Below are 72089 nucleotides of genomic sequence, written 5' to 3'. Positions count from 1 at the left end.
GCTATCTTTTTGGCTTTTCATTTGTATTTTCTTCATTCTGGATGGTAGGTTGATACAATAACCTACATCCTCTTGAAATAAAATTTTTAATTCTTGCTGAACTTTTCTTCTATAATGTGAAGAATACCTAATTGGATTTCTTTGTGAATATTAAATATGATTTTACTTTATATGTATGTTTATAAGTACATATAAACATCAAGCAGTGCCTGGAGACAATAGCTGCTCAAAATATTTTACTTATAATTCTCATCTCTTCTATTTACACTGTAGAGGCAGTTGGTTATAAAAAATTTTTTTTCTAAAAAGTGGATTGGATTTCATGGTCTGGAACTTGAGGGCAACTTGACTTCTAAATTACTGTATCTCCCAGAGATCCTAGCACATACAGAGGGCCCCATGGGTGGTTGGGTATGGAAAGGAGACAGAAGGAGCAGAGGAAGGACAGAGATGAAGAAAGCAAGGTCCACATACTACTTTATGAACCTTGTGGTTCGTAAAGCTATGATTTTACCAGCAGTCATGTATGGATGTGAGAGTTGGACCATAAAGAAAGCTGTGCCCTGAAGAATTGATGTTTTTGAACTGTGGTGTTGGAGAAGACTCTTGAGCATCCCTTGGACTGCAAGGAAATCAAACCAGTCCATCCTAAAGGAAATCAGTCCTGAATATTCATTGGAAGGACTGGTGCTGAAGCTGAAGCTCCAGTACCCTGACCTCCTGATGTGAAGAAGTAAGTCATTAGAAAAGACGGTGATGCTGGGAAAAATTGAAGGTAGGAGGAGAAAGGGACAACAGAGGATGAGATGGTTGGATGGCATCACCAACTCGATGGACATGAGTTTGAGCAAGCTCCGGGAGTTGGTAATGGATATGGAGGCCTGGAATGCTGCAGTCCATGGGGTCTCAAAGAGTCAGACATGACTGAGCAACCGAACTGAACTGTGCCCTGAAGAGTTATCTCCTTCTCCCCAAGGGAAAGGGCAAAATAACTTAGTGTTGTGGAATTAAGGTTGTATTTGTTTGTTTTTTCCTGAGATTTGCACTTTTCCGACTAGGGATTTTTTTGTGTGTGTTATCTTATTTAATCCTCACAACATGCCCAAAGTCCCAGAGGCTGAAATCCCAGTCTGATTCCAGAGTCTTCTGTTTCCATGGCATCCTGACCATCAGATACTGCTATTTCTCTAACAAAAAAACAGAACTATCATAGAAAAGATCTGATTTCTTGTCTAAGGTCGGTTACTAACTGTGTGATTCCGGGTTGCTTACAGACTCTTACCTGCCGGTCCTCAGTTTCCTCTTTTGTGTAATAGCAATAATGCCTGCCATTGCTAACTCTGCAAGATTGCTGTGAGGGTCTCATAGTATGAGTGTGTAAAGGAAAATAACCTTTGATAATTTTAAAGCTATAAACATGTGAAGACCTGTTAGTGACATTCATCCAAAGTGTCTATAACTGATACCAGATCTTTCACTGAGTAGGAAAGAAAGGGTGGAACAAGAAGAATGGAACAGAGTCAAATATTCAGGCACAGAGGTCAAAGGGCATAAGAACCTGCCGGGACACTTGAAGGTCTCACTCTGCTACTTCATAGCTTTTCTGTCTGAACCACACCCGTCCAAACTTGATGTGATAATCTTTATACTTTTCTGCATCCTGTCTTTGTGTTTACCCAAGACTCCGAAATTCATAGACTGTTTCTCACCCCCAAACACTTGCATCCATCCCTGGGGAGAAGATCCTTCCCTCTCCAAATATGTACAAAACCACCATCCCCAGCACAGGCTGCAGGCTGGCTGAGCTCAGGGCTATTCTGGGGCAGCCAGTTTGCACGCTGATAGGGGAGGATTAATGAGACAGTCTGCTCATCCATTGCAATTAGAAACAACACTGGAACTATTCTGGGGCTATTTCTATGCAGGGAACTTGAACTGCTCATCAGCCCTCCTCACTCAGAGACCTGTGGGTAATTAGGGCTGTGTTAAATATAGGAGAATCAGCCCAGAGCAGCCCCATCTGTGCTGGCGCCTTGGGTGCTGAGGATACACGGTGCCCTCAGCTAGCACTCCAAGAGCACTAAAAGAAGGATTTAGCAGCAACCTGGAGGATTTTGGTGTTGCTTAACTAAAGCTAAAAATGCCCTGGCCTTTTAGCCACACACGGGCAGTCGGATACAATTCACCAGTGAAAAACCACGTCACCCCCAGTAAAGCATCCTGACATTTATGGACCCTGAAGAGCCAAGCCCACAGGCTTGCCACCAGACCACTAAAAGAAGCAGTTCATCTTAGAACTGAGAGTGTGGAAGGAGTATTGCATAAGTCTATCAACCTTATATCTCAACATGAACAACTTGATGGGCAGGGGTGAGCAAAGATGCATCCGTATCATTGCAACCGCCTGATGCCAAGCAGTTGTGTGGATACTCCGTCATTATGAAGTGATTTTCTGTCCTTATGAAAAGGTACTCTTCAGTCAGAAGCTAACGGCACTCTGGATTTGAAAATTCTTAGCAGCCGTTAAGTAATTTTCCCGTGAGATTGCCAAGGGGCTGATAAAGAACGTATTATTACCTCCATTTCTAAGATTTTATGGCCATCTTAATTTTCTAAGAGTTGAAGCATGGAGAGTAAAGTCAGGCCCAGCAGCAGGGCCCACAGTAGGTCCCAGAGAGAGCCACCTTGAACTCCTGCGGCCAAGTCATCAACATGGGATGGTCCTCACTCCTGTTTTCATGCTTTGTTCTTTTTTCTGTTTAGCATCACTGATTCCCATTACTCTGTCTTCTAGCTGCTGATGCATTCTTCTGTATCACTTAGCCTACTTTTCATTCCTTCGAGTGTATTTTTAATGTCAGATATTGTATTCATCTCCATTTGGCTGTTCTTTTTATTTTCTAATTCTCTGTTAAAAATGTCTAATTTCTTGCTCTGTGCATCCATTTTACTCCCAAAATCTTTGATCATCTTTTCAGTCAACTGCCCTGAACTCATCCTCATATATAGATTGTCTGTTTCTACTTCACTTAGCTCTTCTTCTGGGATTTTAATTTGTTCCTTTGTCGGAAACATGTTCCTTCTAAAGATTGTGCTTGTCCATGGGTGAGTGGTGCTGGGTCTTGAGCCCTCTGGTGGGATAGGCCATTAGACCTAAATCTCTTTAAACTAATAAGAGGAATCCTTAAGCATAGTATGTACCGTTTGTTGTTCCAGGACATTCCAGTTGATATTTGTCCTGAGGAGAAAACATATTTATCCCCTTATATGAAAATAGTGGTAATGAAAAAAAAACAAAAAGCTGACTTAAGTGTGCACTTCCTCTTTTGAGCTTCAGGTTTGTTCAATCATGAAATGATTCAGAAGGAAATAATTTAAACACAACTTACAAAGATTATATAATCATATATGTTTTTAGAGGGCTCAGTAGCCTCAACTTTATCCTGGCACCAAAGACAAGCGGCTTTTAGGGATTTCTCTTCAAGATAAAGGATAAGTTGTTGCAGCTAATCCTTCCTACTACTAAGGAAAGAAGCACAGTGTCTAATAGGTTTTCTTGAATTTTACAGAAAACATATATCCTCACTGGGCATGCTAATCCAATCTACCAAGTAACATGAAAGGTTATTAATTTAATTAGAAAGAAAGGAAGTGAAGTCGCTCAGTCATGTCCAACTCTTTGTGACCCCATGGACTGTAGCCTGCCAGGCTCCTCCATCCATGAGATTTTTCCAGACAAGAATCCTGGAGTGGGTTGCTATTTCCTCCAGAAGATCTTCCGACCCAGGGATCAAACCTGGGTCTCCCACACTGCAGGCAGACTCTTTACCGTCTGATTCACCAGGGAGTAAGGTTCCTGATGTATTTTGATTTACAGTAACAAATAAATACTTGGTCTTTGTTCCTGCTTTTGATATATAGAGCTCCTAAAACCCTTGGAATTTCCCATGGATGAGAGTGATACCGGTGCATTTTGTCACGCCAATGAGATAACTTTTGGAAAGCACCTAAGGATGGGGGCTAGGCACTGGGGAAACCAACCATGTAATTAAATATTTGAAACTTTCAGCCCCACCTTAGACCTCTAAAGAGGAGATAGAGGCTGGAGATTTAGTTCAGTCACTAATGATTTAATCAATTGTGCCAACATAACAAAACCTCTGTAAAAACCCAAAAGGACAGGACTTGATGAGGTTCTGGGCTAGTGAACACATGGAGATTTGGGAAGAATGGTGTGCTCTAAGAAGGCATGAAAGCTCTGTTCCCTTTTCCTATATCTTGCCCTATGTATTTCTTCTACTTGGCCATTCCTTATAAACTGGTAATCTAGTAAGTCAAATGTTTCTCAGAGTCCTCTATGCCACTCTAGCAAATTAAATCCAGGGAGGGTGTCATTGGAACTCACAATCTTCAGATGGTCATTCAGAAACACTGGTAATAACCTGGACTTGTGATTGATGTCTGGAGTGGGAGGGTATAGTCTTGTAGGACTAAATCCTTAACCTGTGGCACCTGATGCTATCTCCAAATAGGTAGTGTCAGAATCTAGTTGAATTGTAGGACACCCGACTGGTTTCCAATAATAACTTGGTATGGTGGGGAAAAAACCCACACATTAGAACTGGGTGTGGAAGCTGAGCTCCAGAATAAGAGAAGTATCTGCAATATTTCAAGGCTGTTCGGAAAGCTGCTCTGATATCTATACCCAGTACATCCCATGGTGCTAGAAGGGTCTTTATCAGACAGGGATCATGTATGAAGCCGTTAACCTGATAGGTGAATGATAGAGCAGCCATTTAGGATTTTGGAACAAAACTCTGACCACTTCTTCTGGAAAATACTATTCTTTTTTTTTGAGTAACAGTTTGAAATTGAAAGCTTAATCATAGATCATTATTTTATAACACAACCTGGATTGTTCATGAAGAAATGTGTTACTGACCCACTAAGTCTCTAAATTGGGCAGGAATAACATTATTTGATTGTTAGGTGGAACTGCACTATGTGAAATCGATTCAAGCAAGTTAAATAAACAAGTGATCTATTCCTGCTGCATCACTTCCTTGAACTCACAGTTATGGCTTCAAGGAATGTCTCTGTGACCAGTGGACTGAAAGAAAAATATTTGACCTTGATTACAGAGTTTTGTATGACATCTCGATATCATCCTAAAATGAATGGCTACGTCGCTACAGCCCCACTCAGTGGGCGGCCAAGGCTGAGAGTGGTGAAGGAAAAAGTTCCCAGTGGGCAGAACTTCCAGCAGTGCACCTGTTTGTTCATTTTGCCTGAGAGAGAGTCAGAGATATGGACCTACATTGCTTCACAAGAAGTAGCTAATGGTTTAGATGGCTTCTCAGGGACTTAGACGAAATACGATTGACAAATTGGAGACAGAAAAGTCTGGGGAATAAGTCAATGGACAGAACTCTCTGAATGGGCATAAGACGTACCATGTGAATGTTCAAAAAGCTCAACCTCAGCATAGGAAGATCTTAATAAGGGACAAGAAAATGTATTCTGTGAATCTCTGTCAAGTCTGGTTCTCCCAGTCACACCTGTCTTTAACCAGTGGCTCATGCACAGAGTAGCCGTGATGGAAGAGATGGAGGTTATGCATGGAGTCAGGAACATGAATTTCCACTCACCGTGGCTAATGTGGCTACAGGCAACACTGAGCACCCACCTCACCCAAAGCAGAGACAAATACCAAGCCCTGGAAATAGAACCATTTCTAGGGTAATCAGACAGCTATATGCTGCAGGTTAATTACACTGGAACTCTCCTATCATGGAAGGAGAAGTGTTTTGTTCCACTCTATAGAAACACACTCCTCAGATGGATTAGACTTCACTTGCAATACTTTCGCCAAAATTAGTATCTGTGGGCTTATAGAATTCTTATATCTTATTCACCATCAGAGCATTCCACAATGCCTTGTTTCTGATGAAGGAACTTATTTTGCAGCACAGGAAGTGGGGTGACAGGCTCACACTTGTGAAATTTACTACTCTTGCTATGTTATCCGTCATTCTGAAGCAGTAAAATAGTGCTCTTGACATTTCAGTTATGGAGCTAGATGGATGGAAAACTTTTCAGGGCTAGGGTAATGCCCTGCAAGATGCAGTAAATTCTCGAACATATATGTCAACAAATATATGTTGCTGTTTCTCCCTTATCCAAGATTCACAGGCCCAGAAAGAGCAGTAAATGAAAAAAATTCCTCTCACTGTTACTCCTGGTGATCTACTTGCAAAATTTGTTCTATATACTCTGCACTTTGTGCTCTACTGGTCCAGAGGTCTTAGTTTCCAAAGCACAGATGCACCTGCTAGGAGATCCAACAAAGACTCCATTATACTGGAAGTTGACATTATCTGCTGACTAATTTGGCCTCCTCATGCTAAAGAAAAAACAGGAAAGGATGGGGTTGCTGTATTTCTGGAATGACTTGTGAGTACCAAGGGGTAATTGGATTACTATAGGACTATGGGAGTAGGAAGAACTAAATCTAAATGAAGGGCACCTCTTATACTCTCATGTCTTACAATAAAAGGACCCAATGCAGGTAGGACTGCCAAAGGTTCAGATCCATCACAAATAAAGATTTAGGTTATCCCAACAGCCAAGAAACTGTGAGCAGGTGAGATACTTGTTGAAGACAAAGGGTAAATGGAATGGGTAGTAAAAGAAGGAAGTTATAATGATCACCTATGACTACATGATCACTTGTAGAAATTAGGACGGTAAGAGTTATAAACATTTCTTACTTTGGTATAAATATATTTGGTTTATATTAACCAATTCTTTTTTTTCTCCTGTAGCTATTGTACCATCTAATATTAAATGTGGTGATTCTTTGTATTAGTCTCCTTGGGCTGTAATAACAAAGTCCCCAAAACTGAGTAACTAAAAGCAATAGAAATGTATTACCTTATAGTCTGGAGGCTTGAAGTCCAAAATCAAGGTGTTAGCAGGGTTGGTTCTTTTGGAGACTCTGAGAATATGTTTCATGTCTCTCTCCTAGCTTCTGGTAATATCCAATAATTTTGGGTGCACCTTAACTCTTAGAAGAATCACTCCAGTCTCCACCTCCCTAGTTATATGGCATTGGTTCCTTGTGTGTGTCCAAATCACCCTTTTATAAGAGGGATTGGTCCAATTATACCAGTAATTGTATTAGCTCCCATCCTAATCCAATACAACCTTTTAAAACCTTGATTACATCTGCAACTATGCTATTTTCAAATAAGATCACATTTACAAGGTCTGAAATTAAAACTTCAAAAACATCTTTTTGGCAAATACAATTCAATCTACAATATCCTTATATCTCAGCATTTAAATTACATGATTTCAAAGAGAGAGCAGATCTCAAGTACAAGAGAAATGATTGCCCCCAAATGAATAAAGTAACACATGAGACTATGCACTCTCATTTTGAGAGAGGATTAGTATCTCTTCAACTGTGGAAGTTATAGCTGCATCTTCCTAGGTGGAAACATCACTTTCTCATGTCTTTGTTTGGAAGTTATATATATATGGTTAAGAGAAGTGTAAATGGATAGCAAGTTGGCAAAGGATAGACTCTGGCAGTTTTGTGGGAGGTCAACTTAGCTGAATCTGAAATTGCATTTCCTGGAATTCCTTTCTCTATTTCACACTGGGATAAGGTTCACCTTAAAAGAAATCTGCGTGAGATTGTAACACAGAAGTGAAGCAGCAGCCATTATACTATGAAGAGGACACCAATGACTATTGCAACCAATGCACGTTTTCACCGACCTGGAAACTCACCTTGGCTTAGGGCCATAACTGTGACTGCAGCTCTTAAAGCTATTTCCAGATCTCCTCCTTTGCTTCATAAGTCCTGCACCGGGTACATGGTCAGCAACATGGGAAAGGATACTTCTGGGTACTGGATACTTCTTAGTCACCCACATCATGGAAGTTGGTAAAAGGTAAATGTGGGCACTGGTTTTTTCCACATAATTACAGTTCTTCCTTGTTCTCCTTTACTTTATGGCCACCTTTTCTCCCTGTTAGCTCTGTTGATTCACAGAGACATGGATCATCATCATCAAGCATGGAGGCGATACACTCCCATTGACTTCTTCACCATAGCACACAGTTGTCTAACCCTGTGTATCTTCCACCAAACACTGGCAAAGTTTGTCACAAAGGAGGAAATCAGGAACAATGGAAAGCACTGGCATTCATAGTCTACAATCTCCATAAAGTCAGAAAATCTTCTACAGATAGGTTTTGGACAGTTATTTCTAAATACCTTCTTATTGCCTTTCTGGATCCTTACTCGTCATTTTTGATGCCCTCTTCCACCCACATCCAATCATGACTGTCTCCAATGAGAGCTTAAAAACAAATATCAACCCATATCTCTGGAGATTGGATGTTACAATGCTTGGGGAATAAAATATAATGTGTTGTGGCTTATTTATAAGAGCCTACTCACAGTCAGGGTGACACCCATGTTTCTTGATTTCTATTCAGTTTTACTTGCCAAATTTCTCACCTTCCAGAAGATCTAGTTAGAGCAATTTACAAGCACTCTATCTTATTCAACTTCTGAAGTGTGATTTAGTTTTCCTAGTTCTTTTTGTTTGTTTTACTATAAACTCCCATTTTCTCCTGTTCCCCGTATGTTATCACCTTTCAGAGGGTTGTCTTTTCTCATTTACTATCAACATGTGGTTTGGGAGACATGTGCATTTCCTCTTTCATATCTTCCCTTGTACATGTCCTCCTTTTGTCAGCTCCCCTGACACATGTCCTGTCTTACATGTCCTTTTCCAAAAGTTGCTAGCACAAGCTCCTCCATGAAATGTGAACTCTACATCTGGGTTAATATTCCTTGATTAAAAACATATTAACTGTGGGTGGGGGGAAGTGCTTATAGCGGAGCTGAAGCTAGTATTCTATTTAATGTAAAGTAACAATGGCTGTTTTTTTATTTTATTTGATTAGATATGTTACATTCTATTGTTAAATTAATCCAGCATGAAACAATTCTTGCTGGACTCAGAGAATAATATGTGCATCAGCTATTCAGAGACCCTGCTTCTCAGTAAGACAACAGTGAATTCCCAGCTCAGTCCCAAAGCTCTGAGACAAGTGAGGCTCAGAACCTGTAACAGAGAAGAACCCTATGGGACCTTCTTAGGGCAAACTCCTCCCTCATATCCTTGGCTTAGATCCTTTTTGAAGTGCCTAGATGACAGTATTGATGCACATTTCCTGAGTTGTTTCACAGATGCTAAAACCACCATCAAAGAGAAGCAATTAACTACTTGATGGTCATGAGCACACAGCCCCCAGACCTACTGGCACCTAAGCAATGATAATGTTAAGCTCTGTAATGCTGCACTGTTACCTCACCATCAGCTGATCAGAGAATTGCACAAGCTGATCACATACCTCAGGACTCCAGTTCCTTACCTTGTCCTTAAAAATGCTTTGCTGAAACCCATCTAGGAGTTTGGATGTTTTAAGTACCAGCTGCCCTGACTCCTTGCTTGACACCTTGCAATAAACACTGTACTTTCCTTCACCACAACCTGGTGTCAACAGATTGCCTTTACTACTTGAGGGTGAGCAAACCAAAGTTTGACTCAGTAACAAAACCTGGGGAATCTGGTTTCTAGTGCAATGGCTTGGTTAAGCCATGTAAATTTCAGTAAGTGGTTAACATTCCTCATGAAGAAACAGAGGCTAAGTGATTCAAAACAGATTAGTAGAAAAAAGATGAGTTTCTTAGAATTCTTGGTATGCTCATTAGCAGAATTCCTATCTGCCCCAGGACAACCTTGCTTTCAAAACCATAAAGTTGTAAAGTTCAAAAATCATAAATTATTTCCATAATAGCTCAAGAAACTATAGCGATTCTTATTTTGTTAAAAAGAAAAAAAAAAGGGAATAAAACTCACACTATCAGAACTTTAATATTTGGACTTAGAATAAAGAAAAATAAATATATAGTATATCATTTTATATTTTAAATCCCTAATTACACATCAATCCCACTCCTTAAATATGTTCTAGCACCAAGAAAATTGTTAGACTGAAGAGTAGAAAGCACCATAAGAGAAATTTGCTTTTCACCTTCTTAACGCTTTATAATAAACCAAACTAAGTCAAGACAACCTTCAGTTAATTCTTCTTAAATTCAGTCTCTACTTTTCTAATCAAACAAAAAGTTAAATCACTTCTAATAGAAAAGCTATTTTTAAAATGTCAAAAATATTTCATTATAACACTGGTCAGAAAATGTTCACAAGGATATTATGTCCAAATGTACTCATATAGAATTGGAAATTTCAAAATCATTCTACTCTTTTACTCACCTTGGGCAAATTTTAATTTGCTGTGAATCCTCCCTATGGCCAATTCCCTGGATGCTTCTATTTTTAATAAAACATAGAAAACATTTGATTTGTGTCCTTCCCCTACCCCCTCCCTACTCCTCTGTGGACTGGAAACCCATGGAATACCAACTACGTATTAACCAAGTGTGTTGGGGAAGCTGTACTTATGAAGTTGGATTCAGTTTGCTGGCAGAAAAGTAGGAGACAGTGGTGTGCTGCAGTATGTACCAGGTCTTACCTGGTGCCTCAGATGGTAAAGAATCTGCCTGCAATGCTTCATGCTTAATGTTACCAAAGATGCCAAGTGGGTAAATGACAATGGAAGGAGGATATCAAGACACCTACAATATCCCCTACAATATTGATATTGTAGGGCTCACAGATATTTATCAAAGCGCCACTGGGGAGATCAGAGAATTCTAGCCAATCAATCTGGCAGTGACCTGGTCACCAAGGCACCACACCAAGGTGAGGTGTAAAACCTCACACCTTTTTCAAGGAGATTACCTGAGGTTTCCCCTTTGTAAGAGGAATGACATTGGCAGAAGTGGATGGCAGGACTGTGACCAGAGAGGGGACCATGACCTGGCAGACTAGAGCTTTTTCACTTCCTTGCTAACTCTCTCTGCTTCTCACTGAGGTCAGAGAATTTCCTCTCCCTCATCTCTCTATCCCTGTATCAAAAATTTGTGTTTACTTTCAGTTACATTACATGGACACCTTACAAGAGGTAAGAGATACTTGAACTGAGGAAAAGAAGAGGAAAAAGACACATTTCCAAATGATTTTCATTTATATAATGAAAATAAAATTTTTACACAATCAACAGAAACACACCAAGTTTTTTTGCGAAAAATATTTTTAAATAAATTTTTGTCTTTTTTTTTTACATTCTGATATACATATGTAACAAGGTTTATGGCACTGTAACCAGAATCAAATCAAAGAAAAAAAAAAAAAAAGGAAAAAGGTGGGAAAGAAAGTAACTGGTTTTGTTTAATTCCTTTCTATCTCCAAGCTGGCAACTTTTCACTATTTGTCTATTTTTAAGCTGCCAACTCTAACTCATTTGCACACTCAAAACACCATATTATTGCACGAGAAGCCAGTGAAGGCATATGGTATAATGGTCAGTTCCTTGCTATTTGAAAAAAAATCTCTTAAACACAGAGAGGGAAGAAAAGTAATCCAGAGTATGAAACACACAAAATCAACAGTATCCTTTGTCTCTTTAAAGAATGTGAAGGGTTCTTAGACCACTTAAGCTGCCCTGGTCTTCTCTTTGCACCAGTGAGCACATCAGGGCTTGGTTTGGTTGGGTTTTTGTTTTCTGTAAGGACAGGTCAGGCAGATCCTAGGTCTTCATGATTCAATGTCTTTTCTACTTACTTTGGGTTCTTTTTAATTGGTTTAAAGTGTAGCATCTTCGGTCTATGAACCTGCACAGACTAGTTAATCATAAACTCTACAAATAGCTTAAAAGGAAAAGGGGAAGAAACAGGTTTTATGATATTTTTATTGTTGGCTTAAAAAAATTACTTCTTTAGACTCCCTGCTTTGTCAGTTGGTGGGAAGTAAATCTCAACGGCATCAAAAGTTAAATTCTTCTCACACTGGTTAAAAATAAAGTTTTTAAACAAGTTTGCTTCCATTCACAAACTTTACCCCCATCTAAAAAAAAAAGAAAAAGAAAAAAAGAAAAGAAAGAATCCATACTCCTTCCTCTTCATCTCCTAATGGAGAACAGTCATCCTTTCCAGCCAGACTATGGTCACACAACTGTCTCCACACCCATCAGCTTTGGTGTAAGGATTCGCGGTGTCACACCGTTGTTCAGGTCTTCCTCAAACTCCAGCAACTGCCCCATGAAGTTAAGGTTTGGGGAAATAATTGGTCGTTTGCCTTTGACAAATTTATAAGCATCAGTCATGGTCATCCGCGTGTGCTTCATCAAGTAAGCGATGACGATGGTGGCAGAGCGGGACACCCCCGCCTGACAGTGGATGAGCAGCCCCTTCCCACACTGGTGAGCTTCCTCTGGAACGAGGGAGAAAAGCAAGAGGTACCGGGGAAGGGAAAGAGAGATGGAGGGAGAGAGGTTAGCGTTTATCTAGACTTGATGATGCCATGTTTTGTAGAGAAAGACAACATTAAAATGGTTTGGAAACTAAGTATAATTTCCTATTTGTGTCTATTTATGTCACAACCTCCAGAACTGACTAAAAGCAATGTTAGCTTGAATAAGAAGCTACATTTCTACATTTAGACAGAAGACTAGGTGAAAGAGTCATTCACCATAATAGTGGACTTCACAGGTGATGGTGGTCAACTGAGGAAAGAGCCACGACATAATCAGCCTAAATGTTAAACAAGTCACCGGTTTAGTAGACCCTTCTGATTAAGGATGCTAATTCCCATCATCACACTGTGTCACTGATCGAAACTAGTGTTATTAACAACATCTCTCCCACCTGTGATAGAGAAAAAGCACTTCTTTTTTTATATTGTAGAACTGCTCTGTACAGAAACTAGTATTAAACAGATAAGAGTTTCAGTCTTAGGAAATGCTGAAGGAGATGAAAGGAACAAAACTAGAAAGTTACTGAGTTCAGCATCTCACCTAAAAGCCCTATTGTTGCAAAACTAAAGACTTGCAGTACTCAGGCACAGGGTGAGACCTCCATCTGAACTGTCCAATCCCCTCACATCCGTGCATGTTGTTCTAACATGGTAATGACATGGAAGATGGAGGAATTCCAGTGATGGCTCAGAATCCAGGGCAATCGAAAAAGATAATACTTTTAAAGGTTTTCAGATATATTAAAAACCCAGGAGAACAGCTTCTGGGCACTGTCTGAATGAATTCTTAGTGACACTTCTAAACTATTTGCCATTGGCCAAAATGTTTGTTTGGGTTCTCAGAGCGTATGAAGACCTGAACGAACTTTTTGGCCAAACCACTAAAAGTCATCCCAAAGAGAGTATCCCTGAAAAATATACCAATTAGAAGACTGGGAAAGCCACATTTTAACATAAACTACTTCTACTGGTTACTCACTCATAGATCAACAAAACAAACCATGCAAATTTTCATCTTAAAAATTCAGAGATTTGACTTACTTCTCATAGATAACAGCGTTTTACAAAAAGCATCTCTGGTTTTCAATTTCTTCTTTTTAGCACACACTATTTAACGGCCTCCACCCCAAGAGTGGGAAGTATGGGGGTAAAGAAGATGAGCCACAGAGGGCTAGGTCTGGCCATGGGTCCACCTTGCAGAGGAACTAGCATGAATCCTATAACTCCTCAGAGGCTCAATCCTCCTATCTGAATAATGGGAGTAATACTAACCAGGCACAGGGAAATACAGGAATAATATCAGCCAACACAGCAATAAACAACTGTCATAGTTAAATCCTAAACCTAGACTCTGCTTAGTTTACATCAGCCTCTCTGTGAATGCTATTATGTTTCTAAAATGGGGTGTGTTTTTCTTAAAGCAAGACTGTAAGATTTCAGTTTACCAAATGATATAACAATGAAAATTTAAAAATTGTGCCTGTTCAGGGTGTGATGTGGAACTGTTTCCAGGTTTTAATGCTATTTATTTATTTTTTGTTTGTTTTGTTTTCTTTCTAAAAAACCAGGTGAGCCTGAATAATTTATAAGGAATGTGGGTGCTTTGATTGAAATCCTCTTAGACCCTAAGCACATCTGATGCTACTCATTAAATAGAAAACAATTTCCTAACTTCCCTCAACTGGAACTAAGACAAAAAACTGCACTCATGACATCATATGTCAACCAGGAAGTTCCTCATCTACTTGGATGCAAACTTTTCTCCCTTGGGACTCAAAGTTTGATTCAGATATCATTAATAAAGAATTTAAGGTATCTTTGCATCCACAAGCATTATGCATTAGAACTATTGTAACATTTGACTTACAGAAAAATCCAAACAAATTTTTTGGCCCAACCCAATAATAGAACCTTATAGACACTGCCGAGCATCTAGCCCCAGTGTCTGGCCTTGGAGCCCCGAGCATTAGGCTCTGGTCCCTTCTCTAACACTAAAGTTCCTACAATCTAGGAGAAGTCACTTTACTTTTCTGAGTTTAATGACCACTCAGAATTTCCTTCCAGATTGAACATTTCATGGCCCTGCAAAACCAGGCAAGATTAGCAAGAAAATGCCTGGGTCAAGTGACCAGAGCTGCCAACTCTACAGCAAATCTACCTACTTCAGTGGCTGTTAAATCCAAGTTTGTTTTTTGTTTTTTTTTTTTTTCTGACAAAGGAGCACTGAACATGAGTGCATTCTTCCTGAGACAGAGGCCAGTAACAACCTGCTACAGTATTTAGGAAAAGGACTGGGTCACTCTTTTGTATAAGAAAGACTGGAGTCACTTGAGAAAAAAATTGTTGAGTACCAAGTCCTCTCCAAATGATCATTTAAGCCTTGCAACAGTTTGAGGCTTAGAAGCAGCAAAAGTTAAAGTTGAGGATTAGGGTTAGGCTGGTCATTGCTTCCTTCTGGAGATTAAAGCCTGCTGCTACTAGAATTTTCTCTCCTTGAGAACTACATGGGCTATACTATTTGATCTTTTCTACTTCAATGAGCCTGGGTGAACTAAGGAAATCTAGCATCATCTCATGAGCATTCAACTTCACACCCTTTGGCTACAAAACCTTTAAGAATGGAGAGACAAAGCAAACTGAAGGGGAAGACTACTCCCCACTCCCCCCTCCGCCTTTGCACTGATGTGATACATAAAGATGTTCACTATAGCACTATGTTTCTGAAAAATATCCTTCAGAAACGCTCCTTCAGCAAATGCTACCTTGATCTCAAGCAGTGGCAATTGACTCAAGGTAAGGGAGACACAGATGAGCTTAGAAGCCCGTGTCATATTTACAATACAGCCAGCACTCAGTACCTGCAGGGCATTGGTTCCTGGATCCCTCTACTCCCATGGATAAAATCCATGGATGTTCAAGTCCCTTTATATAAAATGGCACAGTACAGTCAGCCCTCCATATCCAGAAATTCCATCAGTAGTTGGCTGAATCTGCAGAGGTGGAACCTATGGATACAGTGCTGTGCTGTGCTTAGTCGCCCAGTCATGTACAACTCTAAGACTCCATGGATTGTAGCCCGCCAGGCTCCTCTGCCCATGGGGATTCTCCAGGCAAGACTGGAGTAGGTTGCCATGCCGTCCTCCAGGGGATCTTCCCAACCCAGGTCTCCCGCATTGCAGATGGATCCTTCACTGTCTGAGACACAGGGAAGCTCACCAGAGGGCAGGCTATATTTTACTCCCTACAGACGCCAAGGAATCTCAGTAGACCATATACCCCTGCACCTGCTTTGACCACCAACTCCTTTCTACCAATTCTTTTGAGATGATGTCATAGAACATCTGGATGCTAACCCCTGCCACTTTTTCACTAAGAACTGGAGAGATGAGGAGGTCTCACTGAATGAATTCCCAACCCAGTTGAATGACTGTACTTTGATAACCATGGCTCCAAAACACTTGCTGGGTTATGACGTAGGAGAATACTCTGCCCCAGGTGGTGGAGCCCAAAAACACTTCCGCGTAGCTTTTCTGCAGCTCAGGCTTCTGCCTTGGACCTGCTATCAAAGTAAAAAGCTGGAGGGAAAAGGAAGGTGGAAGATGAGAGTTCCCCGTGGGAGATAGTTACCGATGAACTCGAAAGCCTCTTCAAAGTACTGCCGCAGGTTCTGCTTGTTGCTGTCGGTGGCCGGCAGCCGCTTGTAGTTGAACAGGCCTTTCTCGTAGTGATAGAGGGGCAGGTGGGTGGTGACGTTGATGACGTAGCCGATGTTCAGCCGCTGCATCGTGTCCAGGTCCTGGGCGTCCTGCTCGTTGCCAAGGAATAGGAAGGGCAAGATGGGCGTCAGCTCCGCGTTCTCGATGTCGGGGGTGCTGGGGATGGACTGAGGTAGCATGCTCGAGGCCGCAGACGCGCCTCCCCCCACCTCCCGGCACTCTTGGAGCTGGAGGGAGTTGTCACAGAGGTTTTCATGGTTCTGCTTAAAACTGCTAAGTCCACCTGGAACACAAACACAGGAAGTTAGAATGACTCCCCCCTCGAACTTCAGAGCTGGCGGAAGAATGAATGTGTGTAGTTGCTTATTGTATTTTTTTAGAAAGAAAATCAAAACACAAATGAAAGTCCGTTGGAAGACCCAGGGCAAATTTCGGAGGCTGCATGCAGTAGTTTGGGTTTAGGCCTTTTATCCAAACTGGGGCATGTTCCCCTGGAAAGAGTTCCACGAAGCATCAGGCAATTTCATTAGCCGCACATCTGATCTGCCCCTAAGAGTCATATGCTCAGTGGCCTATATACAGCCTTGCACTTTAGGAGCCCAGGAAGGCACAGATGACTTCCTCGGGTGTAGAATTTCTGCCAGTAACTAACTGGGCAGTGGAGGTGTGTGACTTGCACCCTTTGTAAGCTCACATCACCCAGAAGGCCAAGCTTGCTCCCAAACAAGAGAGTGGTTACAAGCAAGGACCTTAGAAGAACCCAGATTATCTTGGTTATAAACCCAGTTCCACCACTTCCTGTGTCTGTGATCTGGATAAGTTAATTTCTCTCTCTTGGCCTCAAATTCCCCATCTGTAAAATGAGGGTAATGGCATATACCTCTTAGTGTGATTAGGAATCTGGTATATAGGGATCCGGAGAAGGCAATGGCACCCCACTCCAGTACTCTTGCCTGGAAAATCCCATGGACAGAGGAGCCTGGTAGGCTGCAGTCCATTAGGTCCCTAAGAGTCGGACACGACTGAGCGACTTCACTTTCACTTTCATGCACTGGAGAAGGAAATGGCAACCCACTCCAGTGTTCTTGCCTGGAGAATCCCAGGGATGGGGGAGCCTGGTAGGCTGCCGTCTATGGGGTCACACAGGGTTGGACATGACTGAAGCGACTTAGCAGCAGCAGCAGCATACAGAGTTCCATACAAAGTATGCAGACCTCCCCCTCATCAAATGCAGTATCATTTATGGGAATATATATCTTAAGGAAATCTTCTGCCCAAAGATATCCAGCTAGATGCATAAAGATGTTCACTATAGTAGTATCTGTTTTCTAGAAAGGCCAAGTAAAAAACAAAAACCTTTTTGAAAAGAGAAAAGTTGTCAGTCACCCAGGTGCAATATTATGTAGCCATTCAAAGTTGTGAAAGGCATATGAAAATAAAGACTATGTTTCTATTTAATATTAAATGAAAAAAGTTGATTCAAAAATGTTCACCATCCACATGATCAAAAGCTAAAGAACCATGCAAAAAAGAGCACTCGTTTAAACTAGGAAATGTATGGATTATAGTCTGTTGTTTAAACTTTTTCTTTAATATTTGGTAGATGTGTTTGTGGGTAATCCCAAAGGATTATTATGAAGGTCAAGGTACACAATGTGCATGTAAGGGCTATGAAATCAGAGTTGACAGTATTACCTACTCAGCGAGCTCTAATTCTTATCAATCAGATACACTCTGGCCTTCCCTTTGAACACAGGCAGAAGCTGGAATCTCCTAGAAGCTGAAAGTCATCAGAACACAACATTTACCACTCCCCCTGTCCTCCAGATAGATGCCTTACTTCTCTCTTGATAGTTTGAGGAGATAAGAGAGGAAACATAAGTGTGAACAGGATATGGTTGTGTTAAAATAAATACAGGAAGTCGAACTGTTCACCAGTTTCTGAATCTATGTCCTGCTCCATTTCAAGTCTCATCTCTGCCAACCGCACCAGGAAGCTCCAGGCTGTAACCCAGACCAAGACTTAGTGCTGTTCACAGCCATTGCACACAAGTTGTAAAAACCCGGGAAATCATTATTTTCATTAAGATGCAGCCATGACTCAAAGATGATTTGAAAGGAGTAGTATCATGATCATCTGTGTCTAAATATATTTGAAAAGAAAAAGAAGAGCTACAGATTCATTTTAATTAATTTCTAGAATTAAATTCTGCCTTTACATCTTATTAGTTTATTCTGCTATGAAATAATGATTAAAGTAAAAAGTTTGTCTGGATCCAAAGGGATCATTTTTCAAGCAGATGGAAGAAATGGAGATTACCAGAAAAAACTTCATTAGTGAACATACCTAAACAAGAATTTGAAATTACCCACCATCACCAACACAAGCTCCATGAAAGAGACTGAAGAGTTATTTAGAAGTCTGCTCAGCTCTGGCTCCATAAAATCCTAGCAAACAGTTCCACACCAGTTCTGTGATGGGAACCTAGTTCACTTTTTTTTTTCCTTAAGAAAAAGACAGTTGTTACACTTTTCCATATAAGATGAGAGGACAGAACAACAAAACAAACTCAAAAGAGGCCTTTAGGGGGTAGGTGGAGGAGGGGGGGAGGCTTCTCTGTGTTCTTATTTCGGGTACTCAAGCTGTAATTTGTCTTAAAAGCAGCTAGTTTGAAAAAAAAAAAAAAAACTGCAGGCCAGAAAACCACACACACAGAAAAAAAGCAGCATAGAGCTTTTTAAAATTCTGTCTCTACACCTCCTTCCCCAATGACATCAGCTGGAGACTCCCCACCTGCCCAGTTGCCATAGCAGTTACACAAAGACATACAATGACATCAGTTGGCATGATATCAGCTCTTTGAGTGCAAACAATACAAGAAGAACTACTTTGTTTAAGGCCTTTGGTGCAACTGTGTTCTGGGGAGCCAATGACGTAATGCTAACAGGTGGCATGAGCCTTCCATTTGCCTAATGGGGGGAGAAAACCCATAGGGGAGGGGAAGAGAGGGAATTGGAGACAGACAGACACAAAACGCTCCGGATCCCAGGGGGTGCTCACGTGCGAAATTATGTGTATGTTTAAGCCATGTGGGAACTCTTCATCGAATCTTTGGAGGCAGAGTGGATAGAAAAGGAAATATTCTAATTCACACATATTAACTAGAGAAGGAAACGCTCATTGAGGGATATGAACAAGCAGTCTGTTCAACCGCCAGTCTGCTGACCAGTGTCAGCATCAGTTCCCCCGAAGGGTCATGCACATCAAGATACTGCAGTTAAGGAGCTCGGAGGATGGCGCTTACAGCAACATGGACCAGTAGAATCTCATAGTAGTGGCTTTGAGAGATGTCTGGAGGGGGGACTGTTTTCCTCCCTTAGGGGTTTGGAAGTGAAGGGAAGGAGCAGGGCTCATGTGGTTCTCTCTTCCAACGACTTTCCCTCCCTACCTTGCCGCATCCCATAGAAGCCGAACAGACTGGTCACTTCATGAGGAGTGTTGATTATCTTGTATTTGTTAGGACAACATAGGAACATTACAAGATGACAACTAACAACTGAATTGGAGGCAATGTAGCATGGTGGTTAAGAGAAGGGTAAGAGGCAGTCAGATACAGACTGCAACTGTGATTCTGTCTCATGAGAGTTGTAAGACCTGGTACAAATCTCTTTTCCTCATTAAGCCTCAGTTTACTGATCTGTGAAGTGGGCATAATATCACCTACCCAAAGAATCGTGGTATAGGATACCTATGTAAACATATGATCGGGCATTTGATAAATAATATTTCATTACTCCAATATCATCACTGCTGCTGCCCTCACCTTCAGCAGATCTGCTGACTCTGAAGTTTGTGAGAACCCTCAACGCAGTGCAGTGATTCTGAGGCCAGACTGCTCAGCCTGAATCCCAGCACTGCCAAACACTGGCAATGAGACCTTGTACAAGGTCCTTACCTCTCGGCTTCTCCGTTTCCCCACAGATGAAACAGGGTCGCCTACCTTATCGACAGTCTTGAGAATTAAACTGATTTATAAGAATAAAGTATTTTGAAACAATATATAGCACATATTAAGCACTTTTTTCATTACTTTGGGAAACTACCATTTTAAAGACCTAAAAAAAATTCTAAGACAAATACCATGTGATATCACTTATATGTGGAATATAAAATATGACAGAAATGAATCTATCTATGAAACAGAATCATGGATAAAGAACACACTGGTGGTTGCCAAAGGGGAGGAATTTGGGGAAGGGCTGGAGTGTGAGGTTGGGGTTAGCAGATGTAAACTTTTATATATAGAATGGATAAACAACAAAGTCCTACTGTATAGCACAGAGAACTATATTCAATAACCTATGATAAACAACAGTGGAAAAGAAAATTTTAAAAAAGAATGTGTATATAGGTGTAACTGAATCACTTTGCTATACACCAGGAATTAATACAACATTGTAAATCAACTATACTTTCATAAAAAAAATAAAACTAGATATCTCAAAAAAATTTCTAAAGAAGCCAGAAAAGGAGGAAAAATAAAGTACAAACTGAATTAATAAAAGAGCTTCAAGATATGAGGTTATAACCCAGAAAAAAAATTCTGCTTAATATAAAGACTCTAAATGATAAATAAGCTAATGTTCGAGAGCTTTTATTTTAAAAGTTTATTGAAGAAGAACTAGGAACCAAGGTATCTGAGCAATTTTATAGTCTAAATAACATACTTTTATTATAAAGAAAGCAACAGCATCCTGTCTTTCCTAAACAAAACATCTGATTTCATTTTCTTTGTCCTAGCTTTCCCAAGAAAAGTCTGCATGTCTTTGGATTCCTGGTTTTGCCAGAGGAGAATTGAGTGTTTTCAATCAAATCCCTCTTCTCCCCTCCCTCCCCTTCTCTCCCCTGTGCCCCCCAGTCCCACAGGCTGAGTGATCTCTCCAGACACAAAATTCCTCACAGTTATCAGTGCAAATATTTCCCAGGCATGAGCAACAGTCCTGGGGGCAAACATTTCAAACCTTATCTCAAAACCAGGTTCTCTGCCAAAATGAGTATGGTCAGCATGTGGATTCTGAATGGCAACAACAAAGAATACACAGTACCCCCACAAAACATGTAAAAACGCAACTGGTGAGTTTCCTCCAACAGAAGGTCAGTGCGGTGAGAGTACTACTGAAGCAGTGGATTCTAGGTGAAGTGGGAAACCTCTCTATAGATGCATTTCAGCTCCTGTAGCTGTTTTGGCTATCCCAGCTCTAGAAACACAAGAGCCCTCTGTAATGTGATTCAGAAGCAGTGCTCTGGGTGGCAAATTAAAGAAACTACATCGAAATGCAGAATCTATAAGCAAGACATTTCCATCTTCCAAAGATGGCCAGCACTTTAGCACACCAGCTTTTTGGCTGTACGCTAAGTTGAAAAGAGAGCATTTTCCAGAAATCTAATGAAAATGCTCCCTGAAGGTCAGCAAATGGCATGAACATCCAAAGAAAAGTGGAAAGGAATGCAAGATGGACTTTTCTACAAGCCTGCTGTGAGCATAGTCACTGTTACTTTTTGTTGTCTAGATTTTCTTACTGGGTAATTAGTTTTTTAAAGTAAAGTGGTGCTTGATGATAGTGGTGAAGAACATAGGCTCTGGAGCCAGATTGCTTGTGCTGAGAATCGTGGTTTCCCTCCTAACTAGCTGTGTTACCCTGGTGAGTTATTTAACACTTTTGCATTTCAACTTCCACACTCATCATGTGGAGCTAACAGTAGTGTTTAGGTCATAGAGCCCTTAATATGGATAAGATGCTACATGAGTTATTACCACTATAAATGAGAAAGCGACTGTTAGAAAATGAGTCCTTGTGGATACTATTTTGTGGGTTCTCTGTGGAAACTGGAGTCCATCTGAGCAGACTCTCAAGATCCTATTCTCACAAAGCCTGAATAAATTGGAGCTGATGTCAGGCTTCCAGAGTTGAAAGTCTCAAAGACAGAAGATGGGGTGGGTGGGTGGGGGATTCTTTCATACTTCTCAGGGAAGAAAATCAACCACCTTAACAGGAGAGAGTAATATTAGAATATTATAGGATATTAGGCATATAATCTAGATCCACAAAGATTACTTCTACCTCTTATTCTTTAAGAAATTGCCTTCATAAGTCATAGATGCAAGAGGGGATTTTATAGTAGGAATGGTTTCAAGTTCAATACCAGAAGGTATCACCTAAACTGTTTTATGATCAGTTGTGTCCCCAGGGAATGCATATCCTTTCCTAAGTGAGGTGGCATTACAGAGGAAGAATGAGTCAAAAGTACTGTGTCACCAGGTGTAAGGTAAGAACAAAAGGGATAAAGAAATGACTTTGTTACCGGGGGAGGAGAGAAACTTAGAAGGCTGAGTCCAACAGTGTTGCTGGTGGAGACTGTGAGTCAGAAAAGAGTATCCCCATGACCCTCAAAATGATGTCATTTCATTGCTTACATGTGAACTGTCCAATGTGTGAAAAAACATAAGCAACAAGTTACCATAAAGGTTAAAACTCTTTAAGAAAAATTAGGATCTTAAATTCAAACGAGCACATTTTGATTATTTGGGCAATATTTGTGTTCTGGGAAGATATATGTGTTTGTTTGTTAGTCCCTTGCCTCATAGATTTTGTACTGTCTGGTCTCTTTAGTAGGAGATACAAGTTCTCTACAGATATACTTTAAAAGCCAACTGTAGAAGGCAGTCTATTATATATCAGGCATCAGGAAAAGAGTGCTGGAATAACCTGATTTAAATCCCTTTGTACACAGGACTTAGCAACATGTTATAAGAAGATAGGTGATTTGCTGATATGTTTTGATACTAATAACTGTAGGGAAGAGATCAATCTCTCAGTCATGGATGGGTGATCAATCTCTTTTTGGAAATTACTTATGTAAGTTAAAAGATACGTAAAAGGATCTCTCTGGTGTCTATCTTACCTAGTGACAAATCATAGGCGGAAATTACTTCAAGAATGCCCCTCACAAAATAAATATTACCCCTATCTTTACACATAATAGTAATTTAACAAAGTTATATTTGGTGATATTTTGAGAGAAAAAAAAAAAACAGAAAAGTCTTCAAAAATTTATGCCAGAATATTCTCAAATTTCGAGTTAATAATATGGTCCTTTCACTGAATTTTCTGCTGGACAAAAATCATAATTTAGACTATTAATGCTTACCTGAAATCAACATTCCAGATTATTTGCCATCCTTTCTACTATAACAGCTCAGTAGGTTATAATATCTAGCACTCTGGATCAGCTAGTACTTTGCTATAATATGTATCAAGAGTTAAAAACAATAATTTTTGCTCTTTCCTAAATCTTTATATAGTATGCAATGTGCTTTCAGCTAAATATTTGGTTCTACATACTTCTACAACTACTTCCAATTATTAACTTGTCTGGGGGCTCTGACTTCTTGTGTTTTAAAATATATCACTTCCTTCTTTGACAGATAGAATCTTTGTACTGCCCTCAATGGAAAGAATTTTTTTTGTTGTTAATTCTTGCCTAAATATTTACCTCAAGAAAGCAAACAGAGTCAGAAAGATCCAATGACTTAGGAACTTTGATTTATAAAAACTGAAAATGAAGCTTTAATTGTATGCATTCCAAGAAACGCTGACACTGGCCTGTTTTTGTCAAAGTTTAAAAGTTTCTCCTTCTAACCCTACCACTCTACCCTCAGCTCAGAAGTTGTATCTGCTCCCTCCACTCGGGCCATAATCAGCTTGTTCTCTGATTCTAATAAGTCTGTTTCAGTTTTGTTTTGTTTGTTTATTTGGTTTGTTAGGAGATAGACAAAAAAGTGAAGGGGATGAAGAGGTACAAATTTCCAACTATAAAATATGCAAGCCATGGGGATGAAATTCACAGCACAGGGAATATCAATAATATTGTAATAACTCTGTATGGTGACAGATGGAAACTAGGCTTAGCATGGTGATCATTTTTTAATGTATAAGAATATTGAATCATTATGTTATACACCTGAGACTAATGTAATATATGGCAATTATAATTCAACAAAACATAAAGTGAGCTAATTTTATAGTATTTAAATAGATCGATAAAGCTACTTTAGAAACAAATCAAAACAAAAACAAACAAAAAAGCAACAAAAATGAAGTTGAATGTGGAAGGAATTTTGAGTTTGGGATCAGCAGATCCAAGCTATTAGACATAGAGTAGATAAATAACAAGGTCCTACTATATAGCATAGGGAAGTAAATTCAATACTCTGTGATAAACTATAATGGAAAGGAATATGAAAAAGACTATATGTCTAGGTGTAACTGAATCACTTTGTTGTATAGCAAAAATGAACACAGCATTGTAAATCAACTATATTTCAATAAAATGAAATTTTTAAAAAAGTTGCCTCACTACTGATTGGTGGAGAAGAAAACTGGGGATTAAATTTCAGCCTGCTGAAGTAGCTCTCAACTGCACAAAAAAAGCAGCTTCTTGTTACCACCCTTGAAGGGTGCTGCACTTGTGTTGCCCCCTTCTTGGCGTTCATACTTTAAGGCTTTAATGAGTAACTAGTGTTTAGGATAGAGCAGTTTAATGTGTGTATTTGAAGAACACGGGCAGATTGTTTGAGAGCATACTTCGCTCTCCAAGTATGTAAATACAGCCTGTTTCTTTAAATCTGTTACCTCATTTATTTACATTAGAACAGAAAGCACTGCCAGAAGCAACAGCTGATGACAGTCATGCAATTTTCCACAAAGACAACAATTAAACAGCTTTGTGTTCTTTTAATGAGCAGATGACTTTTCTGAGAGCAGGCTTCAAACTTAAGATCGCTGCGTTCCCACAGCCAGGAACCCCTCAGGTTTGGCAGAAGTCACTCTGACTTTAAGGAAAAACACCCTTTGGCCCCCGGTCCTGCCAGCCTACCTCTGTTAGCTTCTCTTTCTCCCTCCCCACCCTCCCCCTGCCTCTCTCATAAAACACTTTGGAAAGAAAACAAAAGGGAGATTCTACCTGGAACATGTTTGATGCTTAAATGTCCAGTGGATCCACACAATATTTTTGAAACCTATTTTTAAAGAGTTGAAGTGAAGATGGGAAAAGTGGTCAAGCCTCCCTCCTGTCCGCCACCCCCCACCACCCAACACACACACCATGAGGGCCCTGAGTGTAGAGAACACCATCTTTACATCACCCTCCCCATTCTGTCTCCTAAAAGTTTCAGGAAGCACCATCTGGAAGGCAGAGAGATCAAGCCAGTTAATCCTAAAGGAAATCAACCCTGAAATATTCATTGGAAGGACTGAAGCTGAAGCTCCAATACTTTGGCATATCTGATGGGAAGGGCAGACTCATTGGAAAAGACGCTGATGCTGGGAAAGACTGAAGGTAAAAGGAGAAGAGGGCGGCAGAGGATGGTTAGACAGCATCACCAACTCAATGGGTAGAAATCTGAGCAAACTCCAGGAGATGGTGAAGGACAGGGGCGTCTGGCAGGCTGCAGTCCATGGGGTCGCAAAGAGTGGGACATGACTTAGGGACTGAGCAATAATAGCAGCAACCTGGAAGGCAGGGGGCAGGCTGAAAAATAACTGATTTTTCCAAGTCGCTTCTTCAGCCTGAGGGGCAAGAGAAGTTGTCCATGCTCCCTTAGGCCGAGCCTGGACTGGTCGGAGCTGACCTCTATGGGTCTAGCTACATCCTTCTTCCCCCAGCCTGTCCAAAGTCCCACATTATGGACTTCATTTTCATTGGGAGTTCATCTGCCCCATGAGACTGACCTTCACACCCACTCACAAAAATGCCAATTAAAGAAATTAACGCAATAGTTCTTCTTTTCAAGACAGAGCTTTGGGATTCAATCAAGGGAACAGCTTTCTGCTACAAAGTGTACCTATCAAACTACAGACAGTATATAGAGGGACTGATAGAAAAGACAGCCAAGTTCAAGCCTCTTGTTCCTGAAAACGTGAAAAGTCCAGATTTCCTTCTGGTCCCTCCACATCTAAACTTTACCTATTTCATCCCAGGCCAACCAGTTCCTAGGGAGAAAGCCACATCGCAAACACACAGCTCAGGCCTATGGGTTTTTCTAAACAGACACACCTGTTACATGAACACAACTTTTAAAATCTCTTTTAGGGACTTTCCTGACAGTCCAGCGGTTAAGACTCTGTTCTCCCAGTGCAAGGGGCCTAAGTTCAATCACTGGTTAGGGAACTAAGAGCCTGGAAACTTGAATTAAGACACAGCACAGTCAAATATATAAGTAAATATTTATAAAATCTCTTTTATCTGAGAGCAAGCCCTCCCAGATATTTTAAGATTTGAGTGACAGGCTGACGATGCCCCTTCCCTCTCCCTTCCTCCCTCCCTCCCCATCGGTCAGGGTCCAATGGGAGGAGATGGATGATCAACATATAAAACACAAATAAAAAGATAATGATTAATGACAACAAGGGCCATGAGGTGCCCTCCACATCTCAGGTGCTGTGAGAGGGGGCCGATTAGATCAGGTTTCAGGGCAGGCCTCTCTGGGGATAAGAAGGGATTGACCAGTTTGGAAAATGGCTAGAGGGGAGGGGACCCAGGAGAACAGTTGAGGCAGAGAGGACCGCACTAGAGGCCAAGGCAGGACACTCATGAGGCCTCGATGACTCAAAGGGACAGAATGTGATGAAGCAGAATGAGGAAGTGAGAGTGATCAGAGGAGGCCCAGGAGTCTGCAGAGGGCCTCTTAGAGCCGTTAAGCAATTGGGATGTTAACCTAACTTCAGCAGGAAACTCCTGAATGTTTAGAAGTCCATAATACATGATCAATATAAGTTTGAAAGGGAAAGAGAGAGAAGAGTGAGAAAAAAGTTATTAATAATTTGACAGATGGTACAGTTTATCTATACTCCAAACCTGGGCAAAATTCATACCCTTCCTTTTGCAGAATACACGTTTTGTACCCACTATGGACTGACTGTGTCTCCCCCTGTCCCCACCCAAATTCTCATGCTGAAGCCCTAATCCCTAATGTGATATTATTTGGAGATGGGACTTTTGAGAAATAATTAGGTTTAGATGAGGTTATGAGGTGGGGACCTTACACAGAGGGTTAGAACCCTTATAAGAAGAGACAGCAGATACCTTGGTCTGTCCCTCTGTGTGTGTCTCAGACGGAGGACACAGCAAGAAGGTGTCCATCTGCAAGCCAGGAAGACCTCACCAGAATCTGACCATCCTATATTCTGATCTCGGATTTCTGGCCTCTAAAATTGTGAGAAAATAAATGTCTGTTCTTGAAGGCACCCAGTCTATGGTATTTTGTCATGGCAGCCCAAGCAGACAAACACAGCAATGCTTTTAATTCCCACTATAGCTTACTTTTCGAAAATATAAATTATAATGCTTACTTTGGAAGTACCACACCCATGGCTGCGGACTGCCTGAGAATCTGACCCCTGGGAGCCAGCCCAAGTAGGTACCATATCTCAAATTCAAGCCAGAAGTGGTCCAAAGTCAAGATGGGAAAGCTGCCTAAAGCATGCCTGTGGAATCTTCCGGAACCTTTGTGCCACAGCCAGCTACAAGCAGAGGAGCCCATTTCTTCCCCAAAACACATGCCTCCTCATTAGTTATACTCTCCCCGTGGAGCAGTGCTGACCCATGTCCTTCCTGCAGCCTCTCTCTGGGTTGAAGAAAGGTTTAGCTGGAGACTTTCTGTGTATCAGGGAGGCCACTCGATACCATGTTAGGGCTTCTCCTCCTCTGTTCACTAAAAAGCTCAATACCGGTTAATCCATCAGGAAGGATTAAGGAAGGGGGGAAAAAATCCATGAGATCATGCTGGAAGGCTACAGAGGGGAGAATGTTAACAGGAGAAGAGAGCCATAAAACACAAAGCCATGTTTTCCCCAAGAGCTCAAGCAGATACTCTCCACGCTTGTTTAGGTCTCTGAAGAGAGGGGAAAGCATTCTTTGCTTTGCAGCGCAGGAGTTTAAATAATGAAGCATTGCTAAACAAACAAACAGAGGAAAGCCCAGTAAAGTTATTCATTAAACAAGCCCACTGTACAAAAGGAAAACTGCTGCTTAATGATCCACCTCCCCTGAGGACCAGCATTTATCTTAGACCCCAAATTAAACACATCACAACTTCACGGCAAAAGTATGTTTCCCAGAGGGATTTAAGTAGAGTCCAATTAAATAAATCTCTGGAAATATCAAGAGCAGGCCTCAGGAGAGAACATATTTCTACTGTGAAACATTCCCATTGGAAATCATGTTCGTAAAAGGTCATCTACAAACATCCATGACAAGAGGGGGGAAGAAAGGCAGGAAGCGAGACGGGGTCTTGCAAGTGAAGGGTGGGTTTCATCCTTACTATCGTGTAGGGAAGCGCCAGGCAAAGAGTGCTGTGAGCATCTCCGCTAGCTGTGGGTGACACTCCCATGTCCAAACAAACAGCTTTTACAAGGATGTGTTTTCATATGATCTGGGGGTCAAAAGGCTGTGGCTTAGGGAATTCAGGAAGTGGCAGGGGAAAGGATCAAGTGTCAACATCAAACCATGAGTCGTTTTACTGAACCAGAGTTTTCAGTTCACAAAAGGCATAGCAACAACTTCCTCAAGCCACTGAGCTGAATTCTATATTTGGCAAGAATACTAAGCAAGTCTGAGCATTAAGGATAAACTGCCAGAAAGAGCAGGCATGAGCTCTCTTGGCTCAAGGATTCACTGAGTCAGCCATGCCCAGTGGTCCGAGCCCCACATGAGGGCTGAACTTGGAAAGATCAGCCTAGAGCCAGGTGAGGGGCCTTGGTGTGCTGAGGGATACACGAGTTTGCACCAGGTCAAAAGCTGGTGTATCCCCATGTCATGGATCACCTTCTGGGATGAAAGGGAAGGGAAACTAAACCAGGAAGCCAGTACATCTCTGGCAGGGAGGACTGGGATCATATATTTTCAGCATAGACTTGAGGTTCAGTGGAAGGTCGGCCAGGTCATGGTTGGTTCAACCCGGGATGGGCAAAAAGGAGAGGAAATTTGAGATGCACCCCACGTCTGGCACCGGCAGGGTGCCAGCCCCCTCCCTTGAAGCCAGGCCTAACAGTGCTCGGGGAACAGACGTCCTGACAGCAGGGACTTGGAACACTGCCCCTGCTTCCACGCTGCAGTTGTACTGGGTGCTAGCTCTGTGACCCCTCATGCCACTTCTAGCAAACCAGGGGTTTGGATCATCTGTAAGTTTCTCCCAATTTCGGCATTCTATAATTTCAGCACAGTGTGGACAAACTGGACATCGATGAACAACCACGAGGGCCATTATCATGGGATTTCTGAACCCTAGTGAGCTGCCTCCCACCTCAGGACTTCTGCACGTGTTGTTCCCTCTTCCCGGAACTCCCTTCCCCTAGGTCCTCGTGTAGGTGATTCATACCTCAGATCAAACAGGATCCCGTCGTCGTAAAGGTCTTCCTTTTATTTACAGCAACTCTCCCACAGATCTCTTTCACTATATTGTGAAGTTCTAAACTTTCAAAATCTTCACTGATCATTTATCTGAAATCACTTGTTAATTTCTTCCCTTGTTTATTCTTAAAGTGCGGATCCCAACAAAGCCCAGCTGTTGTGCATCTTAGAGGAAAAACAACATCACTGCCCTGTGGCTCAGGTGGCCTCTGCACTTTCCAGCAGCATGATTTCAGCGAAGTTCCTTAGCCTCCTTGCACCCAAGCTTCCTCATTTGCAAAACAGGGCTAATAACAGCTCCAACAGGCAACAATAGAGTCACTTCAAGGATTTAATGAACTAATACTGGGAGTTATTCATAGAAATTGGAAGTGTGCACTATTTGGGACCTAGAGCCATACCGGATTTTTATAGTAGGTGCTCATTAAATGTTTCTAGAGTTCAAAGAAGAGACACATTAGTTGAGACAGGGAATGCCACTGAGGGTAGAAGAATAACTTGTTTGAAGTCAGTAGACCTGAATTCCAATCCCATCTCTGCCAATTACTAAATGAGTGTCCTTATACTGTAACTTCTCTGAGTGTCAGTTACAGGTAAATAGCTATTCCTAATTTATATCTCAGACTTCCCAGGTGGCACAGTGATAAAGAATCTGCCTGCAATGCAAGAGACATGACTTTGATGCCTGGGTCAGGAAGATCCCTTGGAGAAGGAAACTGCAAACCACTTCAGTGTTCTTGCCTGAGAAACCCCATGGACAGAGGAACCTGATGGGCTACGGTCCATGGGACCACAAAGAGTCAGACAGGACTTACTGACTGAACAGCAACAAAACTTATAACTTCCTTCTAAAGAAGAGAAACATTGACTATGAGTGACAGAATTTCTTGACACATTGATTACAAACAATAAGCAGTATGGTTACATATTTATTAAAAATGTTTCTAGATTAAATGAGCTTTGGAATGAGAGGAGAAAGATTCAGTTCATTGTAAAGATGTACTATATGTTGCTCAGCATAATGCTAGGAATTTAAAAGATTAAAATGTTTTTAAAAATATATCGTCTCTGAAGATAAATGAGAGAAAGAAAGCGATGAAGGAAAAATTGAGGCAATTTAGCAAAAGGCCTGGGAGAAGAAATGTTTTAAGACTCCTTGAATACCCTGTGATAAACCACATTGGAAAAGAATATGAAAAAGAAGGTGTGTCGGTCTAGTTGTAACTGACTCACTTTTCTGTACAGAAGAAATCAACACAACATGGTAAATCAGCTATACTTGAATAAAATTAAAAAGAAAAAAAAAAAGAATACCTGAAATGATGCCATCCCATTGATACTTGTGTAGGACAGGTACAGGGCCAGCCAGGTGAGTTTAGCATGAGGACACAGAAATCCTGTCCCCCTCCCAGACTGGGAAGGGGGGCTGGAAAGGCTCATGGGAAAAGGCAGCCTGTAGGACTGACAAACAGCCATGCCTGAGGATGGCTGGGGTCAAAGATAGATCATACCTGGTGGCCCTTAACCTTTTCTCCTCTCTCCATGCCTCCTTCTTGGACATTCTATTTAAGTGATAAATGAATAGAAAGAGCCATGAACAAGTAAAAGCTTACTTAGGAGGGAGCACTCAGCTTGCGGGAAGTCAGGGAACAGGGGGAGAGCCCCCCCACCCCGCAGTCCATTTATACACTCATTTATTAAGCATGAAATGTGGGCTGGGGGGGGGACAGTACTGAGATCTAGTTGGGCCCCCTCCCAGCTAACTGGCTTGCCCACTGAGACAAGCTGAGTTAGCAGATAGATGAGTCACAAGGTGTGAATTCACCAGCCCCAGGGCCATTTCTTCTGCCTCCTGTTGAAGGGACGAGGCTGGGTGTAAAATCAGCAATTCCGGGGTCCTCCCATCCCTCCCTCTCAACCTTGCACCTTTGCACAAGCTACTTAACTCAACAGCCATTTTAAAATATAATCATATCTTAGGAGCTTTTTCTTCAAACACAGGAGTTTCCTCTTCTCTAAAAAAGACTGTTCCAGCCCTGGTTCTCTCGCAGAGGTCACATTACCGGTGTTCTTGAATGACAGAAACAAAGTACCTCTCAGAGCCACTGGTCTTCTGGAAGGTGAGACTCAGGGACACAGAGTGGGGAGAGAACGCCCAGTTTTCTGTGCCTTTTTGGTTGGTTCTCACAAACTCTTTCTAACCTTCCTAGAAACTGGGCATTAGCTCCCACAGTTACTGAGAGTGGCAGTCACCTAACTCTCTGCAACCTCAAAGCCGAACAGTTCTAAAGAGCAAGCCTGGCATAGTGGTAGTATGCAGACTGCCCAGAGCTGGCCCAAGTAGTTAGAAATCAAGTCACCGTGGGCATTTCAAGAGACTTCTTTTCCAATTCTAGAACAGGCTTTGTTTCATTCCTCGTTTTCATTGGTAAAGGACTCTCCCCTTGCAGGAACTACACAGCTTAAGTTTGTCTTTTCTTAGAAATGAGCCTTCTAGGGCAGCCCCAAGATGCCCTTGTAGGAGTCCACTTTCTAGGAGCTGGTGACCTAAGAGGGCCTTCAGGAAGACAGCCAGGCCTCGGCGGTAACAGAAGGGTGACAGTTAGCAGGACCACAGGGAAGACAGAGTGTCTATTTTAAGAAGAAAGGCGAAACCAAACTGAAAAAGAAAAAGAAAACACATGGAATGATGGTTTAAAAATCCAAACCAAAGCCCCCAAAGAAAAGATCTGAACACAGCATTTAGGAGATGTCAATAGGACACGTATGACAAAAGTGTGATTCAAAACATTGCTGCTGCTGCTGCTGGGTCATTCAGTTGTGTCCAGCTTTTTTGTGACCCCCATGGACTTTAGCCCAGCAGGCTCCTCTGTCCATGGGATTCTCCAGGCAAGAATACTGGAGTGGGTTGCCATTTCCTTCTCCAGGGGATCTTCCCGACCCAGGGATCAAACCCGAGTCTGCTGCATTGGCAGGCGGATTCTTTACTACTGAGCCTGGGAAGCCCCAGACATTGCAAACTACTTAAGAAAAGAAAAAAAAAAAAAAAAACAAAAAACTACAAAACACACCTACCTATGTTATCACCCTACAACAGTTTCTTGTAAGGAACTTAATCCCAACACCAATATTTAAAAATCTCTGTTATCAAAGTGATATGTAATATATATGTCACCACCCATTATGTGGTATTGTTGGACATGAAGAAGCAGAAGGACCCCAAGAGTTGCAGGCTGGAAGGTTCTGGGCATGGTGGTGTCAGAGGCTACCCTGTCTCAGAGCCAAGTCTCGTGGTCAACAGCAGTTGCCAGAAGACTGAGTCATTTCACAAGTCTAGAGCATAACTGGCCATTGTCACCTGAGATGTGGGGTTAGAGAAACAAGCAAGTTAAGCTACAGTACTCTGATTTCCTGGACACTGTACCCCTAAAACATACATCTCGATGGAAAGCAGTCTATTCTTATAAAACCACAGTGTAACTGCCCCTAACAACACAGAGTCAATACAGACTCCACAAGCTAAGGGCATGGAACCCAACAAGACTGTCCCTTACTTCTGATGCCAGCCACAAGCCCAGGGGTTCCCAGGCCACCCGCACTTCTGACCAATCAGCTTAAAATTCTTGGCTTCCCACACACTCCCCCCTCAGGTTGGCTAATTCACTAAATGGCTCACAGAATGCAGGAAAGAGCTTGATGTTTTTATTACAAAGAATACACATATCAGGACCAGCTAAGTGAAGAGATACCCAGAGAGAGAGCTGAGAGGGTCCTGAACAAGGACTTTCAGCGTCCCATGGACTGATGAGCCTTCCATTGTGTTCATGAATCAGAAAGATGAACGCAGCTCTGGAGTTGACTTTTCATTAGGGCTTCACTACTAGGCCCCACGGAGTGAACTAGTCACGTGACCAAACTCAATCTCCAGCCCCCACTTCCTCCTAGGCGGAGCTCAAACTACAAAGTCCCTACCCTATAATCACATTGCTTTACACTGGCATTGCAGTAAGAATTTGACTTGCTGCTGTGTGACTTTGGCAATTTACCTAAGCTCTCTGAGCCTCAGTTTCCTCGTCTAAAAAGTAGAGATAATAATACTGTTATCACTATATAGAGATCAGCACTATTCCATAGAAGTATGATGCCAGTTGCTATGTAACAAATCTTCTTTCTCACAGCTGTATTTTAAAAAAGGAAAAAGAAATTGGTAGAATTAACATTAATTATATATTTTACTTAGCTCAACATGTCCAAAATAGTATCATTCCAATGTGTAATCTACAGTAAAACAATGATCAATGCAATATCTTAAATGCTTCTTATGCAAAGTCTTTGAAATCCAGCAAGTATCTTACACACACAGCACACTTCTGTTTAGACTCACCTCATTTCAAGTCCCATGTAGCACATGGCTATCATATTGAGCCACGGCTGCAGATAGAGATGACTATTGCTATCTTCATTAAATGAGGTAATGCTGAGTGTCCATTTTGCAAATGTTAACTAAAATATGTGTGTGCACATACACGCACACACACAGTGACCAAGGGCTACACCCTAAGGTGGTCTAAGCCCTGTGTCAGGCAACTCCCACGCAACATCAAATATCTTCTCTAGAAAAGAAAAACTTTAGCTTGGAGGAGAGAGGCTCTTGGGTGAATCATCTATAGCGTGTCCTTTGAATCCCAAACTCCATCTCCCCAGCCCACATTTGCCCTTGGCAAAATCAAGTAGCCATGGACAATAGCGTTTGATGAGAAAAGAAGCCCTGAAAGCAGCCAGATGGGGAGTCTCAAGAAACTCTGAATAGCTGGAGGGTGGGGAGGAAGAAAGCTACGGGGGATGGGGGGGCGCACTGCGGCTCATAAAGTCACCGAGTAGCCCCTCTGCTCCCCCTCAGGCCACCTCCCAGAGTCACTGCTTAGACCCCGGCAAGTGTACTTGCCAATCACTCCTCTCTTCGGTCCCTAGAAAATGCTCTGCTTTGTAAATCCAAAAGAGTGTCATGAGTAGGAGACTGATTTCAAGGCATTTATTTAGGCAGCTTTGTAGCATCTGATTTCTCAGGACCCAAAACATAATCAAAGTTTTTGTTTGTTTGTTTGTTTGTTTTTAGATGTAGATGTTAATAAGAAAAGGGCTTCCTAGGTGGTACTAATGGTAAAGAATTCACCTGCCTGTGAAGGAGATGCAAGAGACACAGTTTCGATCCCTGGGTCCAGAAGATCCCCTGCAGTAGGAATTGGCAACCCACTTCAGAATTCATACCTGGAGAATGCCAAGGGCAGAGGAATCTGGTGGGCTACAGTCTATGGGGCCACAAAGAGTTGGACGCCACCGAGTGACTGAGGACACACACATATTATTAAGAAAGCCTTGTCTTTGAATAGCGGTACCCCACATTCAGCCTCTCCCAACCTTTATAACAAAGCTGCCCATCACCCTGGCATTCATCCAATTCAGTCAGTTCTCACTGGAGTGGGATAGAAGTTCCAAGCCACCTTTAAGGTAGGAATGAAGAGATTTGCCTAATAAGGGCAGACAAATGCATTTTTACATAATATGCAAGATTAATTATAATAAACTCAATCCAATTCACATACTTTATCAAGAAAGACAAGCTAATTATCTGTCAGAGAATTAGCTCCTATTTAAAGGGCATTTTACCTTAATTTGGCAAACGAACTAATGGGAATTGTCTTTCCATCCTGATGTATTCTTTTGACTGCTTAAGCACTCAAAAGACTTCCAAGCTGCACTGAAACCCCAGTGTTTTAAGAAAGGAGGAGAAAGGGGCAGGGGCACAAACACTTAATAGCTTCTCACAAAATCTAACTCTTTCTGTTGTTATTTGCAAGGATATTCCTTTCAAAATGTCTTATCAATAGCATCAAACTGTTATTTGATTCAGTGACTCAGATTTCTGAAACAAGGAGGTGGTGTTGGTCCTGCCAGATCATTCATGTCCACAGTAGTTTCTGGTTTTTAATAGTATTGACTGGGTGCCTCTACACTCGCTTACCCTGCCCACCAACACAGAAATTGGAGATTTACAGTACATGCTTTAGGGCACGTGTGTGGCACACACAAAATTTGTGCAAACACCTTGTGATGAAAGATAAAGACTTCCTTACAAACCTAATAAACTCTCATAGGCAGTTGGAGCTTGTTTTTGAAGAGACACGTAGGAATGAAAAAATGAAGGAGGATTAAAGGGAAAAAAGAAACCCAAGGTGGCTGGCCCGGAGCTTCCATTCCTCAATGGAAAAGTAGAGAAACTCCCAAACAGGGGGTTCCCTCCAGAGATTTCTCTTATAATATCAAACATTTGGGAATAATCTTAACTTAATGAGTAGACAAACGAATTAAGTAAAAAGTGATACAACCATAAAATAAGACAGGTTATAACATTCAAAGAGAACCTGTGATGACTATACAGGAAGTAAAAGCATATGCAATATAAAGTGAAAATGAATTTCAGTTTCTGTATGAAAAACTCTGCAAAATATGCACATATATGGGTAAGGAATGCAGAGAATATGTAAAAGTGAAACTAGGCCAGTCTGGGGGATTAGCGTATCATCTAATTTTTCTTTCTAAAATTTTCTTAATAGTCCAACAGTGGGTATATAATTGAGTATTTGCTAAGACTTAATTTTATAAGATTTCCTTACACAGAAATAGTATATAATTTTCCAGAGTAGCACTGATTCAGAAAAAAGTCCTGATGTAGTTACCTATCCACCCCACTAGAAAGGCTGGGTTTTTCCAAACCTTTAAACATAAAAAAATCTGCCAAGCATCAAAGAGTCGTTTTTACTTACATTCACCAGTGGCGATGTCAATTAATTTGACTGAATATATTACTCATATATCCCTTGGAGATAAATCTATGGTGATGAACTTTTATTACAGATATATGGTATTATAATTATGATACATTTGTAATAAATGTTAGCAACTATGTGTCCGGCATTGTTCATATATATATTATCTAATTTAACCTCAAAGAAATGCATGAGAAAACTGTCATTCCCCTCCCTAGTTTATGGAAAAGAAAACTGAGGCACACCAAATTTATTTCACTCAACTTCATGCTGCTAATAAGTGGCAAAGTTGAGATTCAAACTCAGCAGGCTGACTCTAGAATCTGTGCTGTTAACTTACTATTAATATATTCCCTCTGCTAGAAAAGATGCAAATTTCTAATAGGAAAGCTGAATACAAATGCAAATCAGCCAATCAATTCACTGAAAAGTCACTTAATCCGCTCCTTACAAAGGGGAAGGGAAGGAAAACATGAAGCAACCTGGCCAAACACGTGAACCCACAAAATTTGCTTATTTAGTAACAACTCAAATGAAAACCAAAGCATTATTCTCCCACTGGGATTTAAAGGATAATTAATAAAACTGAGAGTTAGGAAATATGGATTCTATGCCAGTGCTGCTACCAACTACTGACGTTCTCTTGGGTAAGTAATTAGTTTCCATATCTGTAAAATGGGACAGTGTAAAAAAATGTTCAGTAATTCTGCCTGAATGAATACTACTTCAAGCACATAGTTCCCAGGGGTCTATTCTGCTATCATTCAAGGATGTTATTTATGCTTTCTCTGGGGTCTGTCCCTGTCACACTCTCAGGTTACCTGAGCTGTATTTATAAGCTTAGATTATAGAACAGAAGAAGAAAGATAAAGAAAGTAGAAGAGAAAACAATAAATAGTAAATACTTTGATAAAATTCTAATTTACTAATCCCAGAAAATTCACTTCCCAGAGGTGGGAATGGTAACAACAGAAATTCTTTATACCCTTGAGGGCGGAAAAAACATTAATATTATTATCCATATTAATAGAACAGATAATGAATATAAACCATAAATAATCAAATATTGTCGGGTCTTAGAGTCTTTGGGATATAGTCATATATACCTATCAAACATGCCTTCTTACTCACTATATATAATTTCATACTTGTCTTCCTTCTTCCTTATCTACTCCCAACTCTAGAAAGTGATACATTCATATGAACAAAAGAAGGAAGCCTCATCCTCAGATCCACAGGCTACTAGAAGAATGCACTCTAAACATCTCTGTGTTGAAAATACACGGAGCAGAAGCTTCAGAACGCTGTGCCCACTCACTCTACAAGGTAGAGCTGAGTGACCCTGGACAAGTGTCTGGACCTCTCTGAGTCTCAGTCACTCATACGTAGAGTGCAGTTATCATGAGAAACAGTGCTCCCATGTCAGAGTCCACTAGGTAACAAACATTTCATAAAAGCCAGAAGTAATCATTGCAGTTTTTAAACATTTCTTTCATTGATTGGTTGCTGTGACCAAAATTTGAAGTTTCCCAAAGTTGGGATATAATTCAGGATGAGGTCACTGAGCAGCCAGCTCCTCTCTGAGGACATAGTCAGCCACTCTGAGCACTAGAATTTTCAGTTGAGGAAATACAAGAAAATGGGGGTGTGGGGCAGCACGGATATCGTAACCAAGGACACTTCATAGACAAAGCACAGTTAAAGGGACCCTAAGGAATGAGATCTATAGCTTGCTTGTAAATAAACATGTGGCCAACCTGGAAAGAACTGAGCCTTTGAGATCCTTAGAACTGGGTTTCAGTTCTCATTCTGAAACTCACTGGTTAACAATCGGGGCAGGGGAGGGTATTGAATCTCCTCCTCTGATTCTCCCGCTGTAAAACTAGGAATCTAAAACCTCTCTCAGGAAGCTGTGCTGGGAACTAACTAACATGCTGATGTGATAACCCAATGCCCAGCACATAGAAAGCTTTCAATCGCTTTTTTTTCCCCTGAAACTATATGGAAAATAATTTTCTAATTTCAGGGATGATAGGATGGTCAGTTATATGTGATTAAATAGTATTCCACTGTCAGAGTAAAATATCACTCCATGAGAATCATCAGACCATTCTTATAGATCTTACAGATCTTATAGATCTCAAATAGCATAAAAATATGCTATTTAATAAGAAATACAAGGCCCAGGAAGAAGTCCTGGATCCCTTCAAAGAAGCCCTTCTGAGAAGTCTGTCTTATTATTTTAAGAGGGACACAGACATTCTGTCATAACTAATGACAGTAATTCACTGCCTTGAAAACTGGAACCCAGGACTCCAGTCGAGGAGCCTGATAATCAGATATCTGCCTCTGACAGCACCCTCTGCCCTCACACTGTTCTCTTTCCTCTGCACCCCTGCCCCTCCTTCCTTTCCTCCCAATCTGCTTTTTCTTCCCTGTCTGCCAGGCGCAACAGCTGGTGATATTTAGCCCAGTGGTAGCGAACCCCAGGGCCACAGTTCAAAGAATGTGGGATTATTCCTCCCATAGAATAAGCACTGAGTACTAAAGAGCTGGACAGTAATGTTCTGCCTAAAGTGGTGACAACCTCCTTAGCCAGGGACATAACGTAAGCTCACATGAGCTCACATCATAAGGGGAAAAGCTTACACTCCTCAAAGGGAGGACGGCCTGACAATGTCCCCTGCATCGGGCAGCTCCATTTATTTACTTAATTGAGAATTGGGCAACAGATGCCTGATGGGAGTCCACTGGGACGTAGAAAGGCCAAACCACACCCTTTGGTGAAGAGTCTGGAAGAGTTTAGCTTGATTTCGATGTCCATGAAATTCCAGACTTGGGGAGGGGTGGTGAAAGAAAGATAAATAGGCTTCTATCACAAATAAAACATCATGGCAATATAGATAACTTGATGAGCCCACAAACCTTTTCTTCCCATTAGTGATCTAGAGGCAGACCATGGGGTAGCAGACTTTATCTTATATGAAAATACCAGGCTGCACAGCTCATTTCTGTATCCAAAAGCATAGGCTCAAGCTTGTTTTCCCTTTAAGTTACATAAAATATGGGTCTTGTTGGGGTGGGGACTGGAATATATATATAGATGCACACATATGTATATTTATAAATATACTTATATTTACACACACATATATATAATGTATTTATAAATATATTTACATAAGTATAGATATATTTCCCAACTTTGAGTAATAATAGATTATACAGATAAAAGTTGAAAAAAAAGATGCTGAGACTTTCCTCCTCACTTATGCATAAAAGCATCTAGAATCAAGGACTTCATAATTAGAAAGGATACTACATCAACATGAATATAAAATGTATATTTTGAAATACTCTACAGTAAAATTCAGACTGTGGTTCACACTCACACTTTTTTCTTCCCTCCCATTTTTCTAATTAGTAAGGTTACAGTACATGGATCTGTAGCCACAGAAAATCTGTGCAAGAAGGACCCACGCAGTTTAGGGGAAATAGCACAGGCTTCAAAACGATAAATGCTTGTGTTTTTATCCCAGCCCTGTCCCTTACAGTAGGCTTTCCTGATAGCTCAGTTGGTCCCTTAGAGTGGTTTTTAATTGTACTTGGAAACTCTTTTTTTTTCCTAAGCAGGCCAAAACCTTGTCTCTGAAACACCATTTACAATGTTTGTTTGCTTTGCATATCCTCTTTTCATAGAGAGCTTGCAGGAAAAAATAAACACAGGTCTTATTCCTATCAGCAACATGTCCCAAATTAGTGAGGTTCAAATGACACAGTTCCACTCCAATGCACAGAGGAGGCCTGTCAGCCCTGCGCTTCTTGAGACAGAGAGAGTATGTGCATTTCCTTTTTTGATTAAAAAAAAAAAAAAAAAAAAAACCCTTTTTGGATCAAGACTTTGGAAAAAAATTGTGTTGGCCCAAGAAGATGTGCTTAGAAAAGGCCAGAGTCTATCTTGAAAGGGAAAAATAAAGGAGAAAAAAGCCAAAGGTCACACAAACATGGATTTCCCAGGAGAATGATATTTCCTCCAGATAAACTGTTCCTTAAACAAGATTTTGCTACAGAAGAGAATGAAGAATCCACACAGGTACATGAGCTGTAAGGTGAAATGAATTTGGAATATTAGCCTGGTCCACATATGCTCTCATTCTAACATTCAAACTTTCCTAGTTATGATGGCAGATGCCTCAGCATGAAGACCAGTGCTGAGTGTGTAGAAGGCATTCAATGATATCTGATGAAAAATCACTTTGTGGTATAGCAGTAATTAATGCAACACTATATTATACAACAACTATATTTCAATTAAAAAAAAAACAAAAAAGAAAATTTAAAGAGATGAATGAATCTCCCATACCCATAGGGCTTTACATGCACAGAAACCAACCAATCCATAAGTCCTTAGACATCTAGGTACAGGGGTGCATTTTGATCACTGTTTTCCAGCTCTTCCTGAAACCATTAAGTTCCCTGGAAGATGGGATCAAATAATCATGAGTATTGTTCCATATTTCTAGGACCCAGGTGAATATCAGGGCCATGAAGCTTGCTGGTTTCATAATATCTTAGACTTAAGTCCTTATACTTCTGGACTGAAATCCCAAAATTCAAGAACAAAGGTAGCAATACTCAAACTGATTGATTGATTGTTGCTGTTCAGTCACTAAATCATGTCCGAATCTGTGAATGCAGCACACCAGGCTTCCCTGTCCTTCACTATCTCCCTGAGTTTGCTCAAACTCATGTCTACTGAGTCAGTGATGCCATCCAACCATCTCATCCTCAATTAAACATATTATTTTAGGGACTTCCCTAGCAGTCCAATGGTTAAGACTCTGCCTTCCAATGCAGGGTACCTGGGTTTGATTTCTGGTGGACGAGCTAAGACCCCACATGCCTTGAGGCCAAAAAAAACAAAACAAAGAAAATAAACTTATGGTTGCCAAGGGGAAGAGATAATTAAAGATTTTAGGAAGGTCATGTACACATTGCTGCATTTAAAATGTATAATCAACAAGGACCTATTGCACAGCACAGGGAACTCTGCTCAATGTTATGTGCCAGCCTGGATGGGAGGGGAGTTTGGGGGAGAATGATACATGTATATGTATGGCTGAGTCCCTTCACTGTTCACCTGAAACTACTACAACATTGTTAATTGGCTAAATTGGCTATACCCCAATACAAAATAAAAAGTTTAAAGTTTGGGGAAAAAAAAAAAAAACATAGTGAACTTAATAAACAGGATGGATGGATTAAAGAAAATTAGAAGCAATATTGCAACAAATTCAATAAAGATTTTAAAACAGATATATATTTAAAATTATGTATGTATTATTTTATATTTGCACACAATATAGTAGATACTGTTATCATAGATTATAGTACACACCTACACAATCAACCTATCGACCTGGAAAGACCTATTTTTGCACTAAGGCTCTGAAATTAATCATGCATGTGACCTTGGACAAGCAGTAAACCTCTCTAGGCCCCAATTCCGTAACTGCATAATAAGAAGACTGGATAAGATTGATGGTGTCCCAGTTCACTGCGTGTTTGAATCACCTGGGAGCTTTTACAAGTCTTGATACTTCAGCTGGACCCCAGACCAATTTAATCAGGATCACTGGGGGTGGGAACAGAGCATCCTAGGCTTTAAGTTGCCTCAGGTGATTTCAAGGCGCAGCCTGCAGTGAAGGTTCCTGGACTAGGGACCTCTAAGCCTCCTTCCTCTTCTATACCCTGGGATTCTCGAGTTCAGAAGAGGTGAGATGACTTCTCCTGGGATGAGAACTGCTGCCCCTTGTATATCCTGTAGCTGCTTGAACCAAATTGCTTCAGGACTGCAAACCCCTATGCCCAAACTAGCGCTCCCCAGTGATGCTGGGCCCGGCAGTCTGGTTGGTGCTGCTAACACTGGAATAAAGGAATCAGGGCCAGCTCCTGGTCAGAGGTTAATGCTGGCTCCTGAGAGCAGGAACACCACAAGGCTATGTCTAGAGAATGCTTCGGTTCCTGTAATTTTGCCAAATCTCCCTTCCTCTACCCTGCTTTTTCTCATCTAAAAGGAGTTTCTTGAAGTTGTCCTTGACAAGCCAGATGGTTAACTTAACTGATCTAAATGGGTGAGGACAGTGGTTCCTACTTAACATGCTCTCTAGGGCTGTGCTTAGAAAGGGGACCCCTTCTTCCCATCCCACTGCCCCCCCCCCCCCCCCCCCCCCGCAGTCTCATGGATGAGATTCTGAAAGGGTGTGGGGATAGTGGGGCAGAGCCCAGGAGCCTGATTTTTTGACAGCTATCTATGTGTCAGACACTCTATTTACATTGTCTTTCATCCTTGATGTTGGGATTATCCCTGTTTTCCAGTGAAGAGAAACGGGCTTGGGGTGGTAAGCTGAGTTGCCTAAGGACACCTCCAGCTGGTCAGTGGCAAAGTCCCGATTGGAGCTCAGCTGAAAGTGAGCTAAACTCTGCTGAACATACAAGGAGTGGGCTTTTCACTGACATTTTAATTAGGAAGCAGCACAGTATATCTAAAAGCTTAAGGAAGATACAGGCAACTCTGAACCAGCTCACGGAAAGGTTCAAGACTCGCTGAAAGACATGAGCAGACCTTTCCATGAATTCCCTCCTTTTCCCTGGCCTTCCATCTCATCAAAATGCAGAGCTTCGAGAACTTTTCAAAATGAAGCATACTCCCCACTCCTTCCACCTCCCCTTTTATAGTCAGACTACAATCCTTATTCCAAAAATAAATCAGCCTGATGAGAGGCCAGAAAAAGCAAAGCTTAATAGTTTTATACTTTCATTATTTAGTTAAGGGACATTCGTTGGACAGATTTATCATCACATTTTTACAAATTCCCCACTGAATAAATAATTCTAGGATATGCCGAAATTACTCTGGCCTTCTGACCCAACATGTCTTTGTAATTACTTGGCACTCCAACTGTATGCTACTTAAATTAGGTAACAGTCATCAAGTTATTTTTAGGCCATAGCAACACACACACACACACACGCACACACATGGCTGTACCTAACTTGTTATTTGCACTCCTTTGGAAGAAAGGCCAAAACTCCAGTTTTACTGACACCATCATTTCTGTTCAACCAACAGTAATACTACTGGGCTACATGGAGTGAGAGCTCACTCTGTATGAGGAACTGTTCTAGACACTTTGTACACATTAATTCATTTATTACCTAACCTACTACCAGGAGAGTGCCGCTGTTACATCCTTTTTGTAAATAAGGAAAATAAGGACGTAAGGGAAGTAGCCATTGGCCAAGGGCACATAGCTAGCAAGGCGTGAGCCAAGACGAGAGCTCAGACAGGCTGGCCCCTGCTCTTGCCTGAATCTCTCCACCATTTGCTACACAGCTAATATTCAGCATGTCTGGATGTTAAACAGAAGCTCAGAATCACAACAGTAAGCCTGTGAATATAGATTATGCTTTTGTTTCGCATATCTTAAAAAAAAAAATCCTCCTAACATCCCTGACGGACAAGAGGAAGACTTTTGTTTATCCCACAAAACAATGAAGAAGAGAAAACATATTTCCTCAGGGGTCTCTGATGTCTAAGCACAGCCCTTCACTTTGTCATCAGACTCAGTACTGCCTACAAGTATTGACTTCAGAGCCCTTTGTGACTATGGGAAGATGTGCCATTTATGTTGCTCACTTCAGGAGTTTTGATGGAAAGTTTTCTAGCATAAAAAGTTACCTCTCTATGTGATCAAACCTTTGCTATTGAATCAGCTTCCTGAAGTGGTACTCACTCATCCCCCACCAGCCCTCTCCCCAATAAATACTGCTGACTCAGAGGCTGGCCTGCCAGTCACTCTTTGTTTTGTGACAGCACAGAGCAAGTACAGGTATGAGACCTGATAGACTCCTGTGGAAGAGGACGCTATAGATTCCTCCCAGTCTGGGGGAGTGGGTGGGTATTGGTGGGGTGGGGGGCACTCCCATAGATTCAGTAGTAGCCAGTTAGTCAAAGTGGAATTCCAAGTTTGAGAAAGTCAACAACGGGAACATGACACCAATATTTAGGAGTGAAAATGTTGTCCATACTGTACTATAAAGTATGCCCATCCTTCTTAATTTGAAAACATTAAGTTTAAACATGAAACATACTGAAATATAGTCAAACATTATCTATATTCTAATATATTTCAACAACCAATAAAGGAAGAGAAAGCAGAGAGGGAAAACATTAACAATTGTTTAATCTGGGTACTAGGTATATGGTGATCATGATACTCTTTTCTATGTTTCTCTGTATTTGAAAACTTTTATAATAAAAGTTTTAAAGGCACAGACTGTCTTTAAAGAGGAGGTGATAATAGACTATCCATTCCTACATAGGTAAATGACAAATTACTTCCCCGAACTCAGCCTTGCTGAAAAGAAAGGGAACCTTATAAACATCATAGCAAAGATGGTAGCTCTCGTTATGGAAAACCCAGAATCATCTAGCCTCCTTATTCAGCTGGGTACAAAATCATATTAATAATCAACTTTGTGTGAAACAGATTACAATCCTTTCAAAACCTTTGTAAGTCTCTACACATGTAGGCATTTGACTCATGGTTTGCCAGGTGGAACAGAAGCACAGGTCTGATACCATTTCTTCTTTGGAGGATGAGAATAAAATATGAATTCAGACGTAGGTCACAACGGGGAGGGGACTGTAAATTAGAGCAGTCACTTAATCCCAGGGGCTTCTGCGCCTATCATCAGTTTCCTCCCAGCCTGACACAGCACTACTAAAACAGTGTCTGAGCGGCCGCTCGGCTTGACAGGCAGCACCAAAAATGGAGAACATGGCACTCAAACAGGGGGACATAAAACTTGGACGGGGAGGGTAGCAACCAGTGTTTACAAACACAGACCAGAGAATCAGAGGGGTCAGCCATCAATTAACCCGAGATTGGACTGAAATCTCTGAAAATGAATTCCTGAAGCCTTAGAAGCATCTACCTCGGAAGCTAACCAACTCCCACCCCCCTATCCCCGCCACATCTTCCCTGCGAAAACCACTCCTTCCAAAATGGTACCTCTACTACTCTTGCTAAAATAAAATCTTACATCACCAAGGGTGGGGATTACTAAAATAAACCTCAGCAGAAAAGCCAGATCAGAATGGTCTGATAGACCCACTCAAGAACCTAGGAGAAGTTGCTGGCCATGCTTTCTCATGCTTTCTCACCCCATTTTCACCTCAGTGGTGTTATGGTATTAACCTTTGGTTTACCCAGATGAAAGGGCAGCTAGAGGGGCATTCTAATATTGATCTATTTCCCTTCTTTATCATCATGGCCCCAAGTTTAGGCCATTCCCCCCCAAAGAGACCAAAATCACAATGACAAAAATAATTAATAAAGTACATTACAGATCCTTCTGCTCCCGAACTACATATCTTCAACAAGGTTCCCAGCTATTTGAAGAAAGAGCCCAAACTACAAATAATACAACCTCTACCACCAGTGCGACTTCCAGGTCGACTGCCGCTGCGTCTCACCAACCCGAAAATGATGAGCCCTGTTGGCGGTGGTGGCGGCAGGCGCCCAGCGGTGACATCAGCAGCATGTCTGGCCCCGCCCCATTGAGGCAATCTTACTGACACTGAGGAACAAGCCCAGGCTGCCTGGGCTCTCAGCTGCATCCACAGGAAATGGGGAGAGGAACCCCACTTTGATCAGCAACACCTAGGAGATTCATTTCCCAGCAACTGACAAGCCACCCCCATACACAATAATGCCCACTCCAAAGTAGAGGGTAGAATCTACAGCTCCTCCTTAACACTCTCAATATTTAAGTCCAGGGCCATCTTCATGTGGATTATTTGATGCCTGTTCTCAGATCATTTGGACACAAAAGGCCTGCTTTCCATCAACGGCATCTACTCTACATGAGCGAGAGACCACCCTGAAGATCACTCCATTGGTTCTCCACTTCTTGGCTCTCCAGTACAAACTCTTACAAATGAGAAGTTTGTAGAGTGTATTTTCTCATCTGAAAAAGATGAGACAAGCCAGGATCACAGAGACAGAACACTAGCTGAGTAAACCTACTGGGAATCATGCAAAGTCAGCCAAACAAGAATACAAAATGACAAAATACAAGGATACACAGAGGAAATATGAGCATATCAGTAACCACAAGAAAACCCATCGAAAACAATACAAAATGACTGGGTGCTTCTGGAACACTCTGGATGGAACTTCCATGATGTTCTCCTTCCGCTGAGAGCCCACCAGCCCTTCCTTAAGGGAAGCTGTACCTTTGTGCTAGTTGAGCCCAATAAGAGTAGGCTCGAGGCCAGTGAGGGTGGGCAGGGGAGATGATGTCCAAGAAATTTAGAAATGGATTTCTAAGAACACTCCTCAACAAAAGGCAGAATGCACCATTGGCAAGACAAGAAGAATGGCAGAACTAGCCCACAACGGAAAACCAACTACCCTGCTCATTCTAATGGCCTGTTGCAATTTAAATATGCAAGGTGTTCAAAGGAACCCAGCGATGCCTTTGGCCTACACAGTGCAGGAGACTGGCTGCCAAGGTGGCCCAGACTGTGTGCCTTGACTCAACACGCAAGGAAAGAGAAGAAAGAAGATGACTGTCTCTCATTACCACCATCACTGCCACCGCATCCAAGGGCAAAGAGGCACATCTTGGAGGGACAGGGGATGCAGACTCCCTCTAGGTTAGGCAACGCTGTGCGGAAGGAGCCCAGAGATGGGTGGGCAATTAATTCCTCCTGCCAGGGCTCGGTGACACTGACATCCCAGTTATTCACACTCAGTGTCCTGGGGCAAGTGACCCACCACCCCATCTTGGAAGGAGCTATGATGTCAACGGTTGTCAGGTGACACCAGAAGAAACAGCGTGTTGGGGAGTATTTCATAAAAATGACTCTTTCCCTTGGAGTTTTGGCAATGGAACGGATGTTTGGGGTGAACTCTCTAAGAGGTCCTAAAATAAGGATCTCTGCCCTTTTTGAAGGTCACTTTCAGAGAGGTGAGAAAGAGGAAGAATTTCCCACAAAAAGAACTGGGTACCTGGAGGTTTACTTGCAGTTCACCACAGTTGCGGTTTTCTCCGTTCCATCAGCTTTGGTTACGTCTGAGAGACAAGAACTTTCCAGCTAGTTTGAATGGAACAGAGGTACCAGACCAGGCATGACTGCAGACGCCATTTGGTGTCATAGAGCCCCTTTTTAGAAAGATGAGAAAACCATCTCCGAGAGGGGGAAATGACTTGCACAATGCAAATGAGAAGGTGAATTAAAGACTAGAGCCCAAATCTTCTGGCTTTCAGTTCAAGGTTGCTGGGTTTCTCTCCCAACCCCAAAATAATTAAGAGAGGGCACGGAAGGGAAGATAAGAAGAAGAAAGGCAATTCTGGTCTTTTGCAGCCAGCGGAAGGAAGATGCTGGTACTTCTCAGAGAAAACCCAGGGTGACCCCAGGGCTGTGCTTGGGGAAGGGGTGGGGGCATTACCTTTCAACACCAGAGGTTCTTTGCCTTCTCTCTTCAGAGACTCGAGGACTATGTGGAGTGGCTGGGAGGGTACCACTCGGCTCGGCTCATTGGTATTCTCATCGTAAACTATAATTTCTTTGGAAAAGATCCTCTTGAAAGAGTCCTTGCCTTCCCTACAGGAAATCAAGTCTAAGACAGTGATCTTGCCCTGCTGCAGTCTCCGCCGGCTGATCTTATCGGCACAGTTAATGTGGACAGCTCCTTGGATGTGACTCTTGTTGTACTCCATGAAGGGCCGGCAGTCAATGATGACAGGGCCCTGGCTCGGCAGGTGACTCTTGCTGCATTTGGTCATCTTCTTGGCCAAGTCACTGGGGTAGATTATTTTGATGCTGGCTAGCTGTTTGGGGGTCCCTGCCACAGGGCTGCCCACCCCACCTGATGGACTTAGAGAGCCTGCATTCTCACTGTTGTTGACCATCTGGCTGGCAGGACAGGTGGTAGAGCTTCCGATGGCGGTGGTGGCGGTGCCAGCAGCAATGGCCTGGGTTGGGGCCTGATTGTCCTTGTCGTAGGTTGCCACAGTGCAGCAGCTGGCACTGCTGCACCCACAATTCAGGGAGCGGGCAGAGCCGCTGGATGAGGGCATATACGTCAGATTCGCAGCCTTTAGGGACACAACGGTGGTGGCGATGACAGGAGGGTGGCTGGTACTGCCGGGGGTGGCAGAGCCAAGGTAGCTAGAGTCTAAACAAAGGTTGAGATCCTGAGGTCGAACGGGCCTAGACAGTGCCACCACTACCCTGTCGTCTAAAGGAGACGGAGGCATGAGGAGGCTGAAAACTGGCAATTCAAGAAGAACTCAAGACAGTCTGCAAAGAAGGGGAGGGGGGGAAAGAAAGAATAAAGTCATGTGACACAAAAAGCAGTCGAATCCAATCCCTAGGAAAGGACTTTGCATCCCTCTTAGTGAAGTCGTCCTAAGTGCCCAGTATCCTGTCACTCAAAGCTTGACTCTCACCACTAGGGATTCGAAGAGGATGTATGCCTGAGGACCACCCCCCTCCCCAACCCCTGTCCTTGCTGAGTCTAAGGTTAGATGTAAAGGCTATGCAAATGTTGATGAACAACCATTCATGGACCCACATCCAAGTTCAGCCTTAGAAAAAGTACAAGCACAAAGGATCAGAAAAGCTCAAGATGGAAGGGAAGGTTCTTAAGAGGCATCTCTTCTGGGCCTCATCTCCAGGGCAGAAGTATACTGCAACCATCTGAGAAGGACCCATACGTCCACCCTTGCATACTTTCCATGTAATTCCTTCAGCCACTGCAAAGGCAAAGGAATGACCAAGAGTGCTGGCAAGGCTCATGGGAATATACAGCAGCTAAATATACATCAGGGCAGATGTCAACTTTCTGCATATCAGAATGAAAGTAGCCCTCTAAGTGAATCTCTTTAAGTTTGAGCTATTCTTACTTTTCTTTCTCCCAAGACCTTTGAAAAGCACAACAGAGTCATATTAAAACCTCCCATGTTTCCTATTGCCCTCTTATTTATAAATTTAATCTGCATTTCCTCTTTCATTACATACTGGTCCTCTAAAACGAAGCCTTAAGCTAGGGAGGGAGGTCTGAAAACCCCGATCCTGACAGATCCATCCCTCAGATGGCTCCCTTGCCGCACCACCCGCTCCACTCCTGCCTTTAAGGAAAGGACCACTTCAACTCTCCATTCTCCACCTTTCCCTACAGGAACATCCTAGAGCTTCTCTCAGCAGAAGGCAGCCACTATGCATAATCTTTTGATCTCACACAGATGTGCCCCCTCTTCAAGAGGATGGATTCATAAAGAAGACTTCCCGGTGAGAAGTAAAGAGTTGCCCACAGGGGTCTATGTCCTGTCTCATGAGAGGGTACCAGCAAAGGGACAGTGCCATCCTTCCCACAGTCATAGAGGCACTCCACTCCTGGGCCCTGCCAGCTCTTCTCCTACTAGACATACACAGAGGAGAAACCAAACGCCATGCAAGAGCTCGTCTAAACCAACTTTAAGAGATGTCTGGAAAAATGTCATCCAACATCCGTCTACACACGACTGTCACCATTCTCAGACACAGAGCCAAAATGTCACAGGCAGAATACATACACACACACACACGCACGCACACACGCACCTATCACATCCACAGATCCCCACCGACTCAGCTTTCTCTCACCACCTTTGAATGGGCAAGAAGAATCCAACCCCTGTTCTCCCTCCCTTTCTCCTTTCTTCCCTCCCTCCCTTCCCCTCCCCTTCCTCCCTTGCGTAGTATTTTTTGAAGAGCGAGTACTATTCCAGAAGCTATAACTGTTTCCCAGCTAGACCCAGCGGTGAAAAGTCTTTGCTATTGTGTTACCTGGTAGGATACGTCCCAGGATCAACAGTCCATTTCCCTTGAGAGGGACGCAGAAGCGTGCTCGCGGAGACACAAGCTGGGACCCCCACCTCCACACAGAGTGCGCGGCGCGCACACACGCTCTCTCTCTCTCTCTCTCTCTCTCTCTCACTCACACACACACACACACACACACGCACGCAAGGAGTGTATAAAGAGACCTGCATCCCTGCAGCTGAGGGTCGGGCGTTTATATTGCCCGTGAAACCATCCAGACAGCCTAGGAAACCTCCCCGAAAAACACTGAGCTATCCCCCTCCCACTCTAGTCGTTCTTCCACCTCTAGTCAGCGGCTGGAAAGAAAATTAAGTGGTCAGAGAATGCTGCTTCCCCACTCCAGGGCACTTAACATCCTCCTTCGCAACACAGCGCACTAACAAGTCCCTGGCCTTTAAAACTGCCGCAAAGCATCCCAACAAACCTCATTTTTTCCTTCGTCCCCAATCCAAGTAGACTGCAGAGAGAGTAAACGCACAGGGCGGCGTGAGCCAACAGCGGGAACACTTTAACCTCACCTGCTGTGGCTCCTCCGTAAACATCGCAACACACACGCGCGCAGACACACACCACACACATACTCACACTCACACCGCCTCACACCCCTGGACTCTCAGGAGTAGCCACAGTGACTTCCACTTACTTCATAAATAAGTGTAACCCTCCACCATCTGGCGCTCCACTTCAGCAAGGGATTCGCACATTCAGCCCTCATTCACTAGGCTTCATTGATCTTCAGCAGCAACATAGTTACTTTCTCTTTTGCTACACTGTAAATGTAAGGTTCTGAGGGGGCGGGCCGGCTGCCGACCGACGGCAGGTTGAACCAATAGGAATCCGGAGAAACCTGACCGCTACTTCACTGAAGCTCGCGGCCAATGGGCACCTGGAGGGGGCGGAGCCGGGGCGTGGCCATGGCTCTTTAAGGAGGGTTTATCCGACGCCGCTTTGGGTCCACAGTGTTATAATACGGGCGGTGATGTCATTGGCAACCAATCAAAAACTTAAAAGGGCCAACTGGGGCCCGCGCGGAGCAGCTGCTCTCTATTTACATGTAAACCGAACCTGCAGGATGCAGTTAACCCTTTCCGGGGCTGACTTGTCAATGGGCTGTGTTTGCCGCTCCGCCTAAAACTGGCTCTGCCCACTTGGCGGGATCCCTCTACATCCCCTCACCAAGGGACAGACCACGCTATTTATTTTTCCTTCTTACTGGCTGGCTGATCAACCGTGTTAGAATAACTTTCCAAAGGCAAGAGGCAACTAGAATAATCACTATCCCCAGTTGGAAAAACGGGTTCCCTGAGTCCCTCGAGGTGACTTGATAAACCGAAGATTCACGGACGTCGCCCAGCTACCCGAGCGAGGCCATGAATGTAAGCGCGCGGCCAGGGACGTCGCTTCTTCTACAGTCTAGGCCCGGGGCCACGCGCTGGAGGCCTGGGCTCCAGTGGGACTGGCAAGTCTGCCGTCCATCCACCCGCAGTGAGGCCCGCCAGCCTGGCCGCGGCCCGAGTCCTCGGGGCCGCCCCGCTTGCTCCGCGCCGCCAGGAAGCATCGACCGCCCGCCCGCAGATGTCGCTGCCCCTCCGACTGCCCTACTGCTGCCCGGCGCGGAGGTGGCGCGGCGCCCTGTGGCTCGCCTACTTCAGCGCCCCAGTCACGCCCCCGCTTCCCTCGCCTGCCTCCCGGGCCTCCACCCGTAGCTCGAAGGCAGCGCTGCGGAGGGCTGCTCGGAGGCGGCAGCCTGGTTCCCAGCCAAAAGCTACAGAGGGCGCGCCCCGAGGGGCTGCCCAGGCACCGCCCCATAGCCGGGGCGTCCTGGGGCTCGCCGCGCGCCCGCTCCGGCACCCGGGCAAGGCCTCCTGCCCGCTAGCGCCCCCTCTTCCACCCAGCGAGTAAGGTCCCCGCGCCGCGCTCCGCAGAGCTGCGCGCTGCCGGCCCGAGGCCCGCCTTCCCCTCGCCCCTCCACAGTTGCCCGCCGCCCTGTAGGGCCCCTGGGAGCCGAGGACCCAACAGCCCGGAGCTTCTGGAACAGCAGTTGCTGGAGAAAGGGAGCTGGAGCTGAGAAGAAATAACCAGCTTGAGTGGGGCCGACGGAGAACTGGAGGCGGCGCCGCCCCTCTGGGTTCTCCTGATTTTCGTCGCCGGAGGGGTCGCGGGCAGAGGCGACCATCTGAGCAAAGAGGGGATTTGGAGGAGGGTGTGTTGCCAGCTGGCCTGTTCGTCGTCAGGAAATATCAGAGAAACTGCGGGAAAGTCTTGGGGTAGGAAAAGAAGTGGAAATGATGAGATAAACTGCAGAGAGTTTGCATCAAGGAACCCTAAAGAAATAGAGCTTTTTTTCGTTTTCCTCCGTCTCCTGTCTGAGAGAGGCAGGGGTGAAAGAGTGAAATAATTACAGTGGAGTAATATGTTCTGAGCACTATAGACTATTTTGTTATGATCTTTTTCTCTTACCAGATTGAAGGTGTCTGGAGACACACTTCAGGTTGCAAGCCTGATAGGCAAGCTAAGTGACGTGGGGACATATTCACGTCACTGCTTTAAGTAAGTACAGACCTGAAATTTGAAGATGCCAAACCTTGGCCTGCTGGCCAGCTATGTTCAGTGAGCTGAGAGATCCCGTATATACATATGCACGCAGTCTAGGCTTCTCAGCAGTGTTTCAAACTGAAGTGAATGCATGCAATCATCTTAAAAAGGAAAGGATTTTTGTAGCCCTCCTCTCCACTCACACACTAACACACATACACATTACCCTTTAATGATAACCAGTGACTGGCTTGGAGACACCATTTAGTCCTTACATTTTTAGGGATCAGCAGATCCTGGCCAAGAAAGGTGGGTTCTGGGTAATTTCCACAGAAATCAGAAAAGAACTTCCCAGAGGCTCTAACCCTGGATCTATTTGCAGCTTTAATAACTTGCCTTTTCCTAACTGTAGATAATTATTGAAAAAATATTGACTAATCCAGGGTTGGAGAGTTCTAACTATAAGTCCTGATTCTGACTCTCATCTCTTATACTGTTCATCCAGAAACACTATGTTTATTTATATGTCTGTAAAATAGCAAAACTCCAGCTCAAAAGAAAAGGAAAAAGTTCCAGTGTAAGCGCTTTAGTGGTGGGAAGTGGGGAGGTAGAGGGAGTGGGGGGAAAGGTGAGAGGGTAGAGGTTCTCTGCAGATCAAGGGCATTCAGTAAAAAAGTATTGTCTTTGCTTCAGGAAATGCTGTGCCTCTAGTTAAAGATACTCACCATCTATAAGTTATGAATTCATTGCTGACACCTCAGTATCTAAGTCCAAACAAAGCAGGAATTTATGCAATTGAGGAATACTTCTTAACAGCCTTTCTACAAAGCCCAGAGGGGAAAGTAACTTCAAAAGGAAAGCAGTTCATTTAATGAGATGATTATTTTATTATAGTTTCAAACTAGTGAATTATTATAATTTAGTTGGCTAAGAATCTAAGCCAGTTCTACTGAAAAATTGGAAAAGATGGCAAAATTCCTCATCAGTTATCAAGTCTAAAACTTGGAATAAACATGTCATTAACATATACACAGATGTAATTATTTTTTAAATTAAGCATCTCTAAGTGTATAATTTATATTCAAATTATAGTGGTAGGAAAAAAAACAGATTCTTTTGTACAAAAAAGAGTTTATTTTGTTCCCTTTTTTGAGTCATAAATGAGGGAATAGTATCTGAAGTACTACCCTTATATTTAAATTAGTAATATCAGCCAACCAGTGACTGTGAACCTGATCTGTATACAAATATCCGACAAAGCCTTAATGTTCAATTTTAGTCCCAAAGAAATAGTAATGCATCTTCACTGCATTTGAGTGTTCTAACATGATTGTACTGAGCTGTATCTTTGTTCTGACAAACAAACATTGTGAGAAAAATAGGATTTCCTTCAATGCATAGCACTGTGTTAAAGCAAGAAGGTGAAGCTAACTTAAGCCAGCATATAAGACATAATATGGATAATATCGAAAAATGTATTAAGGGACTTCCCTGGTGGTCCAGTGGTTAAGACTGCACACTTTCACTGCAGGGAACACAAGTTTTATCCCTGGTGGGGAACTAAGGTCGAAAATGCTGTAAGGCTTGACCAAAAGGAAAAAGGGGTGTATTAATTAAATGACGGCTTTTATGTGCACACAAATGGTTAAGTGTGTGGGATGATGGCAGAGGGTTGGGACTGGTGAGAGTTAGCTTTTCAAAATACTCAAGGTTGAAGTGGATTCCTGAAGATACTAGAATTAAGGCAGAGAAAGGCTTAGAGAACATTTAGAAACAGGAAACTGCAGGATAAAGGTGACGTTAAATCAATAGGCAGTGGGGGATGAGCAGTGGGATAGAAAAGTGAGGTGATGAGCAGATGAAGCTATTGAGACCAGCCTGTTGAAATATCCTATGACATTTCTAGACCTTGAGGAAGGCTAAGGAGAAGGATCCCCTGAAAGAGCGAGCCACCGCAGTGCTTATGGGGGCAACAGAAACAGAGAAGTCCCGTCTACACTTTTCACTGTCTCTGAGTTTTGAACACAGGAGGCCTGCAGATCTTTCTCGTTAAATTCATGGGTAAAATGCAGTTTGGGGCTTCCCTGGTGGCTCGATGGTAAAGAACCCACCTGACAATTCAGGAGATCTGGGTTTGATCACTGGATTGGGAAGATCCCCTGGAGAAGGAAATGGCAACCCACTCTAGTATTCTTACCTGGGAAATCCCATGGACAGAGGAGCCTAGCGGGCTACAGTCTGTGGGGTCCCAAAAGAGTCAGATACGACCTAGCAACTAAAACAATGACTAAGTGCACTTGGGACTCAGGAAAAGGTTCTGAGGCACTGAAGTTTCTTTATCTGCTTGTACTAGTGTGATAGCCGCTTGATGCATGTGACTGTTGAACACTTGAAATGTGACAAATCTGATTTGAGATGTGCTCTAAGTTTACACTGGATTTTGAAAACTTCGTATAAAAAATGTAAAATATCTCTGTTACTTTTATGTCCATTATGTACTGAATTGTCTATAGTTTGAATATATGAGTTAAATAAAATATGCTAATAAAATTCATTTTACCTATTTCTTTTTTCTTCTTTCTGCTGTTGCTAAGTCACTTCAGTCGTGTCCAACTCTGTGCAACCCCGTAGACGGCAGCCCCACCAGGCTCCCCCGTCCCTGGGATTCTCCAGGCAAGAACACTGGAGTAGGTTGCCATTTCCTTCTCCAATGCATGAAAGTGGAAAGTGAAAGTGAAGTTGTTCAGTCGTGTCTGACTCTTAGCGACCCCATGGCCTGCAGCCTACCAGGCTCCTTTGTCCATGGGATTTTCCAGGCAAGAGTACTGGGGTGGGGTGCCATTGCCTTCTCCTTTTCTTCTTAGAATATGACTGTTAGAAGATGTTCAATGACTTATGCCATTTACATATTTCTATTGGACAGTGCTCTTCTAGAACCTGAAATGGCTCCTTTGATTTGAGGTCACTTTGGTGCCAAAAGCACCAGAGCCACAGAGTTAGGTCGAACATTGACCTGGAGGGGACTTGAGAGCTTATCTAGGCCAGTGGTTTTCAAACTGTGTTAGGATGAGCCAGAGGGAGAAGGGATGCGATGCAACTGGGGGTGACTAAATCCAAGACAGCAGAGAGCTGGTGGAGCTCTAAGACCAACCCCACCCCCACTGCTCCTTTCTTAAGATGTATCTACATATATTACTCCTGAAACTCCAAAGTAAGATTTCACTGGAAGGAAACAACAGATGGCTATTTTATTTGTTCTTTCTTTCTTTCTTTTTTAATCCTGGTCCATTGTTTACCTGCAAGCCAATCTGAGGCCCAGTGAATGCAGAGGGCAGGGCCCAACGCCAGGCTTGACATCAGCCCTCATTTCAAAGTCCAGCCTGGCAGTAGAGAAGGTGACCGACCTGTTGACTTGGGGGTTAAGAAACTCTCAATCCCAGGGACAGAGGAGCCAGGCGGGCCACCACCCATGGGGTCGCAAAAGAGTCAGGCAAGACTTAGGGACTAAACAACAACTGTCTCAGCTGCAGTGAGAAATGCCCTTTCTGCAGTTAGTTATTCCGCCCCCCCCCCCCCCCAACGCCCCACACCATCTGTGGTCTCACACATGCCTCCTGTTCTTTGTCAAGAGGGTTCTGACTAGGTCCAAGTGTGTGGATCTTGACACCAACTTATTTCCTTGTGAAAATAACAAACACTACCTCACTGGCCCTAGGTCTCTGGCAATGCCTTGCTCCGCAGTGGATGGCTTATTATTATTATGTGCTGCTACATCAAAAAAGTACCATTTTCTCCTTGGCCAAACTGAGCAATCATTCTCTCATTAAGCAATGCCGTCAGGCCCAGAGGCCTTCAGCCGCAGGAGGCCGTGTCAGGCTGTGCTGTGCATATTGTGGGAAGCAAAGATAAGAGATAAACAGACACCTTTAGCTTTCTTAAACCCCCTTAGGACTTGTTGCAGGTCTAACATGAAGGAATTAATCTAACCTTCTCAGCATCGCCTAGTGGATTAAGACAGTACCACTTCTGGATCCTACAGTTCCCTTTAGGTTATGGAGTGTGTCTTGAGCTTTACGTCCTTCACAATGAAACACTGATTAAACTGATTCTAAGGAGAAAAAAATAATAGCAGGCAACATTTCTTAGTGTTTTGCTTTGTCCCATGCACTGTTGAAAGAGATTCACAGACGTGAACTCATTTCAATCTTCATATCCGTATGGATGCTGTAAGTAGGTTACTTTTATTAGCCTTACTTGAAAGATGAAGAAACAGAAATACAGACGGATTAAGTCATCTGCCCCAAGTCACACAGCTGGAAAGCCGCAGAGGCAACATTTGAACCCAGACAATCCGGCCCCAGAGCATCTGCTTTTAACAATTCTGTCATTTAATTCACGGTCTCTATGATTTTATACACTTCTATCACATCCCCCTCAGCCTCCAGCTGCCAGGCTATTTTTAATTACCTCTTTGGAAGAATTCACTGTTTTTTCCTCTGCTTTCTCCGGAACTGCCCAGAGTCCACTATGTCTCGTGTGGTCTCTATCACCACTGTATCCTCCATGCTTGGGACCTATTAAACTTCTACTCCATTTCCAGAATCCTGTCAAATAGTGCCGTAAACTTGTCAGTGCTAGGGTTTCACTGCAGTCTCGACTGACAGATTCAAGGAAAGGCCAATGACTTCTCCTTTGCCAACCACGTCTTGTTGCCGTCCCATCCCTAACATAGGACAGGAGCCAGCATAGGGTGAGCGCAGAAGCTCCGTTGAATAAATGAATGAGTGAGTCAGCAAATGAATGAATGAATGAACGAATAGCATTTTTCTTATATGCACCATGAATTGTTGGGTTTTTTTAGCTACATATCCGGGTTCATCTGACACTTTTCTAATTACTCATTTTGCCTTCTCCCTGATAGTTGAAACTTGAGGGACCTCTGAAGTCCCTAAATTCAATCCTCTCCTGACTAATTCATGCAGATGTTAATCAAGCATCTGTCTTTGGGGATCCCTGTTGTTTACATATCATTCTTGTTTGTTTGTTACCATATTATCCCATTTACAGTTTAAATCCAGTTTCTTTTCCGCTAGCATCTATCAGCTTTCTCATTATAATCCACACAATAGTTGTATTTTTGCATTTGCCAGCACTATTGACATTATGTTCATCTTCCACACTTAGGAAAATATCCCTCATTATTTTCACTGTTTCAACAGAATGAAGGTATCTTCACTTTCCCTTTTAACATCTTCTGTTTTAGAGTATTCGAGGCATTTGTTTTCTTATGTTCAGCTTCCCAACTGAGGGCTTTGTTGTTGCTGTTTAGTCACTAAGTCATGTCCAGCTCTTTTGTGACCTCATGGACTGTAGCCCCCCAAGCTCTTCTGTCCATGGGATTTCCCAGGCAAGAATCCTGGAGCAGCTTGCCTTTTCCTCCTCCAGGGTATCTTTCCAACCCAGGGATCAAAGCTCTGTCTCCTGCATTGAGAGGTGGATTCTTCACCACTGAGCCACCAGGAAGCCCAACAGAGGGCTTGGCCAGTGTTTATTGTCCAACATGTGACCGATGTCAATAAACAGCTTTTTCCAGACAGAGGCATTTCATCAAGACCTGTGCCTGGAAACTACGTTTTTCATGTTCCTGGGAGTTGGGTGATGTGCTTTGAGAGGAAATTCTCCTCTCTATTCTGGGCAAGATAGGGAGCAGCACTCCAAGAAGCCCTGTTTCCATTGTTCTATGATGGAGGCCCTTGGCCCACTAGACTTCCTACCTAGGCAGAATGTTCAGTGAGGTCCCCTGATTTACGTGATTGATAAAGCAACCACTTTAGAACTGCACTCTTGGCTTTCGAGGGCCAAGAACGTACAAATGTGGTGGATGAGTCCCTTTATGGGTGAATTTAAGTATTCTCTGTATGCCGAGTAGTGGGCCTGCAGTACCACCCCTAGCACATATTAGGTGCTCAAATGAATTCAAGTCAGGTCAGGTCAAGTCACTTCAAGGTGTTAAACAGGTAAGAGAAAAGTCTCTATTGGAATTGATGACATTTTTAGTTCAAGTTGGAATCTTTAAGATGGATGAATGGATGCCATAAACTTTCAGCTCACAAAAATTCAGAATTTTAAGAGAGAGAGATTGGATCAAAGAGTGGCCAAATGGAGTGCTGGAGCTTATTTCATTCAACTATTGATGTATGGATCAACCTGTGACATAGTGGGTATGGATGAACCAACAACTGTCTCCCCTCTCTTTCAGGTCAGTTCAGTTCAGTTGCTCAGTCATGTCCGACTCTATGTGACCCCATGGACTGCAGCACACCAGGCTTCGCTGTCCATCACCAAATCCTGGAGTTTGCTCAAACTCATGTCCGTTGAGTCGGTGATACCATCCAACCATCTCACCCTCTGTCATCCCCTTCTCCTCTCGCCTTCAATATTTCCCAGCATCAGGGTCTTTTCCAATGAGTCAGTTCTTCACATCAGGTGGCCAAACTATTGGAGCTTCAGCATCAGCCCTTCCAATGAATACTCAGGACTGATTTTCTTTAGGATTGACTGGTTTGATAACCTTGCAGTCCAAGGGACTCTCAGGAGTCTTCTCCAGGACCACAGTTCAAAAGCATCAACTCTTGCATTAATGACATCAACCAGTCCAATGAACTATTTTCCCTGTATTACGCACAGAACAGAAATGACAATTAAATTCTGATTCCCTGTCAATGCACAGTCCCAGTCCTCATGTATTATGTGAGTTCTCCAAAGTAGGAACTAGAAAAGCTAGAGACTTAGGCACTCTCCAAGATGACCCAGAATATTTTACCAACTGTTGTTTCTAGCCTATCTAGAATTTGTTACAGCTTTCCCTAAAGTTCAAATTTTTTCTTTCCCACTTCCCATCTTCCAATCGTTAAGATTACTTCTGGGAGAAATAAGGGAGAAGTCGAAAGGAGGAAAAAAAGAAGAAAAAAGGAAGACTGAGATGGCTGGAAATTTTTTTTGTTTTCTTTTGCTTTTACATTAGATATTAATTTTTTATTGAAGCATAGTTAGTTTACAATGCTGTGTTATTTCAAGTGCCTGGAAAGTGATATATAATATGCATTAATTTTTTGATTCTTTTCCATTATAGGTTATTAAAAGATATTGAGTATAGTTCCCTGTGCTATACAGTAGATCATGTTGTTTACCTATTTTGTAGATAGTGGTGTATACATATTAATCACAAATTCCTAATATATCTCCCTGGCCCTGCTATCCCCTGTAGTAAGCAGAAGTTTGTTTTCTAGGTCCATGAGTCTACTTCTAGTTTGTAAATAAATTCTTTTATATCTTTTATTAGATTCCACATATAAGTGAAATCATATGATATTTGTTTTCTTTGCCTGACTTCACTTAATATGATAATCTCTAATTCCATTCTTGTTGCTGCAAGTGACATTATTTTTTATGGCCAAGTAGTGTGTGTGTGTGTGTGTGTGTATACACCTTCTTTATCTATTCATCCAGTAATGTACATTTAGGTTGCTTCCATGTCGAGGCTATTGTAAATAGGTGCTGCCGTGAACATTGGGGTGCATGTATTTTTTCAAATAAGAGTTTTTTCTGGATATATGCCAAGGAGAGGGGTTTTGTTTTGTTTACAAATTATTTCTTTGTACTTTTGATTATGGGATTGGGAAAGGTACATTTGGGCAGAGAGGGGCAAGGACTGGTCAAGCAGGAGAAATGTTGCCAATTCCAAACATTTTTGTTTTCATGAGATAAACAGACTAGAACAGAATTTGGCCACAGAAAGGAGTTGTTGAAATCTTTGCAGACAGAAATGAGGTAGCATTGAAGCTCAGTCTGGCTGTCCCCAGCAGATGCTGGGCCCGCACTCATGGGGTGGGAGGGAAGCAGTCACGCTGCTGGTCTTGCTGCATCCCTGTGAGGGGCAACTCTGACACAGACAAAAGCTGATTGTTTTTATGCCAGACCAGAGGGCATCAAGTATGAGAGGATCTGGTAGCAGCCCTTGGGGAAGCTTAGTGAGTTCAAATGCATGCCCAATTCAGTCGCTCAGCCTTTTCCAACTCTTTGCGACCCCATGGACTACAGCATGCCAGGCTTCCCTGTCCATCACCAGCTCCCAGAGCTTGCTCAAACTCATGTCCATTGAGTCAGTGATGCCATCCAGTCATCTCATCCTCTGTCATCCCCTTCTTCTCCTGACTTCAATCTTTCCCAGCATTAGGGTCTTTTCCAATGAGTCAGTTCTTCACATCAGGTGGCAAAAGTACTGGAGCTTCGGCTTCAGCGTCAGTCCTTCCAATGAATATTTAGGACTGATTTCCTTTAGGATTGACTGGTTGGATCTCTTTGCAGTCCAAGGGACTCTCAAGAGTCTTCTCCAACACCACAGTTCAAAAGTATCAGGTCTTCAGCACTCAGCTTTCTTCATGATCCAACTCTCAATCCATGCATGACTACTGGAAAAACCATAGCTTTAACTAGACAAACCTTTGTCAGCAAAGTAATATCTCTGCTTTTTAACATTCTGTCTAGGTTTGTCATAGCCTTTCTTCAAAGGAGCAAGCATCTTTTAATTTCATGACTGCAGTCACCATCTGCAGTGATTTTGGAGCCCAAGAAAAGAAAGTCTCTCACTGTTTCCATTATTTCCCCATCTATTTTCCATGAAGTAATGGGACCAGATGCCATCACCTTAGTTTTTTGAATGTTTAGTTTTAATACATGCTCAGAGACACTGTACTCAAACCTTGGAGATCCCCAAAGATGAGTTTCTCTGATCCCATAGTATGAGGAGCAGATTGTGCCTTCTTCTCTCATGATGATGCAGAGCTTTTCCCTTGTGTTTTTGAGCTGCTGAAGTCTCCATCTGTGATGGTTAATTTCAAGTGTCAAGTTGACTTGGCCATGGTGCCCAGAGAGATGATCAAACAGTATTCTGGATATTTCTGTGAGGGTCTTTCATTGGGTGGGACCAATGTTTAAATCAGTGAATTTTGAGTCAAGCAGATTGTCCTTCATAATATGGGTGGGCCTCATCCAACCAGTTAAAGATCTCAACAGAACCAAGACTAATCGCCCTCTCTGCCAACAAAAGAAAGAATTCTACCAGCAGATGGCCTTTGGACTTAAAATACAACATTGGTTCTTCTTAGGTCTCTAGAATGACAGCTCATTCTGCAGATTATGGACCTGCCAGCCTCTATGACTAGAGAGGGGCTTTCCTGGTGGCTCTGAGGTTAAAGCATCTGCCTGCATCTGCCTTTGTCTGCCTGCAATGCGGGAGACCTGGGTTTGATCCCTGGGTCAGGAAGATCCCCTGGAGAAGGAAATGGCAACCCACTCCAGTATCCTTGCCTGGCAAATCCCATGGATGGAGGAGCCTGTTGGGCTACAGTCCATGGGGTCACAAAGAGTCAGACACGACTGAGCGAATGACCAGAGAAGGCTTTTCCTTAAAACAAACCCCCCCACCCCAACAACCGCTTCATACATACAAACACACATATTAGTGGTTCTGTTTCTATGGAAAACCCTGACTAATACACTAATACAACCTTCTTCGTTTTTGTGGACAGAGCAGAGCAAGACCTGGGAAATAAGCATTCTACTGAGTGTTAACACAGCTCCATTCCTTTCCTGTATTACAGAAGACATACTAAATTGAGTGTACCTCATCTTTGAATGCCTTCATTTCCAAGAGTGCAAAACTACTCTGAAACGGTAATGAACACACACCAAATAAATCTAGGATAGAAAAAAAAATTATTTGAAAATCTATGCTATGATTATTAATGAAGGAAAACAAATCCCCCCGCTCCCCCCCCACTATAATTTATTAGGAGAAAGCAGAAAAAAAGCAGTAAAGCTTCTAGTTTTAGAAATCTAAAGCAATCTAGAGATTGAAAATACAAAAATAAACCTGAGATAAGTTTCTAAGCCTCTGATTTGTGTCCATTTAGCCTAAAGGAAGAAAGATATGACTATTTTCGCTCTCTCCCACAAATGCATATTTAATCTTTATCTAAACATCCCGAATTTTGAGCCCATCAGGAGCTTCCACAGTCAATGCAGATTGCTTTCCCAGTGTTCTGTCATGTATTAAGAAAGCTATTTTAAAGCCCAGAATTAATGGTGACATCTTGTTGCAGTTATTTATTCCTTGTTTTGCTTTCCCAAGTTAATCGACCTACAGTTGAATTATTACAAGATCTCAGCATAAGGGCCTAAGGAGTGGATTTGGCGAAATGAAGAGGTCACAGTTCACAAAACCGCATGGGACATAAAAATGTACTGTATTTTTGCAGCTGCCTAATGTTTTTGGTTTTCCTGGCTCTTTATCAGGAATGTGTGAAGCGCTTGACTGTGAATATACAGCTTTCTGCTTCATCCTCCTTGGCTTCTAGCAGACTAGAAGCTCCTGCCTGCTCTCTAGATCAAAACTTCTCCAGCTTCAAGTACACACAGATTCCCCAGGGTATCTTGTTAAACTGCTGATTCTGACTCATGGGGTCAGGGGTGAGACTGGAGCCTCTGCATTCCCTCACACTTTCCAGAAACTTTGATGTAGCTGGTCCACAGAACATACTTTGTATATCTAGCCCCACACTGTCTAATACGGTAGCCACTAGCCACACATGGCTATTTGAGCACTTGAAACGTGGCTAGAATGAATAAATGCCTACTTCCATATAAAATGCATGCCTAGATTTTGAAGATTCAATAGGAAAAATAGACAAAATGTCTCATGAATAATTTCATCTTAAGAACATCTTGAAATAACATTTTAGAAATATGGGATTAAACAAAACATACTATTAAGCTACTTCCACCTGTTCCTTGTTACATTTTTTAAATGGAGTTACTAGAGAATTTAAAATTACATCTATTGTTTGCACATGTGGCTAGCATGACATTTCCATTGGAGAATGCTGTTCCAGATCAACAGAGCTGGCCCTAGAGGTATTTTTAAGGGAGTGAGTTTCCTATTCCTTTGATCACTTTTTGCTAGGCACTGAATCCATCTCCTTAACTCCTTAGAACTTTCTCCTGTAGTGTTGTCTCTCAGCTCCTGCCCATGCAATCTAAAGTCAATCCCAATGCTGCTTGGCCATCTTGGGCCCTGTCTGTTAGACTGTATACTTCCTAGCAAAGCCTAGCCAAAAATGACACAGAAACTCTCCCCCAAATTAATTAATGGGGCTCTCCTTTGTGTTCCCCAAAAGTCTGTGACACATACACATACATACATGTCTGTGACACATAGCATTCATAAAAGACCAAGTCTCTCAACAAAAAGGGCATGGGGTTTAGAGTCAAGAGACCCTGGAGTTTAATTTGATCAATTTATTACTTAACTTATAGTCTACCCCATGCCTCTCTTTTAGATGCTAGGGATTCATGAATGAACAAAGTTAGCATATTCTCTGTCCTAAAGAGATTACAGTTTAGAAGAGAAAACAGACATTGTCAGAAAGTACATGAAGAAGCAGATTACAAAATACTGTCCCAACTTCTCCTTTTTTTTTTTTCTTCTGTGACTATACATTTCCCTTTCTGAGCCTCAGTTTAATTTTTGGAATAGGAATAATAACAATGCTTTCTGAGGTTTTGTAAGGATTTATAAACAATGATTATATTTGTATAGCTAGCATAATGTCTGGCACAGAATAAGTGTTCAATGAACAGTTGCTGGATGGCTAAATAAAGGTGAGCAATGCTGATCACATGTATTTGTTTGCTTATTTATATGCTGCCTGTTTCTATGTTAAGTAAACAGCTCTTGTGAAGCATTATTTCTGTGTGAGGTCTATGAGGGTGTTCCTGGAGAGATGAGCATTTGAATCATCACAGTAAAGAAGACACCCTCATCAATGTGCATGTTGGTCAGTCACAACTTTTTGTGACCCTATGGACTGCAGCCCGCCAGGCTTCCCTGTCCTTCACTATCTCCCAGAGTCTGCTCAAACTCACATCCATAGAGTCGATGATGTTATCCAATCATCTCATCCTCTGTCACCCCTTCTCCTCCTGTCCTCAACCTTCCCCAGGATCAGGGTCTTTTCCAATGAGTCAGCTCTTCACATCAGGTGCCCAAAGTACTGGAGCTTCAGCTTCAGCGTCAGTCCTTCCAATGAATATTCAGGATTTACTTCCTTTAGAATTAACTGGGATTGATCTCCTTGCTGTCTAAGGGACTCTCAAAAGTCTTCTCCAACACCACAGATCAAAAGCATCAATTCTTCAGCACTCAGCTTTCTTTATGGTCCAATTCTCACATCTGTACATGACTATTGGAAAAACCATAGCTTTGACTGTACGGATCTTTGTCAGCAAAGTGATGTCTCTGCTTTTTAATAGGTTTGTCATAGCTTCTTCCAAGGAGCAAGCGTCTTTTAATTTTATGGCTGCAGTCACGGTCCACAATGATTCTGGAGCCCAAGAAAATAAAGTCTGTCATTTTTTCCCCATCTGTTTGCCATGAAGCTTTTAAAAACTAAGATCATGGCATCCAGCCCCATCACTTCATAGCAAATAGATGGGGATAAAAAAGGTGCATGGGCATAAGCCAATCCCTGGACAGCCCAAACAGAACAAAAATATAAAAGGGGAAAAATTTCCTGCTCTTGGACATAGGAGCTCCTGGTTCCCTGGCCTTCAGACTCTGGGACTTATGCCTTAGAACTTCACCTTGAACCGGGAGTTGCACCATCAGTCCCCTGCGCCGCAGGCCTTTGGACTCAGACTGAATTACTGGCTGTTCTGGTTTTCCAGTTTGCAGACTGGGGCGGTGGCGGCGGTGGGGGTGGCTTTGGAGCCTCCACGACTGTATGAGCCAACTCAAATAACAAATCTCCTCTTCTATGTTTCCATACACATCTTATTGGTTCTACTTTTCTGTAGAAGCCTAACCCTGTCTCATTCAACTAAGTGTTTGCCGTAGTTGGTCGGGCCATTGTCACATTACAGATGATAGAGTAACTTTGGCTCCTGATGTCATTCAAACTTATTGAGTGCATTTCCCAAAGCCATTCTTTGCACAGAAGAACTAGTCAGTAAATAGCCATTGAAATCAAACTATTCCTGAAATAGACAGTGCAAGTGTCCTCATACCAAGCTCCTCATTTGCAAAAAAAAAATAGTAGCCAGAGTGGAAGCAACTTCCCAGTAATACACTTTCAATAGTAGTTCTAGAAAAGAATATGCTGGTCCTTGATGTATGGCAGAAACCAATACAATATTACAAAGCAATTATCCTCTGATTAAAAATAAATAATTTTTTCTTAAGGAATATACTGATCCTATCTGCTAGGCACTTGTGGGAAAAGAAAGAATTTATGGAAAAGCAGTCAGAGGAATGAGGGAAGATCAGGAGAAAGAGGAGCTTAGAAAGGAATTTCAAAAAAAGAGGATGACAATGTGTGTGACGCTGTAGGGAACTTTAGTAGGTTGAGGTCAGAGAAGACACTTGGGCATGACAACTAAGAGCAAGTGGCAGAGAGGCAGGGAAGAAGAAGCCAGGTGACAGAGGAGGTGACAGTGTCAAGGACTCCCCCCTTCAAGAAGTGCTGTGATTAAGGAAAGGGATGAGATAAAAAGCTAGATGGAAGGAGTGGAAGTACCAGGGAACTCTGTTTCAGAAAGCAAGGGTTGGGGATTTTGGCAGCTGAACTGAGTTGCTGCTTGAAATGAGATGCAAAAGGTACAAGAGAGGGAGAGAGCAGTTGTCAGCAAGAAACCCTGGAGGCGGGAGGACAGAGGAATGGGTCAGCAGGACCAGGACAATCGTTAGCCAGGGGACCCTTTCCTCCAGGAAATGTGAGTAAACAATCCAGTAAGCATGGAGGGCAGAGAACTGTTTAAGAAGTGAAGTGGGAAGCAGGACAAAGGAGGGGGTGAGGAGGGGATGCCATGCTGGCATTTTACCTGTGCGAGCAGCCCAGACTCATCTGACCCAGGCTTTTCAAAGTGTGGTCTGTGGACCAGGGCAGGACCACAGGCTGCTTATTGCTGGTCTCAGTTCAGAGAAGCAGCTTATGTCAGATGCAAAGAAGAAAAAAGAAAAAAATTACTAAGCACACTATTCAGTGTAGCTGAAATTTTTCCCTCTTTGAAAGTAGCGGAGTATTCATTGACCTTCTTTCTGGCTGGGTTCCCTTTCTCATCTCAGTGTACAAAGCAGGTAGTTTTGGGTAACATCTCCTACTGACAGTTCTGCTTTAATATCCCATAGACTGCTCACCATCACCTCACCTCCTAAACCATATTCTGCTCCTTGACTATCTTCTGCAGGGAGACTGTACCTCCATGCACCAGGTCTCCAAGACAGAAACAAAGAAGAGGGCAGTTTATCCTAGGCCTCCTTCCTTGGTCAGTCATTCACCAGACTCCTCAATACTCACTGCTTAGCTCTCAGATCCAGCCTCTTCTCTTCATCCTCAGGATTGCCAATCTAGTCCAGACTACCAAGATTGGGCTTGGATATTCCCACAAACCTTGGGCAAGCCACCCCTCAACACTGCTACCCCAGTGAGCTGTCCACACCCAGATCTAAACACCTCACTTCCTGGGCTAATCCTTCCACGGTCCCTCCTCATCTACAGAAGCACCCTGGAATGGCTCTTAGACCCCTCCTCCCAAGCTGGGCATTCTGAACTGCTGGCGTCTGCCTTTTATCTGACCTTTGAGTATTCAAGCACACTGCTCCCTTCGAGTGTGATTTTTGGTTTCCTGTGTCTGTCATTGCAGTGCCTTACCCCTAGGAATAGAATCTTTGCCACACCAACACCCAGCGCAGTGTCTGGGAAAGTGTAGTTTCCTGGTGCTTGTTTGTTGAATGAATAAATAAAGTCAAGGCAGAAAGGGACAATGTCGCTGGCCTCATACTGAGCAAAGATGATGAAAGTGGGGTCATGAGATACTGCGTGGCTATGGTCAAAGTGAGCTCCAAGCCTGGACTCCACAGAATTCTGGCCACAGAGATGGGAGGGTGGGAAAGTGGGAAGTCACATGAGCCATGGCTAACATGCGTCCACTGGATGTGACTTCTCTCTGCATCTGATACATTCGCCACAGCTCTCCTGCATCGCATCAGAAGCATCCGTGGCTGAGATCACCTTGCAAAATGAGAGTCCTACCACCTGCGCACTTCGTGTCTTCTTTCATGTCTACATGTCTCTGGTCTCTCTCTCTTCTAACCCAAATATCACGGCCCTCCCAAGCCCTGCCCCAGCCCCAGCCATTCCACCACTATTTTGGCCTCTGCCCTTGACTTGGACCCTATTTACTTAGGATGTCATTTTTCACATTCCTTTAAGGCATGACTGGCAGAATCTGGCCCCAGATTCCAGTATAAGCAATAGATGCTAAGACAGATCCAATTCTAACATTCTACTCTGGTCTTTAGGACTCCATTTGTTATTATTGTCACTTTCTGCCAAAGAATGTCAGGTAGGACAGGGAAGGGAGTTTGGAGGTGGGGTGGGGGTGGAGGAAAACTAGCACACAGTTTGAAGCCAAATAATAGATTATGGCTGGAAACTCCCGTCTTGATTTGGCTCGAGGGCCACAGTTATATTTGGCTGGCCCCTGATTGGCATAATTATTATTGCCAGAAAGTAATTTTAGAAAGAACTTAAAAGGAGGACATGGGTGATTAAAGTTCTAATAATAACATTTCTAAAAAGTCTGGGTTAATGAATCTATAACTCAGGTAAAAGAAAAGAGGCTTCAGGTGTTCAGGGATTAGTGCCTGGAACTGAGCTTGGAAAAAAATATTCTGTGGGGAAGTCAAGTAGGGCAGAGACAGATCACATGCCCCTAAGACATCTTGGGGAAATAGAGAGAGAGAGAGAGATGTAGAGAGATGTAGTTCTTCTTCTTTCTTTTTTTTAATTTAATGAGGAACATTCCTCTAAAATTTTTGCGAGTAGTTATACAAAGTAGATAGAAAGCAGCAAAGCAGCAGCTCTGTTCGTTCACTGAGCATCCCTTATGTGCAAGGTGCTATACTAGTTCTTTGCAAGATTCCCATGGGTGAGAGCAGGGCTGATCTAAGGGCAGGCTTAGGCACTCTGGCTGTTTATAACCATCATCTGCTTTGATTAGGCCAGGGTCCAACCTGATTGGCTGGCACCCTGCCAGTTGTTAAATATTTTGCATTCACCCTTGGATATAAGGCAAACATTCTATCCTAAAATAGATTACAGTTTAAAGGATGAGATAGGCCCACAAATAATAGTGCAACGCTATGTCATAAGAGCTGAATTTCATGTTGTGCTTTACAAAGTGTTTTCACTTTATCTCTCTATCACATCTGAACTTAACAACAGTTCTGTGGTGGGCGTTCCTAGTCTCATGTTGCAGACAAGAGAGCATAAAGTTCAAGAGGAAGTGATGTTTTCACATTTCATAGAGCAAGATCCTCTTCTGATTGGACCCCATCTGAATTTCCCACAATGCCCATTGCCTCCCTCTTTAAAACAGGAGATTCATGAAAGCAAATCATTGCTTATTTCATGAATTGATTCTTGATTTCTAAATGCAGATTTACATACCTGAGTAACTGATGGAGATCAGTCTTGTAGCTCTGTCATCCTGATAGAAAGTTATAAAAGCCTCATTCTGAGAAAGGAGTAGTCAGGAAGCTCAGGTGAATTCTACATGGTATATCCTTCATGCCCTCCCCTAGGTAGTTCTGTGTGAAACAGACTCATGCAAACCAAAATAAAAAAGCAAGGACAAGAAGAGAGTGAACTTCAGAGAGAATGAAAACAAAGAAGCGAGGAAACTAAAAAAAGCTTTAAAGATAGAGTACCCGGTCATCCAGAGTCAGAACTTTATTTCCTTAACCAGCCACAGCCTATCAGGTAACACAGAATAACAGTGCGTATTCTTCACACCAGGTCTGAGAAAAATAGGTTAAACCTAGTGAAAGTAGTGTTGATAGCTGCAGATATATACTTGGAATTTATCTGGGAATTCACTTATGCAGAGCATCTCATTCTCCAAAGAGCCACCTACACATGCAACTACTCTTAAAGACCCTCTAGTCTTTATCTACATGATCACAACAACTTGTCCCTTAGGCCACAGAAAGGAAAACAAAATCTCTCCCCAGTGAGTGATGCCCACAGTCTGTATCATTATCTGTGCAATCCTCCTAATACAGGAGGATGCCTAGATCCAGGCTCTCAGAGCTGTGACTCTCTGGCTGATGTGTGTCTTTTCTTCTTCTGCACTTGGTAGGCATGCTAGCTCTGCTCCATTCATGCAAATCCCCTAGTGATTTTCTTCATGGAACCTTGCAGAAATGCTACATCAGGATGGGAAGGGAACTTAGGAATTGTTTAATGCACTCTCTCTTTTATGAGGAAAGAAGCCCTGGGTTTACAAAGGTGAAATGATTTGTTCAAGGTCACAAAAGAGGTTAGTTACACAATTAGTATTATAGACTCTAATTTTTGGTCCTTGCCATAGGCATTTGTTCATTTAAATGTTTGGAATAGCTTTACTATCACATGCCTTACAAAACTAGTAATTTAAACTGGTATTATAGCATCAGTCACAGAAATTAGGCCACCTTATTAGTACTTGCTCACTGGGACATCCTGACCTGTCTGAGGCAAATTTTGGAAAAGTTGGTTATAAATACACTTTTGATTATTTAGATTCCATTTTGCACGAACTGAGGGAGCTTTCTCTGGTATGTATTTGAAAGGGTTTCAGAGTAAACTCTTTCTGTGAAGCAAAGAAGTCTGCAACAGTAAATATTTGCTGCCTGATTCTTCTTTTTTTTTTTTTAAATAAAAATAAAGATTTCACGGAAGCTGCCAGTCTTGAATTCCCCTGGGCCAGAACTAGAGTCCTCCCTCTAGCTCTCAACTCCAGGACACCTGGGACAGAGTCCCTGGTCCTTTGGCCAGGCTGCCCCACTAGCTGGGAGGCCCAAGGAAAAGGGATCATTGACCTTGACCGGTCATAAGCTAAAGAAGCTGCACCATCCCAGTCAAAGCTTGTCATGAGCCCAGTTCAATAGAAGAAACACATTTCCTCCATCAGCTACAAATTCTTTGCAGAACTTCTAGGAGTTGCCAGCACCCCCTGCAGCCTCCCAACTCCTGTCCCTGTCCTCCTCTGCCCACCCCCAGACCCCCATCCTGGGTGATTCATTCTTCTGACAGCTCTAACTGTGTGTGTCTTCAGGCTTGGCACACTCTTCTCACTGTCAGCATCCAGCGCATTTTGATCACTTCACTGCAAGAGTGGCACTGATTAAATCTCTGCAGGGCAGAGGCATCAGTCAATTTTGTTCAGTCATGAACACCCAACCCTGAGACTCGGGCCCGGAACACAGGAGGTGCACAAGAAGTATTTGATGACTAAATGAGTGAACTGATTTTCCAAAAGGGAGTCGTTGACCCTGACTCACTTCTGTCATAGCATCCACCTTCATAGATGCCCCTCCTGCCTGAGGCTGTTTTCCTGTTTCCCTGGCAACTAAGATGGCCTGGCTTTGCCACATCTTTCTCCTGGATCTACTTCCTGTGTTCCATACCATCTCCTGAGACCATCTGCCAGGTTTCCTTGGAGGGTTTTCTTTTTCCTGTTGCGAACCATCCACTCAGGCCCATCCTAACAGATGAGGGCACTCTCTTCATCCCTCATCTCAGGGAGAATACCTCCATCCAATGCTGGGTCCAAATGCCACTTCCACAGTGGATGGCAGGTCCCCTGACCCCACTCCACCCTCCAGGGAACAGAGCTGCCTTCTCTATGAGCAGGTACAACTTGGTTTCCTGTGACCCCTGTTACCTTGAACACACTTCCATCCTTGTGGGAAGGTCATCCAGAGGTTACAGGTTTTATCACTGTCACTTGGAGGCAGGATGGCATATTAGTTAAGAATGCGGCATTGGGAATCGAGCAACAGGAGGTCAAGTCTGGCAAGTACTACTTCCTCCAGGCAATTTGCTTCATTTTGTACCCCTCAGTTTTCTTATTAGTAAAATCTGGAAAATACCAGGGCTTAGCTCATAGGGTAGAAGTGAAACTTAAATGTGAAAAGTTACTCAATGCATGGTATATATTATACATACTCACTAAATGTTGATGTGTCTGAGAGTGGAA

The 72089-nt window shown here is 42.7% G+C and overlaps 1 protein-coding gene across 2 annotated transcripts; it reads right to left on the bottom strand.

The window, feature by feature from the left end:
- Positions 1–11880: 11880 nt before the first annotated feature.
- Positions 11881–51207, bottom strand: DUSP10 (dual specificity phosphatase 10). Of its 2 annotated transcripts, none has more exons than XM_020916709.2 (4): positions 51058–51207; positions 47998–48851; positions 16089–16460; positions 11881–12419 (listed from the first exon to the last, which is right to left on the bottom strand). In XM_020916709.2, exons 2-4 carry the CDS (start codon positions 48806–48808, stop codon positions 12154–12156), a joined length of 1449 nt encoding a protein of 482 aa, XP_020772368.1. In that variant the 5' UTR covers positions 48809–48851; positions 51058–51207; the 3' UTR covers positions 11881–12153. The 2 variants fall into 2 exon arrangements, with proteins under 2 accessions (XP_020772368.1, XP_070330589.1); XM_070474488.1 differs by lacking the exon at positions 51058–51207 and adding an exon at positions 50379–50473.
- Positions 51208–72089: the final 20882 nt, after the last annotated feature.

Source organism: Odocoileus virginianus, chromosome 11 (genome assembly GCF_023699985.2).
Source record: "Odocoileus virginianus isolate 20LAN1187 ecotype Illinois chromosome 11, Ovbor_1.2, whole genome shotgun sequence".
Taxonomy (NCBI): domain Eukaryota; kingdom Metazoa; phylum Chordata; class Mammalia; order Artiodactyla; family Cervidae; genus Odocoileus; species Odocoileus virginianus.
This window is presented reverse-complemented; position numbering and strand designations above follow the sequence as displayed.

Bases quoted from the DNA above. Each gene is read 5' to 3' on its own strand.
- DUSP10 (XM_020916709.2), bottom strand. From the start codon at position 48,808: ATGCCTCCGTCTCCTTTAGACGACAGGGTAGTGGTGGCACTGTCTAGG. The intron at 16,461-47,997 runs GTAATGCCCCCA...TTTGTGTTCCAG, and splicing joins AGAACCTCTGGTGTTGAAAG to GTGGACTTAGCAGTTTTAAG. The intron at 12,420-16,088 runs GTAACTATCTCC...CCCTCGTTCCAG, and splicing joins AGAGGCTTTCGAGTTCATCG to AGGAAGCTCACCAGTGTGGG.